The sequence below is a fragment of the Oreochromis niloticus genome, linkage group LG6, assembly GCF_001858045.2.
Source record: "Oreochromis niloticus isolate F11D_XX linkage group LG6, O_niloticus_UMD_NMBU, whole genome shotgun sequence".
Classification (NCBI taxonomy): Eukaryota; Metazoa; Chordata; class Actinopteri; order Cichliformes; family Cichlidae; genus Oreochromis; species Oreochromis niloticus.
Window position 1 is genome coordinate 7317626 of NC_031971.2, and position 71219 is coordinate 7388844.

At 38.5% G+C, this 71219-nt stretch overlaps 2 protein-coding genes across 4 annotated transcripts; one reads left to right on the forward strand and one right to left on the reverse strand.

Moving 5' to 3' along the window:
* The first annotated feature begins 591 nt into the window (after positions 1–591).
* On the forward strand, positions 592–16553 carry trmt1 (tRNA methyltransferase 1). Of its 3 annotated transcripts, XM_019360308.2 has the most exons (17): positions 592–786; positions 959–969; positions 1786–2151; positions 4931–5120; positions 6715–6902; positions 7131–7246; positions 7929–8041; positions 10100–10248; positions 10518–10601; positions 10899–10968; positions 12129–12263; positions 12444–12529; positions 13636–13744; positions 13933–14009; positions 14127–14246; positions 15368–15482; positions 16277–16553. In XM_019360308.2, the coding sequence occupies exons 3-17, from the start codon at positions 1799–1801 to the stop codon at positions 16349–16351; spliced, it is 1980 nt and encodes a 659-aa protein (XP_019215853.1). In that variant the 5' UTR covers positions 592–786; positions 959–969; positions 1786–1798; the 3' UTR covers positions 16352–16553. The 3 variants fall into 3 exon arrangements, with proteins under 3 accessions (XP_019215853.1, XP_005458745.1, XP_025763891.1); XM_005458688.4 differs by lacking the exon at positions 959–969; XM_025908106.1 differs by lacking the exon at positions 592–786 and having other exon boundaries at positions 793–969.
* Positions 16554–16928: 375 nt separating this feature from the next.
* Positions 16929–26926, reverse strand: man2b1 (mannosidase, alpha, class 2B, member 1). Its single transcript, XM_019360222.1, has 21 exons — positions 26842–26926; positions 26465–26658; positions 25893–26025; positions 25642–25787; positions 24891–25090; positions 24640–24760; positions 24082–24160; positions 23644–23753; positions 23423–23530; positions 21757–21873; positions 21369–21551; positions 21178–21275; positions 20966–21086; positions 20641–20759; positions 20087–20188; positions 19750–19837; positions 19562–19642; positions 19232–19456; positions 18460–18609; positions 18216–18318; positions 16929–17491 (listed from the first exon to the last, which is right to left on the reverse strand). The coding sequence occupies exons 1-21, from the start codon at positions 26924–26926 to the stop codon at positions 17388–17390; spliced, it is 2667 nt and encodes an 888-aa protein (XP_019215767.1). The 3' UTR covers positions 16929–17387.
* Between the last annotated feature and the right edge of the window lie 44293 nt (positions 26927–71219).

The window sequence follows — 71219 nt, forward strand, 5'->3', positions numbered from 1 at the left end:
AGCTTTCCAGCTTTGCTCTCTATAATAAAAATAAGACATGATTCATGTATGTATTTCCTATCAGGAAATACATACATGAATCACGCCTGACGCTGTCTCTCTCCTCACAGCACCCTGGGTGTGACAGCATTGTCATCTGCAAGAAAATGTCAAGAGCAGCACAAATGCAAGCTTTTAATTGTCTCATCATTTTCACGCAATAACGACCTACATTTCATTTACCGCTCCTGTACAACGCGTGCAGGCGCACGGCACTGACCCGAGCTGACCTTATTTTCTCTAAGGCAGTTTTTATCTCCTCACATCATAGGTCTGAGTTAATCCATAGGCTATGTTTAGCCTTTTCATCAGAATGCATCACTAACTTCGGGCACGGTGAGATTAAATTAGATTATTCATGAAAGCAGACTGATGTGTTTTCCAGTTTCCTCGCATGTTCACTGCGGGGGAAAGTAGGCCAGTTTGCGCAGCGGCAGAGCGATAGACCCTCTCTCATGTGTCCTCACGTTACACTGTTTCCCTGACATTACACGGCTGTAGGCGGTGGGGAGGGGAGGGGGCGGGGAGCAAGCCTTTTTAGCGCTCTCTTTTCTGCCCGCGCGGGCCTCCGTAGAGTCGCTCGCCTCAAACATGGCAGCTTCCATGTGTTAACGTGAGAGCGAGCCGCAAGCGGTGTGTAACAGAAAGTAAACAGCCAGCACAGGGGTGCCCATTGCTTTGGACACAAAAAAATAAAACTTCCGAGAAAACAGGAGAGCCAGTGTCCACGCAGAGGAGGTGACACGGGTAAAAGCGCTTAACCTTTGCTTATTTAACCTAGCTAGTGAACATGCTAATTAGTTTGCGGCGATAACGTATGCTGTATGCAGAAACGTTACCGTAGTAGCATCCGTTTCGGCTCCAGTTTAACGGAGCAGAGATTTACTCACTGTTATTCTATTGAACGACTAAACTCTAGGACCTACAAAGGTGAGTTTAAAGTACATTTTAGAGGATATTTCATATTAAAGTGGTGAAGGAGTCTTAATCCATCAGTGACTGGGCTAGCCTGTACTCGGCACTGCTGTGTAAGCCATTTAAAAAGTTAAAACTTCTCTGGGGACTCAAAGGGTACCATTGACATGTTGATGAGCATGATAAACCAGTTTGCAAAAATGCAGATGAATGTGTTCATTTACACTCCAGTGAAAGGAAAGGCTCAGGTATGTGGCTTTTTGTCACATCACAAATGAAATATGAGTTTCTAAGTTCGGTCAGAAAACCTATTTACCGTTTAAAGCTTTTCTAAGAAAACAAGGACAATTGCACCTCTCACTTTCATTTATTTTTATTAATCAAAAAAGTGATCAACACCTGCTCAGCTGCTCATTCAAAGAAATCAGCTAGAGATCATCTGGTTTATAACAGAGTTAATGTGCTAATGCTAATGTAGCTGATGACTTGGATATCCAATGTTATGACTAAGGAAAAACCAGCATCCAGAGTTTTGGCCACCAATGCTAGCAGAACACCCTTTAATTCTTCAAAAGCAGGAACTCCAGACGAGTCAAGCTCTACTGATGTGGTATTGTCATGGTTGTAGTGTGTGCTGTCACACACAATGACCCAAATTTTTTGAGATCTGATGACTGCCAAGGCTGTAGTGTACCATTAAGAATCACATGTAACGGCTCTTTATTGAAGATATGTGTGATTCAAGTCTGTATTGAGGAAACTGTGAGGTTCTTTTTTTCCCCCCAAGCCAATATACTACTTAAGACATTTTAAATGTGTGTTTAATTGCAGCCATTGTGGCTTTATGCTGGTGCGGACAGCCCGGCTGTTCCCCTTCATCATCTCCCATCACCTGCATCCCTCTCGCACACATTCAGCCGGACAGGCATTTCGGTGGAGTGCAGCTGCTGCTAGCAGGGGAGTGAGATTCATGGAAACTGAAGTTCCTGCATCTAACCCTCCAGCCGCATCTGCTGAATCTACAGCAGATGGCACGGGCCAGTCCGCCACTAGCTCTACAGGTGACCAGGAGAAGACGCCTTCTGTGGGACTGTTACCAGGAGAGACAGTGGTTAAAGAGGGAAAGGCAGCCATCTTATTCCCCAGTGCCAATGAGGTGTTTTATAACCCAGTGCAGGAGTTCAACAGAGATTTAACGTGAGTATGAACTTGGCCTTTATCGCCACTTGCAAAGTATCCACAACTGTCTCCATGTTAAATGTAAAACTGATTTCAGGTGGAACAGTAACAGTCAAAGTGTGATTTAGATAAAATAAGGTGTCTAAATCCAGGGTTTTCCAGGCTCATTGAGATGTGATATAAGCATGTTTTGACCATGTCATTGACACTTTATGAAACATAGCGTGTATATTAAAGAGAGACAAGACCCTACTTGTTGGGTCTATATGTCAGAGAGTTGGACAAGCTAAACTCTGTAGCTATGTAATTAAGACAGAATTTTGTAGCTGTGATTAAATCTAGAATGCAGCTCTGTACCTCCTCCTGTAACCTGTGCTGTAGCCTTAAGTATACCCACCTAACATTGACACTAAAATGACTCAGTGAACTGTGACATGTGTGTTTAGTAGGAATATGTGGTCTAAATACAGCGTTTTGTTTAGCACAAGGATATTACTTCTGTAAAACAAATTACAGCAGGTGGTAATTGTGTCGAGCATGCCCATTATACTACTAAAATAGCTTGTATTCTCCAAACATATTCACTGTGAACATATGCAGTTTCTTTATTTTCATGGCTTGGATGATCCATGCATTGACTCTGTCCTGAGGTCTCGCTTCTTCCTGTGTTTCTGTTATAGTAACTTGTGTTTAATTAATTATCCAGAGCAACACAGACACAAACCAGTATACAATCCCAAGTGCAAAAAGTTGGGACCCTGTGCGAAATGTAAATAAAAACATATTTTAGTGCATAAACAGAGACATTTTATTACATTATTTGCTCATTTTGAATTTTATGGCAATTGCACATCTTAAAAGTTGGGCTGTGGGCAATAAAAGGCTTGAAAAGTAAGTGATAACATAAAGAATCACTTGGAGGAACATTTTTCAACTAATTAGGTTATTTGGCAACAGGTCAGTAACATGATGGAGAATCAAAAGAGCACCTTAGAGAGGCAGAGTTTGTCAGAAGTAAAGTTGGCCAGAGGTTCACCAATCTGTGAAAATAATCAAAATAAAAAAAAATTCTGTAAAATTACAGAAATATCTGTGTGAAGGGACAAGGCCATAAATCATTACTGGATGCCCTCAGGCAGCACTGCATTAGAAACAGGCATGTTTCTTTTATGAAAACCACTGCGTGGGGTCAGGAACACTTCCAGCGGGCTATCTACTGGCGGTTAAATCATGGGATGAACATGCTCCAGAAACGCTGTTGTCTCAGGGCCAAAGCCTGTTTAAAATGGACTGAGCCAAAGTGGAAAACTGTTCAAAATGTGCAATTCTGTTTGGGAAAATGTGAACACTGCATCATTTAACATTGTAGTAGAAGAGTCCCGGTGCTGAAGTGGCCTGCCTCGGGGCAGGATTTCACTTTCATCAGATGGTGACATCCCAGTGGCTTAATCCATCCTTTATGTACAGTAACAATCTGTGCATTTCCTGTCATTTCATAAACACAAGTGTGTAAATTAATAGAAAAAGTCACAAAAACCCCTGAAATGCTGCTGACTTTCCCTGGTCAGGGAGAAGATTGTTAAAAATTGCTTCTACAATGGCCTCAAAAGTATTTGGAATGTTAAACAATCAACAAATTTCCTGAGCTTCGTTTATCTTTCATTTTTTATAGGATGAACTTTTAAAAACTTGCCATTTAAAAAAAAAGAAAAGAAAAGTGCCGTACCATAGGGCTGTGCGATATGACCAAAATCTCATATCCCGATATTAAGACATCTATCGTCGATATAACGATATAAATTACAAAAATGTAACATTTCCTGTAAATTCTGTGAATCTCGGGCATCTCGACTTGCGTGAAGTGTTTCCAGCTGGGCGTCGTGTACCTGGAGTCGAGTGTTTTAACTGATGCATGGAACTATACATTTTTAGACGTAAGTTGTGGCCGCCGTTTTCTTTGTGAGTATTTATTACACAGCGTGCTGCGGGGAAAAGCCTGTTCTAACGTTTGAGTCTAAGGTTTATTTTTTAGCACCTGACGGCTCTTTTTTGCTTCTCATCCGTTAATACTCTGCATCTTTCACGTGACTCGTTTTATTTTGAAAAGCCTCAACAGGATCTTGAGCTTTATTGTGAAAGGTTTATGTGGAAAATAAACAAGCGGACACGCCGTGGTTTTACCGTCGTTGTTGCTAACGAAAACGCATAAAAAACAAGCGCTTGTCCGTCCGTAGTGTGGTTATATTAAATATAAGAGAAAGAGAGAACTTTAAGAAATTAATATAGCCACAGTGACCATCAAAATGATGAAAAAATATTGCCGTAAACAGTTTATTTTGCGACACCACGAAACAAACGATAGCGTAAAATGAAACGATAGACGTTTTTCTATCGTCATCCGATATATATCGTTATATCGAACAGCCCTACCGTACCATATCGTACCATGCAAGGTAGTATTGAGAGACGAACACTTCAGAGTACAACTCGGGTCTGAAAACCTAAAACCTTCAGCAGGACACGGCTTCACATAGAAAACTCATCACTCTGTTGCAGTTTGACAACCTCGTTTGAGCATCTTTGGAAAGATTGATCCACAACAACAAGAAACTACAGGGCAGGATTTGTAATTTTTTTTGTAACTTTCTTATTAGTCATTCATCCGTGTGGACGTAGTCACAGGAGCTGTGTCTGAAGGAGAGAGAAGGTCCTGAGAGTTACTGCTCTGCCTGGAACCCGTTCTCATTTTTCTCTCACGTGTGCATTTAGAAGTAAACAATCCCTTTCTTCTTTCCAGATGTGCTGTGATCACAGAGTTTGCGAGAGAGTTGCTGGCTCAGCGAGGGGTGAAGGTGGTGGTGCCAGGCGAACAGGAGAGGGTGGTGGTCTCTCTGTCAGAGGAGACGAACGAGGCCGAGGCACAGGCGGAGGAGAAAAACGGATCAGAGGAGCCAGCTGTAAAGGCAGCTGTGGGGGAGAAATGTGAGGTATGTAAGTCTTCTTTTAGTGCGGTTGCACACCAACAGACTTTTATTGCTATGTATGAATACAAATGCAGAATTTTAATGGTACATGTATCCAGCTTCTAGTTTAGAAGATTTTGTTCATGCATATGATTTATTTCACCAGGTGGGCATAAATCCTACAGTTGAAGAAACTGATTTATTCACATGTGGAAGTTAAATAAATACCATCTGAAAACATTTGGCTCCAATAAAATGACCTGTTGACCCGTAACATCGCTCCTCACACAGGAAATGACATTAAATACTTCAGGATGATAACGAACATGAACAAGGCCGGGCAGAACAAGTGGTGTACTTGTATTTCTATGTGAATGGTTCTGTATCTAAAACCGTTATTACTGCCCAAAAGTACCTCCCATGCTAAAATGATATGCACTGGTTCCAGTGGAAAATCCTTCCATAAAGGCCAGTTTCACACTTTGGGGGCTACAAGTGGTCGAGAGGCAATTGGATCATTTTCAAGAAACTTCAAAACATGTCATGAAGTTGAAATAATCTCATTAGTGTCATTAGACTGAAGGTTTTTGTCTTTGTTTTCTTAATTAGAACATTTACTGGTGATCCCAGCTTTCCCTGAATACAGCTCTCACATTTTTTAATTAGTTTCGGTTTCACTTTGAGTTGATTAGTTCTCAATAAGGAAGGAAAAACCTGAGAGCAGCGACCAGCTTTAAAATGAAAATGTTTTTTTGAGGGAATATGTACACAAAGGTAACAACATTTTCACATTTTCTGTTTCAGCAGTTATGAATTGACCTGGGAAAATTGAAGAGTTGTTCCACATAAGTAAACATAAAATTCTCCTCAGCACTGTTTCTGTGTCTTCCAGTCAGTCTTTACATTCTTTTGCAGAGTCGATGATCAATCATGAGCTCAGTGAAGAATGTTGTTGTTAAAGAGTTGGATTCTTTTTTTATTGTTATTATCGAGTTATTGGAGACCAAAATGAAGCAAAATGAGAGTAAATGTAGTTGTAACTGTAAACTATATTGCTCTCTCGTGGGAAAACTTTCCTCAAGGTTTAGGAGTGTTTATGGGAATTTTTGAGCATTCTTGCAGAAGTGCATTTGTGAGGTGAGACGCAGATATTGGATGAGAAGCCCTGGCTAACAGTCTCCACTCTAATTCATCCCAAAGGTGTTCTGTCGAGTTGAGGTCAGGATTCTGTGAAGGCCAGTCAACTTATTCCACACCAAACTCGCTCATCCATATCTTTATTGACTTTGCTTTGTGCACTGATGTGCAGTCATGCTGGAACAGGAAGGGGCCATCCCCAAACTGTTCCCACAAATTTGCTTGTTTTTATACACCTGTGGCCATGGAAGTGATGGGAACACCTGAATTATATCAGAGACTACTACACCATATATTTGGAGGTTGTGGTGTATTTTCAAAAACGTAAAGCAACTCTTTGATTAAAGAGCTCGTAATTATTGGCCAGTGATGTGTAATTTTCGTGTTCAGGACTTGTTTCTGTTGCTGCCAAGAGGCCAAAAAGTGCGTGTGTGTTTCTTTGTGAAACATTAAGTGTGTTTCCCCAAACCTTTTGTGTCAGCATGGTCTGCGTGTCCTGGAGGGCCTAGCAGCATCTGGTTTGCGCTCGGTGCGTTTTGCTCTGGAAGTCCCAGGCCTGCAGAGCGTCACTGCCAACGACTTCTCTGCTAAGGCGGCGGCTCTGATCGCCAGGAATGCCCAGTACAACGGAGTGAGCCACCTGCTCCAGGCCAGCTGCAGAGATGCCAGGTATGACTAGTCAGCATGTTCTGCTGCTTTACTTCACACTTTTATCAGCTCCACTGTTCAGTACCATCTTCTTCTCCCCCATACTTTTCTTGTTTTCATTGTCCTTCATTCTTTACCTTTGACCTCTTGTTCACATTTGTCATGAAGATCTTTTTTTTTTTTTTTTGCTTTTATCCAAATTTACCATTTAAAATAAATAAAAGTTTCTCTCCCGGGTTTTAAACACAGCATGCTGATGTATGACATGCGAGGGAAGAAGGATCGCTATGACGTCATTGATCTGGATCCCTACGGTAGCCCGACCTCTTTCCTGGATGCTGCCGTGCAGGCTGTCAGTGAAGGAGGTGGGTAGTTCACTGTAGCAGCTCTTCTTCTAGCTTTCATGACTTTGACGGATGTTGAAAGTTTCAGATAACTGTAGTAACTTCAGGTATTTAACTAGTGCAGAGGCTGCTGACACATGCATGTATGCAGTCTTTCAAAAAGCCAACAGCATGGTGCGTGTGTGATAGACTAAATGTTAACTGGCTGAAAGTTTCAATTAAATTTGATTTCTATAGCACCAAATCACAACAACAGCCACCTCTAGGATCTTTATATTCCATAGTAAAGATCGTACATTAAGGAACTCGGTCAAGTGACGGCCTTTTAAGGGACGGCTTAATTACTGCCACCTTAATTGCCTGTGGTACGTAGCCCAATAACGGAGGTAGAAGCTGACGGCACACGGAGCTGTTTTCAACACTGTGTTTCATCTGAAGTGAATTCAGATTACTTCTCAAAATTCACCATAGAATCAGTTTGGCAGCTGATCAGAAGTGGGCGAGAGATTGTTAGTGAAATAATTCTTGTTTGGTTTGATCCTTTTTAAGTGTCAAAATCACCTTGCTTGTCACAAAGCAGATAGTGTGTGTGTGTGTGTGTGTGTGTGTGTCTTTTGTATACATGTATGATGTCTAATCTACATGGTTAAACTTTCAGTCTTTTAGATTTCTTGTCTTCTCCCCCCCCCCTTCTCTCTCTCAGGTCTTTTATGTATAACATGTACAGACATGGCAGTGATGGCAGGAAACAGTGGAGAGACTTGCTACAGCAAATACGGTTCAGTCTCCATCAAAGCCAAATATTGTCATGAAATGGTGAGGGCACAGAGTATACACACAAACACACACACACTCTCTCACACTCTGGCTCACTCTCAGAAATGTGAAAATGACACATGCAGTACATGTAGAGTCATGTTTGCATTAGTGTGTGTGAGCATGCAGAATGTATCTGAGTGAGACGGTGACGCTGTAAGGAATCGTACATTCAATTTAGCCAAGTGAGATTTTGTGACGTTAAAAACGTGTGATATTTTATTCTTGTTGCGATCTTCTGAGGTTATAATCCTTCAGTGTGTACACTTTGGGAAAAGAAATCGCAGAGCAATGATTGGCTACTTCTCCAGAAGTTCCTCTTCTTGTGGATCATCTCCAGCTCCTCCATTTTGGACTGCAGATAGTGACTCTACTCCCTGTTCAACCTGAAGGCATCAAGCCTGCACTTGCTTCAGGTACAGTATAAGTTGGACCTCTGGCTAGTAATGGATCACCAGGACAGCCGTCACCAGCTGCAGTCCAAGATGTTGGAGTCAGTTTCAGGATGAGAGACTCACGATTGACTTTTTTATTACATGTAATTAGAAAACTGCCTGAAAAGCCTTCAGTTGATCCAAAATGCTGCAGCGAGAGTACTGACAGGGACTAGAAAGAGAGAGCATATTTCTCCTATTTTGGCTTCCCTTCATTGGCTCCCTGTTGAATCCAGGGCATTAAAGATCTTTAATAATCATCCCCCATGTTATCTTAAAAACCTCAGAGTACTGCATCACCCCAGTAGATCACTTCACTCTCAGACTGCAGACTTACTTGTGGTTCCCCTTCCTGTTGAGATTTGGGAGACAAACACCCTCTACCTTTAAGATTAGGCTTAAAACTTTCCTTTTTGATAAGGGATAAAGTTAGGGTTGGGTCAGGTGACCCTGAATCCTCCCTTAGATATGCTGCAATAGGGCTTGGCTGCTCGGGGCTTCCCCTGATCCACTGGGTGTTTCTTCTAAAGTCATTATGTGTTTAATTATTAGTTATTATTAATCTTTGGATCACGTTCACACTATGCCTTCGTCTCGTCTCTTCCCCTCATCCCAACGGGTCACAGGAGATGGCTGCGCCTCCCTGAGCCTGGTTCTGCTGGAGGTTTCTTCCTGTTAAAAGGGAGTTTTTCTTTCCTACGATCACTAAGTGCTTTGTTGTTTCGTCAGATTTTTGAGTTTTCTCTGTATTATTGTAGGGTCTTTACCTTTATAATATAAGGAGACTGTTGTTGTGATTTGGCACTATATAAATAAAAATGAATTGGATTGAAATTAAATATTAGTAAAATAACAAAAAATATATGCAGAAAATTCAGAAAAAAGTAAAAGACACATAAAATATCTCTATATACCACACAATTTTACATGTTTGAAAAGCAGAAGGATAAATTTTACATTTATTTGATGAGTGAAAGTCACGAGAACTGCCATGACTGTTACCTGCCTGTAGGGAAACATGAGACAGGAAGACCTGTAGGTGGCTTTTTGAGATTTTAAAATAAGGGTGAAGGGCTTATCGAGTCATCTAAGTCAAACATGCAGCTGTCTCAGTGGGATCCAGATGAATAACAATAAATTACACGGTATACTTGGGCAGCCATCCAAAGAGGCGTCGTGTAGGCAACGCCGTTCGTGTTGAATATTTTCTTTGGCAGAAATACAAGAAAAGAGCAACTGGTGAATGTGTTTGCACCACAGCCAGAACATGTCATGTTCTCATAAAGGTCTTTTCTTCTTTTTCCCACCTTCTCATGTGCTATCATGATCTGATTTCATGCTGCATATAGCACAAGTAGTTTTCCACACAGAAGTAGAATTCACACCTTTTCTATCTGCGAGTGGCAGTAATGGAATATAAATGCACAGATCATTAAAAAAACCTCATAAATTCTATTTGATATGATGAAAAAGAACCCCTCTGCAGCCGAATAAAACTTCTTATCCAACATATTAATTTATAATTTCCTCACATCCCTGTAAACAGATCCGAGATGTTTTCCAGATTTTCACAGCAAGAGAAAAAAGTGCTGAATACGTGCCTCTCTCCATCTTTGAACTCTAGGCTCTGCGAGTCATCCTGCACAGTTTGGACCAGAGGGCGGGAGTGTACCAGCGATACATCCAGCCCCTGCTGTCCGTCAGCGTCGACTTTTACATTCGGGTCTTCGTCCGCGTCTTCACAGGACAGGCTACAGTCAAAAACTCAGCCAGGTGCTCGCTCACACACATGCACGCACTGTCTGCTAACAAAGGCTGATCTATACTGTGTGATGAAAGATGAATGATCCTGAAACTGGGTCACTGCAGCAACAAATGCACAAAGTAACAGCAGTAGGGGGATTTGTGAGAATAAAAGTAAAGTGCTAATAGAATAATAGAAATCTGGGTACGTGACACTAAAAGATGATATTATGACTGATGTGCTCAGTATTGAAACACAAAATGACACTGCAGTTGAGTCCTGTCTCTCTTTGTTGCAGTAAGCAGGCGCTGGTGTACAACTGTGTCGGCTGTGGGGCTTTCCACTTGCAGAGAATGGGCAGGAGAACAAGCAACGGAAAACAGTGAGACACTAAACACTCTGCTGCTGCTTCTAATGAGGTTCTGTGTGTGATGGTTCAGTCGAGGTGTGCTCATCAGCAAACTGGCGGCCTGAAATAAAGTCCTCAGTCCTGGTGTTTCTGGAAAATTCTTAAAGGTTGAGTTAAAACAAGTAGAAACCTACATCTTAAGCAAGGAGCCGTGGATGGATGCTTGGCTAAATGCTTTACTATTAAACGTGAGGTTTGCTGTTCAGAGAACCCCTCTGTGTTACTTGATGATCACTGCGTGCGGTAAAGTCGATGTCTGTTTGATTTCAGCATGAAGTATTCTGCTGCCACTGGGCCACCGGTTGGACCAGAGTGTGAGCACTGCGGACAGAGACATCAGGTGATGCACAAACACATCGCGTCAGTGTGCTAGTATTCGCTCTGGGTTACAGTTCTTCTTTTGGTGGTTATGGCTTCTAGGATTTGCAGAAATGTCCCCCTTCTCAAGCATATGATCACTGATACATTCACAGTACTTGGCTGGTCCTCCTCCTTACCACATATTACTGTATGGAGGCGATCAGCTTGTGGCCCTGCTGAGGTGTTACTGAAGCCCAGGTTGCTTTGACAGCTGCCTTCAGCTTGTTGGGTGGATCTTCCTCTTGAAAATACTCCACAGATTCTGTGTGGGGTTTACGCTAATCGAGCACAGTAATAGCATGGTTGGCAAACCATTTGGTACTAGTTTTGGCACTGTGGGGAGGTGCTAAGTGCTGCTGGGAAGTGAAATGAGCATTTCTATAAAATGTGTTAGTCATTTATGACTGCTCTGTCCTCTCACCTGGGTTTCCACGTGACAGGTCCCAGAACAGAGCGGTCACATAAAGTGGCCACATAAATGACTGCAGATGGAACAAAACAGTCTGACTGTAGAGGTTCTGACTGAAATGTGGTTATATTGTATTTGGGAACAAATGTAAAGGTAGCTGACTTTTTTTTCTCCCATTAAAGTTTTGTTAAAATGACTTTAAAGTCAAGGGTGCAGCGGCCCACTTAAAACCAGAAAATCCCACGGGGCCCACCCAAGCTTCAGTCTTCACTCTAATCAAAATACAAGAGAGAATGATGGATTCATTGAAATTTTCATTCAAGAAACATAAAAATCTCTGGCTGTTGGATATAAACTGCTAATGCTACCCAGTCACATGCACCGTGTTAAAGCAACACACCTGCCAAACTGGTCATCAACTTCAATATACTCCAGTTTAGGTTGGAGTAAAGAGTAATATCACAAACTAACCACCTGCTGTTACCAGCTTTAATTCAGTTTTTATTGAAATAAATAAATTAATATAAATGTGTATCTTCACATAGATGTGAGTAGTTTCAAGCTGACTACCTGCAGTACCTCTGCGACTCACCAGGGTTCCCCAGCACACACTTTGGGAATCACGGACTTAAATGGTTTAAATGTCCATAAACTGGCCTGCTTGTTTCTGGTTGTTACTGTGTGTGCATGCATAAAACTCCAATTGAAGCCCGTACCTGTCCTCTTTGCAGCTGGGTGGTCCGATCTGGGCAGAGTCCATCCACGACCTGGAGTTCGTCCAGAAGGTTTTGTCTGCCGTGTCAGGGAACCCTTCCAGGTTTGGGACATCTAAACGTATCGAGGGCGTGCTGAGCATGGTGACGGAGGTACTCATTCCCCTTCTTATATATGGTCTCACTGCTGGAACAGGTGCTATTTAATGGGATTGTCCCGTGGGTGTGGTTGGTCGGCTTTTTGTTGTGTGAGATACAGACTGTGATCACGTTTCAGTCGTAGTTTCCTGTCAGACTAAAGCTTCATTGCCTGTGACGTGCTCTGTGTTTCAGGAGCTGGAGGATGTGCCGCTTTATTACACTGTGGACAATCTGAGCAGCACAATACACTGCAATACTCCACCCCTGCTCCAGTTTAGGTACACACACACACACACACTCACACACTCTCACACACACACACACACACACACTTTTTGCATCAACTGATGGTTTGTATGCATTTCCTAAAGACTTACAACTCATGCTTTCTTAACTACAAAATTAGTTGTAGGTTGTAAGCTGCGACCACACAGGAAGTGATTCACTCGATGCATGTCACTTTGAAGCAGTTGGCAGCGGTTATTTCGCCCGCAGTCATTTTTGATCGTGGAGTGTTGTTCGCACGCTCTCTGATTGCCGCTTCGCTTCGCTTGTTGATACAGCTTTACTGTGAAAGAGCTCTCTGCAAATGTGTAATTGTGTAACTACACAGAGACACTGTTAGACACTACTGTCTTAAAAAAAAGGTTTTATTTTATCAGACAATTGTCAGTGACAGCAAAATTTATTCTTCAGAAAGACGTCACACACCCAGAAAGGTTACAAAGCACTTTGTAACACACACACACACACACACACACTCACACACTCACACTCTTTGCAGATAGAAAGAAGGAAGTAAGCAGTAACTTGAAAAAGCATCTCTGACCACACGACATATCAAACATTGATATCGAAATCTCTGACACACAGCTTTGACTGAGACATGCCACCTGCTGTTGCAATCTTTTGTTTGCAAGGGTGAGCCAATCAGAAGAAACAATCCTGAAAGGGGAGGGGGGTGAAGGCAAGGGAGCTGAAATGGCTTCTTTCAGACAGACGATGAACTTGGGTGCTGCACCAAAGCCCTGGATCAAATTAATTAGAATATTTTAATTATTTTAAACTGTCAATCATACAAAGCTCCAGTATAATCCTTAAAAAAATATGGAGTTGGAAATGAGCATAGCTGCCCCCCCTTTTTAAAGCTCTCCTCATCCATTTATATCTAACACTGAGTCTGTTGCATTTACTACCTTGTTGTTTAGGTTATTCTCGTGTATGTGTGGATGTCCAGATTTGTTTGTTTTCAGTGATTCCAGGAGGAAAAAAATATCTTACCCGTGGCTTTCAGTTTGTCTGTCTGTAGGGAAAACCTTCCTCCTCTCACATTTGTCACAAGCTGAATCATCAGAGCATCCTTCCTCTCTCTCACTCTTTTCAGGTCTGCTCTCCTCCATGCTGGTCACAGGGTCTCCCTCTCTCACGCCTGTAAAAACGCTATCAAAACAGACGCTCCTCCTGCAGCCATCTGGGACATCATGCGATGCTGGGTAAACTTTACAGGAGAAGAAGAAAAGCTATTTTTAGTAATCCCGAACACAGCCACACGCTGTTGTTGCTTAAACATTTCCATGTCCTCCTGGAAATGTCGACATTAAATAAAAAGTGAACATGCTTATTCAGAATCGTGTAACACATCTTTTAAAGTCACACGTGCATGTTTGATGATCTGCTGCAGGAGAAAATCAACCCTGTGAAGAGGGAGAAATTATCTCCGACCAGCCCCGCATTCAAGATCCTCTCCACTGAGCCCAGGTGAGGCCACTTTGAGCCATCATGAAACAGGAGCACATTTACCGCTTTAAAAGATTCCACTGTCTCTGAAAAATGCACAGCCTAACCTGCAGATCTATAATATTTGTGTGTTTGTAGCTTTGAGGCCTGTTTTACTGTAAGGGAGGACGCCAACCCTCAGTCCCGTAAGCGGCACCTGACCCGGTTCCAGGAGAATCCTCAGGCCTTCTGGGGACCCAAAGCTCGCGCCAAAGCTGGGTAACAAGTGTTTGTTTGTTTTTTTTCTTGTTTTTTGTTTTTTAATAGTCCAGAGGTCACAAGTGTCACATGCTGATGTGTCCAAAGCAAATAAAATGTGTGTCAGTTGAATCAAGAAGTACGGTGGCCTTGAGTGGTCAAACGCACTGCAACTTAAGAAAAAACTGCAAAGACGCACAAAACACAACAGAAATACGAGGGCAATCCCAAAAGTAAGGTCTCCAAAGCAGCGGTGACGTAGAGAAACTGTACGTACGGCTGTTCGCCACACTGTTGTGATCGGTGCTTCTTCCACTCCCAAACAAGCATGCGCAGCTTCGCTGGGATGCTCAATCTTGGCTTGGCAGCCCTGTGAAAATGGAGCTCTTGTTGAACGCTACCGCCAAGTGTGCGCAGTGCACAACTGTGTTTTGGGACTGAAAGGGGGTATTGTTGGTTGACTTTCTGCCACAATAAATGCTGACAGGCACTGTGAAACATTAAAAAAAACTCAGAAGGGCAATTCAGAACCAGAGAAGAGGAATGTTGACCAAGGGCGTAAGCATTCTCCACGACTACGCGCGTCCGCACATCGCTCGTCAAACTGTCACTCCTGCAAAACTTTGGTTGAAACTTTATCTCCCACCCACCCTACAGTCCGGACTTGGCCCAGTGACTACCACCTGTTCCTAAAGTTGAAAGAATATTTGTCCGGAAGGTGATTCTGTGGTGCAGCGAGCGGGTACGACATGTGCATTGTAAAACTGCCACAGCGTCTACAAAAATGCAGCGACTGAAATGGTGATTATGTAGAAAAATAAATAATTCTTCAACCTTTAAAATGATGTAAATATTATTGAAAATAAACGATTGTTTGTATTTCTAAAATGATAGGAGACCTTACTTTTGAGATTGCCCTCATAGGAACCCAAAAAATTAAATACCCTGAATTAGTTTTATTAGTTACTTAAAATAGTCCTGATTTTCTCTTTGGAGAAAAAAAAGCTATGTTCATGTTCTCCCAGTGTGCTTTGTTTCTTGCACATGTTGCTCCTTCTATCATCTCCACTCGTTTATTTATTTTTTATTCACTTTTCTCTTGTTTCCCATTAATCTTTCTCCCCATTTGTTCTCTCCTTCAGTGGTGGAATCTCTGCTGACCTGCAAGACAAGAGGAAAAAGTTCCAGAACAAGAGAAAGAACCAGATCACCGACTCTTCTCAGCTCAAGACCTTCCCCTGCAAGAAGTTCAAACAGGTCAGATTTACTAAACACAACTTAAATACACACATTTTTTTAACATTAAAAACTCTTAAATGGCGCTTTTACCTGCATCCCACTAAACTGAAGGTGAAGCTGGTGAAGCTGGTGAACATAGCATAACATTTTGGTAATGAGTTGTTGGAGACCAAAATGATGCTGTTCTTCTGGCTGCTGGACATTTAAAGCTAAGAGGCCATCTGTGCAAAAGGCTGCCCACCCCTCATACGGGGGTTTTCTCTGTATTGCTGTAGGATCTTTACCTTGCCATATAAAGCGTCATGAGGTAACTGTTGTTTAAAAGAAAAAAAACATAAATAAATTCTTTTCTCACAAACTAGGAGTACGTGAAAAGGGTTTTTGCTTGTTTAACATTTAGAATTATGTTTGTGCACGGCACAGTAAAATGAGAGGAAGAGCAGAAAGCATTGTTACTGTTGCAGCAGCTGACGGAGTCGCTGCAGGTGAGGATCGCTTCAGCACGTCGGGTTCTTTATCATACTGTTGGCACACACAAGTCCTTCTGAATTAAAGGCAGGCAATTACCTAAATACTAATTAGTCCCGTAAAGTCTCGATGTCCTGGGCGGAAAATGAAACGGCAGACTCATGCTGACGAATTAGTCTTCTCCATAGGTTGCTTTGGCAGGTCGCCACACACTGCTGGTTTCCTGCCAGAGAAGCTGCGCGCTGCCTCGGCAGCCACAGCCAAAACATACCGCTGGCTGTTCAGACGTTACTACATCACAATCCAACAGCTTTCATGAGTATTTCTTTATTTTTGTCTTTCAGGGAACATGTACACACGGAGACGAGTGCTGCTACTCCCATGACTTGGAGCAGACAAATGAACAGAAAATAGAGTGATGATTCTATATTTTTCCTTTATTTTAAAATCCTCTTATTTGTGGAATTTGAATGGATGTTTGAATGTTGCACAGCAGACTGTTTTGGGTTTTAAAAACGTTACTGTACATAACATTTCCATGATTTAGTTTTACGCCAGAGGGTTTCTTCTTTTTGACTGTCGGCCTGTGTTCACACCAATAAAGTCATTGCTGTGAGACTTCGTTTTTGATATTCATAAATAACATCAGGTGGACAATTATAATCTGACACAGCTTTGTCACTCAAAAGGTCAAATCATTATGAAAAGCAACTCTTTGTATATTTTCCTTTACGTTTCCACAACATAAAACATTTGCTTGTATAGCGTCTCAGCAGCCATTTAGCTTCTCACACTAAAAGGGGGGGGGGCTTCACATCGCTGCATGGTTGAAGACACGCTGGAGACAGCAGGCACAGATGACTGTCACTGAAAAAGGTCTGCAGCAGCAGCAGCGGATCCCACACAACATCTGTTCTGATGTCAGATTATCAGAAGGTAAATGCTGCTTCACTGATTATACAATAGATTTGTGGCACAAACACGAGGGCAGCACAGTAAGGATAATTGATTTTTATTATCAGCTGCTTCTTGATAAGTAGAAAAATCAAAGTATATATAACACGGCAGAAATGCAAAGATTACACTTTATTGCACATATCACTTTGTGGGAGACGATATTCTGTTACTGCAACAGCACGTACTTTAAAAAAAGAAAACCCACAAATGTAAATGTTCTGAAAAATGTTAAAAGGCAGCTTTTAACAAATTCTGTGTTACGACAATCTTATTCAGATATTCTGTGTCAAAGTCTGAAGGCATCTTGAAATGACTTTTGCACAGGTCAGTCCGGGCTACAGCTGTGATCCGATTTAAAGTCATAGGCAGCGTGAATACAACTTCTCATTCATCCTTTTTTCCCCTAAAAATCCTCACTTTATTAAATCAGCAACGTAAACAAGTCACAGGAATGTCAATATACAATAATTCATCCTATAAAATCTTGTGTGTGATTGGCTATCTAAGGTTGACTTTGAGAAGGAACGTTCGGATCTCCATTGGTCTTAAGGTCACCTCCCACGTGGAGGGGTCCTCAAATGTCTTCAGCAGGGGCTTTTCTCCTGAAAAACAGGCACATTATGTGAGCACAACTACGAACGACAAAGTGTTTTTGGTTTGTTAATCTTTAAACACACCAGCAGTGACACGGGTCAGTGATCAGCAACCAAGTCTCCTCACAAAGGAACAAAATAACATGTTGAGCTCCAGAAACACCTTGTAGTATACATTACATTATGAAGCATATCAATTTATTTATGACTCTTTATGGCTCCCTGCTGGCTTAATTAGCACCTGCAGGGAAACTGTTAAGTCGATGACTACAATCAGAGATTTAAAAGGCGTCAGCAGATTTCTATCAGCCCAGCGCTCCTTCAGTGCATGGCAGGAAGCCGGTGCTGGTCACCTGCCAGATGTTGAAAAATCCAGATGTTGCCAGTCTTTATATTACTACACCAATATCTTGACAAATGTTCTGATATAAATAATGTTCTGAAATTATGACAACAGTAAACAAAGGCCAAAATCTGCAAATATCAGGGAATCCCCACTACGAATGGAAGTGCGATTGAAGAGCAGTGTACTATAAAGCCAGAATAATGGATTACTGAGTTACGTTGAGTGCAGTATATGTTTGTAAATAAGTTTCATATTGATAATAAAACCACTGACTGTAGCACAGACTGTGCACTTCATTTTCACTGGATTATAAAAGTATTCAGTTGGTGATGCAGAAAATGTGTAAATTTTTTATACTTTAACTGACACAACACTGGTGTCCTGTACCTTTCTCAGGAGTCCAGTCAAAACGTTTCATCTCATCTTTCCACTGATTGGCCGACAGGTTCAACTCAGCCACACCCAGAACCTCCAGAGTTGAAAACAGCTTCTGCACAGACAGGAAAGACGATGGGAATAGTTACAGCAAAATGACATTCCACTGCATTGCAAACAAAAAACGACTGCATGACAGATGATCGTATGGTCACTTTGACTGTAACAAGGTTTGAAGTGTTTCTGAATGTCTGACCTGCAGGTTGACTGTGACTGGCTGAGAGCTCACTTTGCTCTCTGAGCTCTGGTACTGATGCTCCAATCTCAGCAGCACCGAGTCTTCATCCCACTGACTGAGTGTCAGCAGGTGGACAGCAGGGGGCAGTGCAGCCAGAAGCCCTGAGAACTAAAAGACAAAGACCACTCACTCACAGAAACCATGCCTTTTTAAAAAAAAATTAGATTATTTAGTGTATTCTAACCACATTTTCTATAGAATTACTACATAAATTTGATATGAATTTTGACTAATTACTGGCTATGAAAACATGTCAGCAGCAGTTGGCGCTAAAGGCAACACAGCTTAGCTCAGTTCCCCTGAGAACGAGTGAAACCATGTCTAAAAAATGCAAATATGTACACAGCAGGACAGAAATGGGTTATAACCAGCAGCAGAGACAGTTGGAGACAATGACTCAAAACAAGCAGCAGACTCTCACAGGAACTGCCTGCAGTTTATACAGTGCAGGTCACAGCACTGTACAAAGCTTTTCTTAAGCTTACACACAGGAGTTTAAGGTGTTTGAACAGGAACCTGCAAGATGGAGGCCAGCTGGTTCTCACACTGCTAACATTTCAAACACCAATCACATCACCGTGAATTTTGTGACCCGATTAGTGAAGTGTGTTAATAACATGTCTTTAAAATACATGCAGTATTTGTACAAGTACTGTACAAATGTGCATGTGATTAGGTGAATGAGTAGAAAGGCACTATACAAGTACCAGTCCATTTACCATTTACATACCTCCAGCTGAGTGTTTGGCTTTAGATCTCCATCAGTAAATGTAAGCAGCGGCTGCAACACCATCCCCTCTGCGAGGGGGCGGTGCGTGTCGGCAGCAGTCTGCGGGGGATCGAGGGTGAGCAGGAGGCGGCCGCGGACCACCAGCCCGTCTGGGAAGATGCCAGAGATCTCGTTGAGAGGTTCACCAACACCACGGAAATCATCGTGGAGCAGCCGGCGGTGGAGCTGAGGGTGAGGAGGTTGGATAAAGAGACTTTAATAAGAACTCCTTGTGTGTGCTTAGATGGGGTCAACATGCTAATGGTGATGGGCTACGACTTTATGCCTCACCATGATCTCCAGAGAACCATTCTGGATGCTGCCTCCACCCTGAGAACGATCCGTTACCACAGTGAGTTGGTCCACATCATCCTGAAGACACACAAGTGAAAGGAAAACATCACTTGTGATAATCCATAAAACTAGTCAATGCTTTCTGTTGCTTGTCTCTCTAAATGGAAGCTAACAAACACACATACCTTGATATAAGCGCGAGAGTTGATTGGGTAATAGTTTCCAGCAATGGGTTCTGACTGTTTCAGGTTCCAGGTGGGCCGGAAGTCTTTCCTGTTTGGGGGATTGGGGATGGGACACACACACACACACACACACACGCACACACGCACACACGCACACACGCACGCAGCTAAGTGTACAGAATTGGATTCTTTTAATGTAAAACTATCACATAACTATACAGCTGTCTTACTTTGTATATAATCTGTAAAATACTATCCAAAACAACTGCAACAACTTTAAAAGGTTAAAATGCATTTTCAATCATTAAAAAAAAAAAAAAAAAAAGGAAACTCTTACTTCCTCTGCAGAACTTCTCGGCCGTTGGAATCAGTGTAGAAATATTCGGCGGTTTTGATACTGGTGTCCAGACGAGTGATCACCTCCTTCCCCACGCTGTCACTAAAGGGTCAAGACAGTGAGTGTGACATGGGTTAAAGGTGGGTGGTGTGGGGAGCATTTTGGCTAAGATTCCTCGCTTTCCCTTGAATTTATTTCTCTCGCTCATGAATAAATAAATAAATGGCTAAAATAGACCTGAAATTATGAGCTAAAGCTATTCCCCAGTGGTGGAATCTTATGGTCTAAAATTCCCTCTTTCCATGTATTTATAATCTGACATGGGGAAAAAGATAACTGTAATCTACACCAATCACTTGCTATGATATGAGGAAATATTTAGAAGCGTAAATCTCTGCCACAATATTGCCCCAAATGAGGTTTTTCTCCCCACGAAGAACAGTTGACATTAAGCACTGAGCTTTCAGAAAGGTTGAAAAGAACAGAAATTTCACCAACCACTTATCTCTAAAAACATCTCCATTACATATGTAGTGTGCAGGTGTTAAACTCACTCTATCGGCACAGGTCCCACAGTCCACTCGAGCTCCAGAGCTCTGCTGTCAGCATAGAGACGAACCACCTGAGACACCCAGGGAGCAAACCACTGCCTCACCTCCTGCACCACTGACGTCTGAGGATGAGAGCATTGCAGTACAAGATTAGAGGCTACATATATTAGCCTCTAAACAGGGAGGTAAAACATGTTGGCATGTTAATTCTGACACCCACACATATAAAATGACAGCAGCCTATAATTTAGAAGTAAACTGAATAACAGTGTAAAAACAAAACTTTGCTATGAGGAATCTGCGTCTGGATACGAGCAAAGATCTCTACCTTGATGATCTCTGTCTTGGCTGTCTGGCTGATGATGACAGGTGTGGAAGAGTTGGGTCTGAAGATGTAGGCTCCGGAAGGCTGCCTGCTCGCTACGTTGTTACCGTCACTGGCGTTGTACCTGGGACGTTTTAACAACACATCCTTTGGAAGCTCAACTTCAAAAAAGCGTGTTCACTTTGTGGAATTCAGTTTTTTTTAGAAACACTAACCAGTAGAAATTCTGTGTCAGTTTGATGCTCTGTTTGGTCTCCAGATTGTTGAGGCTGCTTATCAGGCCTGTCTCATGGTCAAAGGTCACTTGTAAGAACTAGAGTGCATGAAAACAAACAAAAACAGTTCCTTTTTCAGAAGATTTTGTTTATTTATTTGAATATTTTGGACTTAAATGCTGTGTTAGGACCTTATTCTGGATCACTGTGGGTGCACGCTGCTGTGCAGGTGCGGGTGGAGGTCCGTCCTGGATCAGGGCCACCGTGTACGTGGTGTAGCCCAGAGGAGGAGCCTGAACCTGGAAGACCAGCTCATTGACTGCAAAGCCTCGTTGTCTCCTAACTTCGTGAGTGGCCTGTGACACGTGAACCACCTTCAACGCAAACACATTATCGAGTGTTATCTTTGCTCATATTGAACATGTTGTTGAATGATACAAAAAAACCCCACAGTGCTGTGAAAACGTATCGCACCCTTCATTCTCTGAGATGAGATCCGTCTATATCTTGTGTCACTGTCTGACAGCTGCACAGCTTGTTTTGGATCATCTCATACTTGCTGCTGGCACACATACTGACCTGGCAGTCCACCGCTTTGCCACTAGCATCTGACACGCTGTACGCTGTTCCATTGACCGGCAGCCTGACGGGCCAAGTGACAGGCCGAGCGAGAGGGTTGTACACATTGACTGAGAACTGAGTGAGACAAAAAAAAAAGCGAAAGAAAGGCAGCGTGAGCATTCAGTCTGATCTGTAATTACACAGAATGTATTTCCAATAACTGTAGATGTAACCCAGGTTTTTCAGGCTGTACACCTCAAATACACTGTTTGTTCTGAGGATATATGAGTGTTCAGCAGTGCATTTAAGATGACATATTATGTTTTTTTATTATGTTACTAGTGGATGGTTATTTAACATGGTTAAACATGGTTTAAATGACAGGGTCAGTGCATGTACAAGTAATCCTTATGAGCCAAAAGCTTCAGATTTTAAATGCTCACTCTCAGACAGGATATTGACTCGGGCACACAGCTGTGACTCTACCCACTTGCTGTTCAAACATCTTGATGCATGTATTACTAGACTGTGAGATTTCCACCAGTAAAGGAGGACATTTAAAGTTGATGTGTACTATAAACAAATGCTCACGGGTCTGTATTTAAGGTTTGACTCTCATGATCCACTGGAGCACAATCTGGGTGTCATCTGGACGCTACAACAGACACAGCGGCCAGGGAAGCAGAAGAACATCACATCAAGAAGGCCCTGAGTAAATGTGGTTATCCCAGCTGGACTTTTGTCAAAGCTGGGAAGGCACCAGTCGATCCAGGAGGGAAGGAAAACTGCTGCCTAAGCGAAAACCTGTAGTGATCCCTTATGTGTCAGGAGTATCAGAACAGCTGAGACGCATTTTTTCTAAACACCGGGTCTCTGTGGCTTTTAAACCCCAAAACACACTGCGCAAAAATTGGTCCACCCCAAGGATCGGGTCCCCTGACACAAACAGAGTAACATAGTGTACGCTGTTAAGTGTCAGGAGGATTGCCAGGATTTATACATGGGGGAAACCAAACAACCTCTGGCAGAGCAGATGGCACAACACAGAAGAGCTACCTCGTCAGGCCAGGACTCCACAGCGTATTTACACCGACAGGCCAGTGGACACTCTTTCAATGATGAGGATGTACACATCCTGAACAGGGAGGAATGCTGGTTTGAGCAAGCAGGCCAGGAGGGGACCTAAGGGAACATCTTTCACCATCTTACAATGCTCTGATTGCAGCCATTCCCCAACTCTCTGTGAATGGTACTCATGGCCATTGATCAATATCAGAGACCGTTGATCAGTGGTTGTTGATCAATGGTCAAGACACTTTGCATAGTAATGATCAAGAAACTGACTTCACAGCCCATTGTTCTGTTTATAAGGTTGGAGAAACCTGCAGTCAGCTGAGACTGAGGAAGTCACTTGGATGAGTGACGAAACGTTTTTCCCTCTAAAAACGTCACATCCAGATGAACAGAATCAACCTTTTGGGATTGCTGTTCAAACCTTTTATCAGTGGCTGGTAATCACACAGATGACTTATATAGGACTCTAAATAGGGCTGCACCAATGCAAAGATGACGAAGGATTTCACTGTAAATCATGCAAATCTACTTTAGTCAATTCCAAAAATAAAGATCAGTTGGAAATGAGTAAAGCGGGTCCCCTTCAAAGTCTATTTTCTGTGTTTTTTACCTTCTTGCTGGATTCAGTGAGATGACAAACACTGACGTTGAGGTTATCACAGTAGATTCGCTCAGCAGACAAGCCGCTGAGAGCAGCCAGACTGTTACTGACTAAAACCTGAAAGAGAGACGACAGTTAGACAAAAAACCTGTGCAAGAAAGTTTGGACTGAAGAACGCTTTCTGGTAAAGACAAATTTAGCACATGTAACTTCTGTAAAGCCTGCAGTACCTGACAGTGTTGCCAGCCGTTAGCAAGCTTCCTGGCGTAGTCATTTGCTACGTGTTGCTTCTCTGTGCCCGACACAGCGTCATGGTGCTGAGCCACAGCCATGGCTTTCTCTACCAATGAAAGCAGCCATCACTCAGTCTCTTGTCTGACATCCAATTGGTTTTAGCAACACAAATACAACTTTTAAAATGGTATCCATCCATATTCTTAACCGGTTATCCTCTTCACAGTTGTGGGGAGCCTAGAGCCCATCCCAGCTCTCCTACATCCTGGACAAGTCACTAGTCCATCACAGGAGTAGCACATGAAGACAGCCAACCATTTATGGTCACGCTATTACCAGTTAACCTGATATTCAAGTCTGTAAACCAGAGTACCTAGAGTGTGCCTGTGCAGAACCCACTAAGAAGACACAAAAAAGATTCAATCAAATCTTACTCATCGTCTGGCTGTCACCTTCCCCAAAGGGTCCTTTCCTGGAAGTTAGACCACCAAGTACCTCCAGCTGGTTACAAGTCTATTATGAGAAAAAATGTAAACACGATTTAAAAAGTCACGCAGGTATAAATTTTCCACAATTAGACCCATATTTCCACATCTCAAGGTAGTTCTATAGACGCAGGATACCAGTGATAGCTTTATTAAGTGCCAGCTAACACTGTGTTTCATGCTATATATTAGCATTTATTTGCTCACAGTTCATATTAAGAGTCAGATAAACTTTGTTTTCACAGAACAAAATCTAAAGCTTGTTAGTGTAATGTGACAATGTTATACTTATCTAGCATATATCATGCTAACATTCTAAAAGTTTGGATGTTAGCATGCTAACTACCATCTATGCTAAAAGACTACAATTACATTTTTCTGAAAGCTCTAATGTAGTGGGACAGGACTTAAAGTTACACAGGGTAATTAGAGAACTGCAGAAGTTTGAATGTTGTGATGTTGTCAACATAAAGTGTAATGCCGAGCACACAGTAAACCACAGAGTACCTGCAGGTTGCTGTTACTGATCCTCTCATATCGCTTCAGCGCTGGTCTGCTGGTAAAGTAGCCAGTCCAGAAATCATGAGCGTCGTCTGCATAGGGGAAGAAATCATCTGTCTTCAAAGGCCTGGATAGAAAACCAATGGATGTAGCTGACATCAAAATGCACAAGACAACACTTTTTACAATAGAGTGTAACACCAACAGTGTTGCTAGAACAAGAAAACATTATCCTGCCCCTTTAAAGTTCACCGTACCAGGTGAGGTTTGCTCGGTGCAGCTCCTGCAGGTAACAGGACGGTGTAGAGTAGAGCACGTTGACTTTGCTGCCATTTGCCTGCTGCGCATTTACATAGTGGATCAGCTTGTCCAGGTTCTTGTACCACAGGTTGGCATTCTCATACTGAAAGTCTGAGCCCATGGTCATGATGATGTGGTTGGTCTTATAGACCGTAGACTAAAAAAGGAAGAGGAAATGATGCTTAACAGATTTAACTAAACAAAACGGAAGAAAAGAAAAGAGAAGAGAAGAGTGAAATTAAACAATTCACACATCTCTTCAATCACACACACCTCACACTATTTAAAGCACATTTATATGATGGCTAAAGTGGTGAATGTGGATTATTAAAGGAGGACATTGCATACACGATCTGTAGATGGCTTTATTATTGTAATTGTGACAGGTTCATAAAACAAAACCAGACAAGATGAGAAAAAACATTTATGGGGATCTGCATGAAGATATGCTGACATTACTTGAAACAAGAGGTTCCTACTGGAATCTTTCATGTCACATTAGCTAGTCACAGTTGTATATAGGCTGGGATAAAAAGCACAGCATCACTTCTACTTCCTCATTTTCTAAATCAGAAAACGTTGTTTGTTTTCTTTTGATTTAACGCATGCATTTTTTTTTTCATAGTGTTAGTTAAACATGCAGTTTTAGGAACACCTCGTTACTGACAAATCAGTGTCTGTGTGCGCCAGTGTGGAGTTGTGGCCAACCTGACTGTTGGCGATGACGAGGAACCGTCCCACCACATCATCGACATTATAGTCTTCAAGATCAGGATCGTCTCTGATAGGTGGGTCACTGCAGAGCTGGTCCCAGCAGAAGCCCTCAGGAGGGTTGTAGCCATTAGGAAGGATCCCTGTTGGTTAATGCGGGCAAACATTTAAAAAATAATGTAACACAGTCCTGTTGCTGAGTCCAGAAGTCATTCACATAAAGGTGTGAAGAAAGAAACTTTGTATACCAGTAAAGAGGTCAGCCATTGGAGGAGTAAGACTGTCGGAGGCTCTCCACAGAAGCTCCTGCTCCTTATCCCTCATCCTGCGAGCCCGGTCTTGATAGTCTAGACGACCAAAGAAGAAGCCATCGAATCCCATCTGAAGCAAAATACAGACAGGTAATGGTTAAAGGAAAGTCAAATGGAAAGCCAGTGAACTAAATTGTGCCTGCTTCATGTAATAATGCAGCATTCTGGAAATAAGCCTATTTGATTCATTGGAGAGCAGCAAATCTGATAATGAAGATACAGCCAAAGAGTGGAAATGAGAAAATGGGGAGTCTTTCTCGACATGAGCACTACCATCTAACTCTAATTAGCCTCAACTCTCTTCTTTAACTGATAAATTCTCCCATTTTAAGTCTCACTAGAAATCAGGCCTTCCATAAGGGGACCAATTATGCTCATCCTTCTATTCTGCCCTATACTGCTGATATTAAACATGGCCAAAGTTTGAAAGTGTGACAGTGAATGAGCTGAGCAATTCTGAAATGTGACTTGTACAAAACTCGAAGAATAAACATAAAGAGCTATGCTACCTGTGCAAACATGGAGGCGTGTTCCCGGGCGTGGCCAAAGGGGTCGATGTGCCAGGCGACGCGGGGACGGCCACAGGCTCCAAAGGTCTCGTTAAGGAACCTCAGGCCAATGGTCATCTGGTCAATGACGGCGCTGTAGTGGGTGGCAGCCTCGTCGCTCATACACCAACCACCATTCACAAACTCCAGACGGCCTGCGGGAGGAGCAGGTTTTGGTAAGGATGCACTGAAACACTTAACACAGCTGTATCAGTGAAGGTGAGTATGGTGAGTATTTTCCCACTCTCTCACCTCCTCCTCTTCTGATGAAGCTCAGGACACTGATACCCAGCGTATCAGTGAAGGTGAGTATGGTGAGTATTTTCCCACTCTCTCACCTCCTCCTCTTCTGATGAAGCTCAGGACACTGATACCCAGCGTATCAGTGAAGGTGAGTATGGTGAGTTTTTCCCACTCTCTCATCTGCTTCTCAGATGCTTCCTCAGTGCTGAGTATCCTTCCTCACCTCTCTCTCATCTGCTTCCTCAGATGCTTCCTGCTGCTGCTCCTTCCTCACCTGCTCTCTCATCTGCTTCCTCAGATGCTTCCTCTGCTGCTTTCTTTCCTCATCTGCTTCCTCTGCTGCTTCTTCCTCTGCTGCTTCTCCTCAGCTTCTCTCCTCATCTGCTTCCTCTCAGATGCTCCCTCTGCTGCTCCTTCCTCAGCAAGAGAAGCAGAGAAGACATCTACACGAAGAGGTAAGTGCAAAGAGGTGCAAGGTAAGTGACCAGTTTGATGCCCCTTCAACATCCTCAGGTAGTTTGCAGTAAGACGTTTCTGGGAGAGGCCTTTTGAGCTTTGGCTTGATGACAGTGACTCTGATTAGTTTATGTTAGAACATGTTTTTAACTTTGTAACTCTTGTATTATTGTATTGTATTGTTTTTTTTTGTTGATATGGACATTAATATTAATATTACATTGTGACTGAAAGGTAGGTTTTAGTTGTTATTACTTCCATTTTCTTAATATCACAGGTAACTTTTTAAATGAATAATATATGTTTTTCCCAAGCCCAATTCACCATGCAGGACAAAGGTAGTCTGTACTTAATGTCAACAACAAATAAGTAGAAAAGGTTTAAAAATGATGCAGTGAACTGACTGTAGTCTCTTGTTTACACTTTTTCTCTCCAGAATTCAGCACTTCAGACATTCAACGTCCAAGATGGAGCTAACACCCACCCAGAAGACAGCCTTACCCCGACCAACCGATGAGAAGGATGGATGACCAAGTGAAAAACTGGAGAGTGGTGCTGTGTTCCAACTATGTAAGTTATCACCTCACATTGACAACAAACTGTCTTGAAGACTAAACTCTTCCAATAGTTGGTATAAATCATCGTCCTATGTCAGCAGCACTGTAGGTTTAGCTTTATTTATATTTTTCATGTGTATACGTTGGGTTAAATTGCTTTTTAACAACATACTGTGAAAATGCTGTTTTGTGTTAAAATGACACCTTTCTTGTGTTATTGCTTTGCAGGGAAGCTGAGCGTGGACAGAGCTGCACAGAGGACCAAGGATCCACTCTCAGCACTTCATACCTGATTGGCCACAGCACCACCCCTCCTCACCTGGGTGAGGAGGGCCCTGACCCACCTCCACAGAGGGAGTTGTGAACATGCACTTCTGTGTCGGTGGTTTAGGAGCCTCCTCACACACACGGATGAAGACTGTCACTGGAAGATGTCTCCATTGCATCAGCAGGACGTAACCATTGTAAAATATTGCAGTTTGTGATGTTTTATACATGTTTTTTATTGCTTCATTTCAAACTAGGAGATATAAAATAAACCAATTTTCATAATATTTTCTGTGTATTTAGTTGTTTTCTTAATGTTATTTGGAACATCATTGCAACCTGTCAGCTTTTTATTGAGGATTTAGAAAGTTGCCGGTGGCCCGAGTGTGTACAGTGGGGTGTTGTTTTTGTCACATGGTGAAAGTGACCTGATGGGGAGCAAAAAGAACAACTGAACAATTTGGGATTCACAGACTTTGGTAATCGTTAAAAAAAAAATGAAGAAAATTTGTTCTGTGTGAAAAAAGCTCAAGTATAAACCATCCTGACACACTGACACAATGATCTGCTATCTATTAGCAGGACAGTGTTTTCATGAGCCTGGGTGAAGCTAATTTGCATGAGTTTAACCTCCTGGTCAAAAACTTGCATGACTCTGTTAGCGTTGTAACTTTCTCCTGTTTATTTATTAATTTGCTAATTGTAGTAGATTAATACGTTCACCAACTGATTCTTACTCGGCCTGAATGTTTGAATGTTTGCAGTTTCAGGTCCTACTGATCAGTTTTAAGTACTGTAGAAAGTGAGCAGCAATTTAATCAAGTCCTGGGATGAAATGGGACAAAAGGGTAATGTGACAGCCACATTAGTTCCTTCCCTCGTTTAACAAAGTGTAAGCAGACTGCTTTAACCTGCAATTTACTGCATGTTATTAGGCTGCATGGTACAACCACAGTCTGCTAACCACCCGTGGTGATCGAAGGTTTTGAGGTCTTGCTCGAGCTACTGATGAAGCTTTATCAGTGCTTGTTAAGTTTCCTACCATACTTTAAGTTACAGTGTGAGGGGCATTGATGAACATAAATTAGATTTAACTGGATTATGTGTTTAGGTCAAGAGACACAGACCTTCATCTTTAAGAGGCTCTTCTTAAATGTCTAATCACGATGTTTGTGTTTGTCTGCAGCATCACTGCAGCAAAGAGGGTATAACACAAGGACACAGTCATGTGGTATTCTGTCCTGCTATTGTGAATAAAATACTGAAAAAACATCTACACACTAAATACAGTCACTGGCCACTTCATTAGTTACCCTGCCAGTACTGTTTCACCTTCAGATCTGCCTTATTCTTTGTGGCACAGATTCAACAAAGACCTGGAAACATTCCTCACAGATTTAGTTTCATATTGACATGATAGCATCACACAGTTGCTTCACGTTTGTCGGCTGTGCATCCATGTTGCAAATCTCCTGATCCACCAATGCCAAAGATAATCTGCTGGATTGACATCCGTTATATGAGTATACTGTGGTCATAAAACGATGGACATGGGTCATGGGTCTTTGAAATCATCAACCCACCATGCCTCAATCAGAGGCTATAAGGGCTGCTCTTTGTACAATGGCAACTGCTCTTAAGGCTCAGGAGGAGCAAATTAGGCAAAAAGGAAATCGAATCAAATTGCTGCTCAACTGCAAAGTGGCTGTGCTCAAGTACAAGGTTTATGTACAGGTTTATGAGTCATTCATCATGAAATGCAAAATCCTAGCTTCATACCACTGAATTGTTCCACAAGCTCAAGGCAACAGTTTGATTCTCACCTATAAGAGGAAACACGCTGCGTTCCAGTGGACACATCCCAAAGAAATTGGCTTAACACTAGAATTACTGAGCCTTTTTCCCTGGTGCAAGTCCTACTACTAGATTTACTACCTGCGCAAATTGCATAAATTCCCGCCGACCTTAACACCTCTTGGCACCCGCTGAGATTTTCACAGTCTTCAGCTCCATTGTTCTCCTGCTTTGTTGTGCAAACACACCCTCCCCCAACCCCTAACCATGAGAGATTCAGGTCTTCCTCCCTGCAAGGCTACTTTCCTTCCTTACCTGCAGTGTACTATACACCATGGTAGTTCTATGTGCAATATTTCTCATATGCATATAGTTCTTGTCAATCTTGTCACTACATTGGATGCCTGCCATAAACATATATACACAGAGTTGTACATATATTTATATATTTATGTAGTAAACCTTATATAATAAGCATAAAGTCTAGTTATACACACAGACACATCTATATCACACACATATATAATATATATATATATATATTAATATATATATATATATATATATATATATACATATATTATATATATATAGTGTGCGATTGTGGCTCAAGAGTTGGGAGTTTGCCTTGTAATCGGAAGGTTGCCGGGCCGAGCCCCGGCTTGGACAGTCTCGGTCGTTGTGTCCTTGGGCAAGACACTTCACCTGTTGCCTACTGGTGGTGGTCAGAGGGCCCGGTGGCGCCAGTGTCCGGCAGCCTCGCCTCTGTCAGTGCGCCCCAGGGTGGCTGTGGCTACAATGTAGCTGCCATCACCAGTGTGTGAATGTGTGCGTGAATGGGTGGATGACTGGATATGTAAAGCGCTTTGGGGTCCTTAGGGACTAGTAAAGCGCTATATAAATACAGGCCATTACCATTTACCATTTATGTGTATATATATATATATATATATATATATACACACTATCTATACACAGATAGATAGATAGATAGATAGATAGATAGATAGATAGATAGATAGATAGATAGATAGATAGATAGATGTGTGTATACATACACCAATATTTTTGAATACTCGTGTCCATAAATATGTTTCCAGATTGTTTGTATAGTGCACTTTCTATACCGTGCTCTGTCCACTTTTTTGGAATGACAATGCAGATTTCCACTTGTGGGACAAATAAATGCAGATTTGGTGTGTGTGTGTGTGTGTATGTGTTTGTGCAACATTCGCATTTGTTTACTCAGATTCAAGGCAGGCCAAACCTCTGTGTTACAACCTAAATACAAAAGACACACATTCACAATACATGGATACACAAGTCTGTTTTATTTCAGTGTTTCAAACTTTACAGCGTTTGCAGACCCAGTGTCCATCATCCCTGCATTTGGCACAGGTGAATTTCTGACATGTTGCACAGGTAAACCTGCTGCGATTCCTGTTGCAGCTCTCTTGCACCTGGCACTGCGTTGTCAGCCTCTGTGCTAATATTTCCTTGTGCTGCATGAATCGGCAACAAAGTTGCTGAGCTAAAAGATGTCTTGATGTCTGTTTATTGCAAATATCTTTGACTTGTTTTTTTTTTAATCTTGTAATGTTTAAATGTGCATTTATGTCCTGTAGTGCTGGTAAGCAACTTTGTTGCTCTGATGTCTGTTTATTGCAAATATATTTGACTTGTTTTTATATCTTGTAATGTTTAAATGTGCATTTATGTCCTGTAGTGCTGGTAAGCAACTTTGTTGTTCTGATGTCTGTTTATTGCAAATATCTTTGACTCGTTTTTATATCTTGTAATGTTTAAATGTGCATTTCTGTCCTGTAATGCTGGTAAGCAACTTTGTTGCTTTGAGGTCTGTTTATTGCAAATATCTTTGACTTGTTTTTATATCCTGTAATGTTTAAATGTGCATTTCTGTCCTGTAGTGCTGGTAAGTAACTCTGTTGCTTTCAGGTCTGTTTATTGCAAATATATTTGACTTGTTTTTATATCCTGTAATGTTTAAATGTGCATTTCTGTCCTGTAATGCTGGTAAGCATCTTTGTTGCTCTGATGTCTGTTTATTGTAAAAATCTGTGACTTGTTTTTATATCTTGTACTGTTTAAATGTGCATTTCTGTCCTGTAGTGCTGGTAAGTCACTTTGTTGCTCTGATGTCTGTTTATTGCAAATATCTTTGACTTGTTTTTTTATCTTGTAATGTTTAAATGCCAGTCTTGGCAGCCGGGGATCAGTCCGCCAGGGCCTCCGCTCCTGGCCGCCGCCCAGCACACAATGCACCCGACCCCTATGGCGCCTCCTGCGGGTGGTGGGCCTGCGGGAGGATGGGCCCATGTCTCCTCTTCGGGCTGTGCCCGGCCGGGCCCATGGACTAAGGCCCGGCCACCAGACGCTCGCCCTCGGGCACCCTCCCCGGGCCTGGCTCCAGGGCGGGGCCCGGTAACCCTATCCCGGGCAGGGTAAACTGTTCCCTCGATATTCTCTTCATAAGGGTCTTCTGAATCGCTCTTTGTCTGGTCCCTCACCCAAGACCAATTTGCCATGGGAGACCCTACCAGGGGGCAAAAGCCCCCAGACAACATAGCCCCTGGGATCCCTGGGACACACAAACCCCTCCACCACGATAAGGTAGCGATTGACGGAATAGTATCTCGGGGTCTTGTTCGCGAGTGATGGGAGAAGGGAGCCGGAGATCGACAGACGGATTGGTGCTGCGGCTGCAGTGATGCGGACGCTGCACCGGTCCGTCGTGGTGAAGAGGGAGCTGAGTGTAAAAGCGAAGCTCTCAATTTACCGGTCGATCTACGTCCCTACCCTCACTTATGGCCACGAGCTGTGGGTAGTGACCGAAAGAACGAGATCGCGGATACAAGCGGCAGAAATGAGCTTCCTCCGAAGGGTGGCTGGCCTCTCCCTTAGAGATAGGATGAGAAGTTCGGCCATCCGGGAGGGGCTCAGAGTAGAGCCGCTGCTCCTCCACATCGAAAGGAGCCAGTTGAGGTGGTTCGGGCATCTGACAAGGATGCCTCCTGGGCGCCTCCTGGGTGAGGTGTTCCGGGCATGTCCCACCGGGAGGAGGCCCGGGGCAGACCCAGGACACGCTGGAGAGATTACATCTCTTGGCTGGCCTGGGAACGCCTTGGTGTTCCCCGGATAAGCTGGAGGAGGTGGCTGGGGAGAGGGAGGTCTGGGCTTCTCTGCTTAGGCTGCTGCCCCCGCGACCCGGCCTCGGATAAAGCGGATGAAGATGGATGGATGGATGGATGTTTAAATGTGCATTTCTGTCCTGTAGTGCTGGTAAGTCACTTTGTTGCTCTTGATGTCTGTTTATTGCAAATGTGATTGACTTGTTTTTAGACCTTGTAGTGTTTAAATATTTATTTCTGTCCTGTAGTGCTGGTAAGCAACTTTGTTGCTTTGAGGTCTGTTTATTGCAAAATCTTTGACTTTTTTTTATATCTTGTAATGTACAAATGTCCATTTCTGTCCTGTAGTGCTGGTAAGCAACTTTGTTGCTCTTGATGTCTGTTTATTGCAAATGTGTTTGACTTGTTTTTAGACCTTGTAGTGTTTAAATATTTATTTCTGTCCTGTAGTGCTGGTAAGCAACTTTGTTGCTCTGAGGTCTGTTTATTGCAAATATCTTTGACTTGTTTTTATATCTTGTAATGTTTAAATGTTCATTTCTGTCCTGTAGTGCTGGTAAGTAACTTTGTTGCTCTTGATGTCTGTTTATTGCAAATTTCTTTGACTTGTTTTTATATCTTGTAATGTTTAAATGTTCATTTCTGTCCTGTAGTGCTGGTAAGTCACTTTGTTGCTCTTGATGTCTGTTTATTGCAAATTTCTTTGACTTGTTTTTATATCTTGTAATGTTTAAATGTTCATTTCTGTCCTGAAGTGCTGGTAAGCAACTTTGTTGCTCTTGATGTCTGTTTATTGCAAATATATTTGACTTGTTTTTATATCCTGTAATGTTTAAATGTGCATTTCTGTCCTGTAGTGCTGGTAAGCAACTTTGTTGCTCTTGATGTCTGTTTATTGCAAATATATTTGACTTGTTTTTATATCTTGTAATGTTTAAATGTTCATTTCTGTCCTGTAGTGCTGGTAAGTCACTTTGTTGCTCTGTTGTCTGTTTATTGCAAAAATCTTTGACTTGTTTTTATATCTTGTAATGTTTAAATGTGCATTTCTGTCCTGTAGTGCTGGTAAGCAACTTTGTTGCTTCCAGTCTGTTTATTGCAAATATCTTTGACTCGTTTTTATATCTTGTAACGTTTACATGTGCATTTCTGTCCTGTAGTGCTGGTAAGCAACTTTGTTGCTTCCAGGTCTGTTTATTGCAAATATCATTGACTTGTTTTTATATCTTGTACTGTTTAAATGTGCATTTCTGTCCTGTAGTGCTGGTAAGCAACTTTGTTGTTTTGAGGTCTGTTTATTGCAAATATCTTGGACTTGTTTTTATATCTTGTAATGTTTAAATGTTCATTTCTGTCCTGTAGTGCTGGTAAGTCAATTTGTTGCTCTGTTGTCTGTTTATTGCAAAAATCTTTGACTTGTTTTTATATCTTGTAATGTTTAAATGTTCATTTCTGTCCTGTAGTGCTGGTAAGTAACTTTGTTGCTCTGATGTCTGTTTATTGCAAATATCTTGGACTTGTTTTTATATCTTGTAATGTTTAAATGTTCATTTCTGTCCTGTAGTGCTGGTAAGTAACTTTGTTGCTCTTTTGTCTGTTTATTGCAAATATCTTTGACTTGTTTTTATACCTTGTAGTGTTTAAATGTGCATTTCTGTCCTGTAGTGCTGGTAAGTAACTTTGTTTCTTTGAGGTCTGGTTATTTCAAATATCTTTGATTTGTTTTTATATCTTGTAATTTTTAAATGTGCATTTCTGTTCTGTAGTGCTGGTAAGCAACTTTGTTGTTTTGAGGTCTGGTTATTTCAAATATCTTTGACTTGTTTTTATATCTTGTAATGTTTAAATGTGCATTTCTGACCTGTATTGCTGGTAAGTAACTTTGTTGCTCCTGATGTCTGTTTATTGCAAATATCTCTGATTTGGTTTTAGACCCTGTAATGTTAATCTCTGTTTTTAAGGGAGAAGAGAGAGCCCCACATGATGACTCGATGCCAGTAACAGACCTTTACAGAAGTCTGCAGGCAGCCCACCCTGTGCAGGAGCCAGCTGACCAGCAGCAGCACTAATCTCCTCCAAAGAAAAGTTAGCATCCAGGACAGCTCTGTCCTCAGAGCTCAGCTGAGGAAGCCCCTGCAGCAGCTTCTCCACGCAAGCTTTATTACTTTACTCCATCCCTAACATGGTGGTGTAAAAGTCCACGGCATACTGACCTGCTCTGCATCCAGGAAAAACCACTAACACCACATAAACTACACTAACAACACCATACACAATTACACTAAATCATCAGCCTCACAACACACCACACATAAAAAAAACACAACTTTCAGCCAGACAAACCACACAGTCCACCAAACCTCCATCATTCACCAGAGAGAGGGAGAGAGATAAAAAGAGAGAGTTTAGTGGATGTGTGTTTGTGTGTGTGATACACACAATTTATGAATGCATTCTCTAATAAAGGTTATGTAGTTGATGCAAAGTGGGTTAGATTAAATGTCTACATTTCTTGTGCATGAAGTAAACTATAATATTTATATGTAAAATTCCACACCTACACCTGTGCGCCCTCACACTGCAGCACATTTTACTCCCCGGTTGCAGAAACCGTTCTATATTTTGTCACAGCTGCAAAAGAAGCTCCACTCAAAGAAACTCAAAGATGATGGAGAGGAAGAGATTTCAGAACATGAGGCCTTTTGCCAGACAGCAGACAGGAAGGTGGGGAGAGAGTGAGGCGGTATGGCACACAGGAAATGGTCGAGGCCAGACTCAAACCCAAGCTCCTGCAGTGGGAACTCTGTGTCCCCACTCAGCCAGGTGAGATACAGCAGAACCATCAATTCAGAGTCTGACAGTAAGGGTGAAGACGAGCCTGACTGTTGGTCTGCTCCAAAACAAGCCCATAAGCAAGCTTTGAAATATTATGTTACAAAATTGTGAAACTGGGACATGAAATTTGATTTGAAAATGAAATTCATCCTGATCAGGAGCTGTTATGATCTAAATGGTGTTCTAGATCCAGTAAGCAAAAAGGAAGAGCTGCAATATGTGTGCTTTTTCATTAGTGAATAAATAATAAAAAGCTATAGTGCAGACTACAGCGCCATCCAGTTGGTGTTCGCTCTCTCTGCGGTAGAGTATCACTTCCTGTTCCAACACATAGTGGTGTTTTTGTGTAGCTTATCTGCGTAGCAGTTTAACTAAAAACGTAGAGATAACTTCTTATTTCATAGTGTAATCTTCCTACTAGAACAACACATGGCCAAAGGGAACTGACTATTTTGCAATGGACGCTTTGTGTTTACATCTTTTTGTAGAATCTGTTTACACATTCAAAATAAAGAGAGAGAACTTTGTTTGTTTGTTTTTTGTTTCTTTTAACTTTCTTCGTAGTCTGAGTATACGTAAACTTGGGCCACATGCTTCAGGTGTCCTTCCACAAGCTTTCTGCAATAGTTTGCTGGAATCTCGGCCCACTCCTCTTGACAGAACTGGTGTAACTGCCTCAGGTTTGTAGGTCTTCTTGCTCACACTTGCTTTTTCCGTCCCACCCACAATTTTTCTACAGGACTGAGATCAGGACTTTGTGATTGCCACTCCAAAACTTTGATTTATTATCCTTAAGCCACTTTGTAACTAATTTGGAGGTATGCTTGGGGTCATTGTCCATTTGGAAGACCCATTTGCGCCCAAGCTTCAGCTTCCTGATTGATGTCTTCAGATACTCCACATAAATTTCTTTTCTCATGATGCCATCTATTCTGTGAGGTGCACCAGTCCCTTCTGCAACAGAACGGCCCCACAACATGAAGCTGCCAACCCCATACTTCACAGTTGGGATGGTGTTCTGAGGCTTCAAAGCGTCCTCCTTTTTCCTCCAAATATATTGTTTATCATTATAGCCGAACATTTTTGTTTCATCAGACCACAGGACATGTCTCCAGAGATTAAGAGGAACCTTTTAGCTCATGATAGTACAGGACTCATTTTACAGTGGATAGTGACACTGTGTTACCAGTTTCAGCCAGCATCTTTACAAGGTCTCCTCCCTGAGCGGTATGATGGTTGTACATTCCCATACTTTTTATACTTCCCACATAGCAGACAGACCTGGCCTGGATCTGGTGTCAAGCTGGCACTGCTGGCTGACTTCTGGCATGGTAAATGACATGTAATCCAGATGTGGGCCAGGCCTGGTGTAGATGGCACTGTCTATGTGATGGCATGCCACATCTGGCCCGATTGTGGTTTGGTTTATGTGGCCCAGGCTCAAAGAAAACAGGTCTGGCCCGGATCCGGCATCAAGCTGGCACTTCTGACTGACTGGTGTCGTGGCAGGTTGTATATCAACCAGATGTGGGCCAGGTCTGGCAATGATGGCACTATTTGTGTTCCTATTTTCTTATTTCAGTTAGAAAACTCAAATGCTATGTTGCAATACTATACTGCTATGGTAGCCAACTTTTCAAATGCAGGTTTGACAAGTTTGAGAGTGTGCACTTTATCCAAAACCTAGTGAGAGTTTACTCATGTTTACCACCGGGTGGCTGTAGCTCAGGAGCTAGAGCAGCTCACCGGTTGATCGAAAGGTTAGTGGTTTGATCCCTGGCTCCTCCAGTCTGCATGAGAGAGGTCAAGGTGTATGAATGTAGTTAGGATGCACTCAGTTAGGTAAAAGTGTGTGAATGTGGCATGTATAATGCACTTTGGCTAATCGGGACAGTAGAAAAACGCTGTATAAGATTTAGTCTGTTTTGTCATGTTACTTCTGCAATATTATGTTCCGCCACATGTTGTTATTACATGGCTCGATTAAGGTACACATTAGGCTGACATCTGAGGCCAGAGCTGAAACTGTTCTGGGCCAGCACAGGGCCAGCAGTGTGTCTGCAACTGGCCCACGGCTGCACACAATGTGCTTATACATCACCCACATACCGCAAAGAATGACGGCCCTTTGGTGACCCAGAGGTAATCCACACATAGGCCAGCACAGGACCACCAGTAAGTCTGCAACTGGCCTTGTGCTGGCTATGAGAAGCTTAAACTTAGTTTCAGAATAATTAAATCTGAAATTTGTTTTATTGTAAGGTTATTAAAGTTTCAAATTGTGTGACAAATAAATATAAACTTTAATTCTGAAAATATTTAAATATTATCAAATAACACCAGCTACAATATTGGATAATGTGTGTTTGTTCAGCAGAACAGTGTCCAGTATGTTGGCTGATATACTTTATTTACATGATATACTTTGTTTATATCCAACTCATGTCAGCTGTGGTTTGTGAGCCAAGATGGCGCCGGTGTGCATGGCTCACCGTCCACGGCTGTCAGATCCACTTTATCTCTTTTTTTTACTGGAAAGCACTTTCGTCAACCATGTTGCTTTTAAAGTGCTCTGTAAATAAAGTTGGATTGGATTTTAAGATAAAGGTTGAGCTGATTGTAACGTATTACAAGGAGTGTTTTTAGTTATTATTTTTTAAATAAACATACAGTGTTTATATTACATGCTGTACTAGAAATAAGCTCAAGGACGATAAAAGGTCATGTGATTTAGTTACATTCAACTTGTATGCAGTAAAATTAAAAATAAGTTACCACAAGTTGTTTTTTAATTTGGTAAATACTTGATAAAATGTTAAAAGTACTGGTTGTGTTTGACCTCATCACCAGGATGAGTTGGAAATACTTCAGTTTCCCTCAGGTGGCCTTTTGCTGGTTGGATTGCCACTACAGTCTGTAAACTGTAGAGGTAATGTTGTGAGCTCATTGGATGAACAGTTTCTGAAATACTCAGACCCATCTGGCACCAACAACCACGCGTTCTCTTTCCCCCATTCTGATACTTGGTTTGACCTTCAGCAGGTCATCATGAACATGTCTGTATGCTTAAATACTTTAATTTGCTGACGTCTGATTGGTTCACTAGATATTTGTGTTTAACGAGCAGGTGAACAGGTGTACCTGGCAAAGTGTGTGTAACCCTCAGTGTTACTGACATGTTCCACACTGACACACAAAAATACTCTGTGCCCCACACTGTTTTTATTAAGCATGTCTAATCACTGTAGACATTACATGTACCTTCTTGAAGGAGAGGTCAAAGGTCAGTTACCTTTATAGGTTCCTCCTATATGTTAAGACATATACACAGCACAGTTGTAGGAATCACAGTTTGTAGGTTCTAAGACTTTTTGTCAATTTTCCACCCATAAATCATAAAGTTGACCTTGAAGACCACAAGTTTTAATGGATTGTTAACATGACCCCACTCTACAGCCCTACAACATTTTAACAGGAGTTATTTAAGACTTTCAAACTATCCTGTTGACAGAAAAAGATTAACGAGCGCCAAAAAAAAGAAACAAAGTTGAATTATTTCTGATTAGAAGCTGTACAGTCCGGACTGACTTTAACAAATGTGCTATAGGCTCACCTGGAAAATAGTGAGCTTTACAAGACTGATTTTGTTCCAAAGGCTTGCACAGACCTCAACCAATCCTAAGGCTAATTAGCACGGCTAGAATTTTAAAAACATTTGTTAAATGTTGTCATTGCTAACATATACCTGTTTTAGAGCATGGTGAGTAGCGAGAATGCAAAGTTATTGCTACCTGTAAAAAGAAAAATGTGAAGATGTGATATTAGCATGAGCTATATACTATCTCCAAAAGTTAATTCTGTTCATCTGGACTTAACGTTTTGTGGGAAAAACGTTTCGTCACTCATCCAATTGACTTCTTCAGTCTCAGCTGACTGCAGGTTTACAACTGTGACTGCAGGTTTACAACTGTGCCTCCAGCAAACATCAGCTGATACTAGAAAGTAAATAAATTCTAACAACAGCTGATCAAGCTTTAACGTGCTGCTGTTGTTTAGCGCGACATCCGCTGGTTTCTGGCTCAAAATGATCGATAAACAAACAAGAGCGAAAAGCCGATCAGCTGATCATTGATCAGTTTCATCATTTAAGTAGCAACAGGAGAGAGAGGGAGAGAGAATAGGAGACGAAGAGGCAGCTGACAGCATAAAGACACAGAATAACTCCAGCTTCGTGTCTTTTTTTTCATTCAAGCTGAAGTCCGGGACAAATCGCGTTCCTTTTCAGCCCAATACAAAACGCGGCTGGCCCGGTGTCCACCACGGGTCTCTCCTCCGCCTTCCTTTTCCCTCATCCACCTGCTGGCCTCTGTGGACGCTCCGCCATAGCCACCACCAAACATCAGTTATTTTTACACATCTGCCAGCATCTCGCCAATCCACCACCTTTCATTTTTTTATACCGTTACAAAAACAACAACAAAACAAAAAACCCCATCGGCCCATAAAAACGAAAAATCACCATCGGCCCACGGTATCCCTGATGGCCAGTCCAGCTATGACTGTAAATGACCATAAATTAACTGTACATTACATTGCGGTGAGCTCCATTCATATAGTTCTATCACGTGCACGTGTATACGCACGTTGACAACCGTAACCATAGCGTGCCGAGGGTATATAAACACTGCACAAGGTTCCAATCGTCCCTTTACACTTGCTCGTGGACTTGTTTCGACCTGCTCCAACCTCAGCCTGTGGAAAGCTAAGTTTTGCAAAACATTTTACTGAAAGCGGACTTTACTTGAAAGCGACAACAAGTACTTCATCTGTGGATCGTTTGTACTTGTTTTTGTTTTTCAAGTTTGAAGATGGCTCGCCGTGGACCCCGACTCATCGACAGCCACCTGGACTTCGCTGCAGGTACGTTTGAAAATTTCTTTAAATTTAAATGACTGTAATAATTTAACAAGTTCCAGTGTGAATATCAAGTTTTAACGTGATCAAATATGTGTATTCCAAGATTTTTGCCGGTAAATTGTTTGTATGCTTTAAATTTTCCGGGAGAGGTGTAGAAATTATTAACGGCTGGTGTATGAATTATCAAAAAAAAGGTGTTACTTTGATTTGAAGGCTTAAAATGTGACACTTTTCTTTAAAATGAAATGGTTAAAAATAGCTTAATGGACTAAAATGTGTAAAATGCCTGTGGTAACGGCATCTTCAGGGTGTCATGGCGTCAGAACGCGCAGGTGTAAACACACAGATCCCGGTGACCGGTCCCCTCCTAACATCCTTTTCTTCTCCGGATCAAAGGCTTTATTGACATAAACTATAATTTTTTTCTCTGCTGCAAAACACAAAGATAAAAAAAAAAAATCCAAATAAAACAATATCAAAAGAATATGAAAACAGTAGTAATAATGGTATCTTATGTTACGGTAATGCTTTTAATCGTATTAGATAGCAGAGAGATATATTGTACACAGGGATATTTACACAGGGATAGCATGTTTACCACAGATTAGATGCATCTGTCCTTATGGCAGATACAGTCCTTGTGCACATTTCTAAAAATGTGGATTCTGAGTTAAGAGTTTCTGTTTGTTTGTTTATTTTTCACTTGACCAGCATTTTCAGACATACCTGCAGAGCTTTGTGTGTGTGCAATTTTTACTCTTGCCAAGGAGGTTGTGTTTTTATTAAAAAAATAATATTTTTTTTTACATTTAGGACATGAGATTGGTACATGTGGTCTAAATGTTACATTATGGTTTGCAAACACATATTTAACCTCTGAGCTTTTTTCAAAATGTGTGACATTGTGAATTGTAAATAAAACAGGAGAATGAGCTGCATGGTTAGTTATAAATTTACTGTAGTATATTTATATAATAAGTTACTCATGTCCGGCTATTTACAAATCAATACCTATTATCCATTACCTATTCCAACATAGTGTTTGCATAAAGGCTTACAAAGAACAAATAAAACAAATTGAATGTACACAAAATACAATAGTGTCACCTTAAAAGTACACAGAGTGAGCTGACTTGGTGGTCTTCTATTAAAAATCTTCACTTAAAGATTTGAACTTAGTTAACTTAGTTGTTTTTTTCTTGCATGAAGTGTCATTCAGTCTGACATAAATGTAGCCTAAAATGCTTTTCTCTCATCCTCTGCTCAAACTAACAGATGTAGGTCTGTTGCTTTAACACTGAGTGTTTATTTCATTCCTAATGTTATTTTAAAAATTGTTTCCTCACATGGCGTCTTGACTATGTGGTTGAACGCCCTGCAGAAGAAGGCCTTCCCGAAGTCATCAGGATCCTGGATGACAGTCTCCAGAGCCCCACCTCTTCTGGTGAAGCTCAGGACACTGATACCCAGCGTATCAGTGAAGGTGAGTATGGTGAGTATTTTCCCACTCTCTCACCCTCCTCCTCTTCTGATGAAGCTCAGGACACTGATACCCAGCGTATCAGTGAAGGTGAGTATGGTGAGTATTTTCCCACTCTCTCACCCTCCTCCTCTTCTGATGAAGCTCAGGACACTGATACCCAGCGTATCAGTGAAGGTGAGTATGCTCCTTCCTCACCTCTCTCATCTGCTTCCTCAGATGCTTCCTCTGCTGCTCCTTCCTCACCTGCTCTCTCATCTGCTTCCTCAGATGCTTCCTCTGCTGCTCCTTCCTCACCTGCTCTCTCATCTGCTTCCTCAGATGCTTCCTCTGCTGCTTCTTCCTCATCTGCTTCCTCTGCTGCTTCTTCCTCTGCTGCTTCTTCCTCAGCTTCTCTCTCACCTGCTTCCTCAGATGCTCCCTCTGCTGCTCCTTCCTCAGCAAAGAGAAGCAGAGAAGACATCTACACCGAAGAGGTAAGTGCAAAGAGGTGCAAGGTAAGTGACCAGTTTGATGCCCCTTCAACATCCTCAGGTAGTTTTGCAGTAAGACGTTTCTGGGAGAGGCCTTTTGAGCTTTGGCTTGATGACAGTGACTCTGATTAGTTTATGTTAGAACATGTTTTTAAACTTTGTAACTCTTGTATTATTGTATTGTATTGTTTTTTTTGTTGATATGGGACATTAATATTAATATTACATTGTGACTGAAAGGTAGGTTTTAGTTGTTATTACTTCCATTTTTCTTAATATCACAGGTAACTTTTTAAATGAATAATATATGTTTTTCCCAAGCCCCAATTCACCATGCAGGACAAAGGTAAGTCTGTACTTAATGTCAACACAAATAAGTAGAAAAGGTTTAAAAATGATGCAGTGAACTGACTGTAGTCTCTTGTTTACACTTTTTCTCTCCCAGAATTCAGCACTTCAGACATTCAACGTCCAAGATGGAGCTAACACCCCACCCAGAAGACAGCCTTACCCCGACCAACCCGATGAGAAGGATGGATGACCAAGTGAAAAACTGGAGAGTGGTGCTGTGTTCCAACTATGTAAGTTATCACCTCACATTGACAACAAACTGTCTTGAAGACTAAATTCTTCCAATAGTTGGTATAAATCATCGTCCTATGTCAGCAGCACTGTAGGTTTAGCTTTATTTATATTTTTCATGTGTATACGTTGGGTTTAAAATTGCTTTTTAACAATATACTGTGAAAATGCTGTTTTGTGTTAAAATGACACCTTTCTTGTGTTATTGCTTTGCAGGGAAGCTGAGCGTGGACAGAGCTGCACAGAGGACCAAGGATCCACTCTCAGCACTTCATACCTGATTGGCCACAGCACCACCCCTCCTCACCTGGGTGAGGAGGGCCCTGACCCCACCTCCACAGAGGGAGTTGTGAACATGCACTTCTGTGTCGGTGGGTTTAGGAGCCTCCTCACACACACACGGATGAAGACTGTCACTGGAAGATGTCTCCATTGCATCAGCAGGACGTAACCATTTGTAAAATATTGCAGTTTGTGATGTTTTATACATGTTTTTATTGCTTCATTTCAAACTAGGAGATATAAAATAAACCAATTTTCATAATATTTTCTGTGTATTTAGTTGTTTTCTTAATGTTATTTGGAACATCATTGCAACCTGTCAGCTTTTTATTGAGGATTTAGAAAGTTGCCGGTGGCCCGAGTGTGTACAGTGGGGTGTTGTTTTTGTCACATGGTGAAAGTGACCTGATGGGGAGCAAAAAGAACAACTGAACAATTTGGGGATTCACAGACTTTGGTAATCGTTAAAAAAAAAATGAAGAAAATTTGTTCTGTGTGAACTAAAAGCTCAAGTATAAACCATCCTGACACACTGACACAAATGATCTGCTATCTATTAGCAGGACAGTGTTTTCATGAGCCTGGGTGAAGCTAATTTGCATGAGTTTAACCTCCTGGTCAAAAACTTGCATGACTCTGTTAGCGTTGTAACTTTCTCCTGTTTATTTATTAATTTGCTAATTGTAGTAGATTAATACGTTCACCAACTGATTCTTACTCGGCCTGAATGTTTGAATGTTTGCAGTTTCAGGTCCTACTGATCAGTTTTAAGTACTGTAGAAAGTGAGCAGCAATTTAATCAAGTCCTGGGATGAAATGGGACAAAAGGGTAATGTGACAGCCACATTAGTTCCCTTCCCTCGTTTAACAAAGTGTAAGCAGACTGCTTTAACCTGCAATTTACTGCATGTTATTAGGCTGCATGGTACAACCACAGTCTGCTAACCACCCGTGGTGATCGAAGGTTTTGAGGTCTTGCTCGAGCTACTGATGAAGCTTTATCAGTGCTTGTTAAGTTTCCTAACCACATACTTTAAGTTACAGTGTGAGGGGCATTGATGAACATAAATTAGATTTAACTGGATTATGTGTTTAGGTCAAGAGACACAGACCTTCATCTTTAAGAGGCTCTTCTTAAATGTCTAATCACGATGTTTGTGTTTGTCTGCAGCATCACTGCAGCAAAGAGGGTATAACACAAGGACACAGTCATGTGGTATTCTGTCCTGCTATTAAGTGAATAAAATACTGAAAAAAACATCTACACACTAAATACAGTCACTGGCCACTTCATTAGTTACACCTGCCAGTACTGTTTCACCTTCAGATCTGCCTTAATTCTTTGTGGCACAGATTCAACAAAGACCTGGAAACATTCCTCACAGATTTAGTTTCATATTGACATGATAGCATCACACAGTTGCTTCAGATTTGTCGGCTGTGCATCCATGTTGCAAATCTCCTGATCCACCACATGCCAAAGATAATCTGCTGGCTTGACATCCGTTATATGAGTATACTGTGGTCATAAAACGATGGACATGGGTCATGGGTCTTTGAAATCATCAACCTCATCAACATGCCTCAAATCAGAGGCTATAAGGGCTGCTCTTTGTACAATGGCAACTGCTCTTAAGGCTCAGGAGGAGCAAATTAGGCAAAAAAGGAAATCGAATCAAATTGCTGCTCAAACTGCAAAAGTGGCTGTGCTCAAGTACAAAGGTTTATGTACAGAGTTTATGAGTTCATTCATCATGAAATGCAAAATCCTAGCTTCAATACCACTGAATTTGTTCCACAAAGCTCAAGGCAACAGTTTGATTCTCAACCTATAAGAGGAAACAACGCTGCTGTTCCAGTGGAAACACATCCCAAAGAAATTGGCTTAACACTAGAATTACTGAGCCTTTTTTCCCTGGTGCAAGTCCCTACTACTAGATTTACTAGCCTGCGCAAATTTGCATAAATTCCCGCCGACCTTAACACCTCTTGGCACCCTGCTGAGATTTTCACAGGTCTTCAGCTCCATTGTTCTCCTGCTTTTGTTGTGCAAACACACCCTCCCCCAACCCCTAACCATGAGAGATTCAGGTCTTTCCTTCCCTGCAAGGCTACTTTCCTTCCTTACCTGCAGTGTACTATACACCATGGTAGTTTCTATGTGCAATATTTCTCATATGCAATATTAGTTCTTGTCAATCCTTGTCACTACATTGGATGCCTGGCCATAAACATATATACACAGAGTTGTACATATATTTATATATTTATGTAGTAAAACCTTATATAATAAGCATAAAGTCTAGTTATACACACAGACACATCTATATCACATATATATATATATATATATATATATATGTATATATATATATATATATATATATAGTGTGCGATTGTGGCTCAAGAGTTGGGAGTTTGCCTTGTAATCGGAAGGTTGCCGGGCCGAGCCCCGGCTTGGACAGTCTCGGTCGTTGTGTCCTTGGGCAAGACACTTCACCTGTTGCCTACTGGTGGTGGTCAGAGGGCCCGGTGGCGCCAGTGTCCGGCAGCCTCGCCTCTGTCAGTGCGCCCCAGGGTGGCTGTGGCTACAATGTAGCTTGCCATCACCAGTGTGTGAATGTGTGCGTGAATGGGTGGATGACTGGATATGTAAAGCGCTTTGGGGTCCTTAGGGACTAGTAAAGCACTATATAAATACAGGCCATTTACCATTTACCATTTATGTGTATATATATATATACACTATCTATACACAGATAGATAGATAGATAGATAGATAGATAGATAGATAGATAGATAGATAGATAGATAGATGTGTGTATACATACACCAATATTTTTGAATACTCGTGTCCATAAATATGTTTCCAGATTGTTTGTATAGTGCACTTTCTATACCGTGCTCTGTCCACTTTTTTGGAATGACAATGCAGATTTTCCACTTGTGGGACAAATAAATGCAGATTTGGTGTGTGTGTGTGTGTGTATGTGTTTGTGCAACATTCGCATTTGTTTACTCAGATCCAAGGCAGGCCAAACCTCTGTGTTACAACCTAAATACAAAAGACACACATTCACAATACATGGATACACAAGTCTGTTTTATTTCAGTGTTTCAAACTTTACAGCGTTTGCAGACCCAGTGTCCATCATCCCTGCATTTGGCACAGGTGAATTTCTGACATGTTGCACAGGTAAACCTGCTGCGATTCCTGTTGCAGCTCTCTTGCACCTGGCACTGCGTAGTCAGCCTCTGTGCTAATATTTCCTTGTGCTGCATGAATCGGCAACAAAGTTGCTGAGATAAAAGATGTCTTGATGTCTGTTTATTGCAAATATCTTTGACTTGTTTTTTTTTTAATCTTGTAATGTTTAAATTTGCATTTATGTCCTGTAGTGCTGGTAAGCAACTTTGTTGCTCTGATGTCTGTTTATTGCAAATATCTTTGACTCGTTTTTATATCTTGTAATGTTTAAATGTGCATTTCTGTCCTGTAGTGCTGGTAAGTAACTTTGTTGCTTCGAGGTCTGTTTATTGCAAATATCTTTGACTTGTTTTTATATCTTGTAATGTACAAATGTGCATTTCTGTCCTGTAGTGCTGGTAAGTAACTTTGTTGCTTCGAGGTCTGTTTATTGCAAATATCTTTGACTTGTTTTTATATCTTGTAATGTACAAATGTGCATTTCTGTCCTGTAGTGCTGGTAAGCAACTTTGTTGTTTTGATGTCTGTTTATTGCAAATATCTTTGACTTGTTTTTTTATCTTGTACTGTTTAAATGTGCATTTCTGTCCTGTAGTGCTGGTAAGCAACTTTGTTGTTTTGAAGTCTGTTTATTGCAAAAATCTTTGACTTGTTTTTATATCTTGTACTGTTTAAATGTGCATTTCTGTCCTGTAGTGCTGGTAAGTAACTTTGTTGCTCTTGATGTCTGTTTATTCCAAATGTGTTTGACTTGTTTTTAGACCTTGTAGTGTTTAAATATTTATTTCTGTCCTGTAGTGCTGGTAAGGAACTTTGTTGCTTTCAGGTCTGTTTATTGCAAATATCTTTGACTTGTTTTTATATCTTGTAATGTTTAAATGTGCATTTCTGTCCTGTAGTGCTGGTAAGTCACTTTGTTGCTCTGATGTCTGTTTATTGCAAATATCTTTGACTTGTTTTTATATCTTGTACTGTTTAAATGTGCATTTATGTCCTGTAGTGCTGGTAAGCAACTTTGTTGTTTTGAAGTCTGTTTATTGCAAATATCTTTGACTTGTTTTTTTATCTTGTACTGTTTAAATGTGCATTTCTGTCCTGTAGTGCTGGTAAGCAACTTTGTTGTTTTGAAGTCTGTTTATTGCAAAAATCTTTGACTTGTTTTTATATCTTGTACTGTTTAAATGTGCATTTCTGTCCTGTAGTGCTGGTAAGTAACTTTGTTGCTCTTGATGTCTGTTTATTCCAAATGTGTTTGACTTGTTTTTAGACCTTGTAGTGTTTAAATATTTATTTCTGTCCTGTAGTGCTGGTAAGGAACTTTGTTGCTTTCAGGTCTGTTTATTGCAAATATCTTTGACTTGTTTTTATATCTTGTAATGTTTAAATGTGCATTTCTGTCCTGTAGTGCTGGTAAGCAACTTTGTTGCTCTTGATGTCTGTTTATTCCAAATGTGTTTGACTTGTTTTTATATCTTGTACTGTTTAAATGTGCATTTCTGTCCTGTAGTGCTGGTAAGTAACTTTGTTGCTCTTGATGTCTGTTTATTCAAATGTTTTGACTTGTTTTTAGACTTGTAGTGTTTAAATATTTATTTCTGTCCTGTAGTGCTGGTAAGGAACTTTGTTGCTTTCAGATCTGTTTATTGCAAATATCTTTGACTCGTTTTTATATCTTGTAATGTTTAAATGTGCATTTCTGTCCTGTAGTGCTGGTAAGTAACTTTGTTGCTCTTGATGTCTGTTTATTCCAAATGTTTTGACTTGTTTTTAACTTGTATGTTTAAATTTATTTCTGTCCTGTAGTGCTGGTAAGAACTTTGTTGCTTTCAGGTCTGTTTATTGCAAATATCTTTGACTTGTTTTTATATCTTGTAATGTTTAAATGTGCATTTCTGTCCTGTAGTGCTGGTAAGTCACTTTGTTGCTCTGATGTCTGTTTATTGCAAAAATCTTTGACTTGTTTTTATATCTTGTAATGTTCAAATGTGCATTTCTGTCCTGTAGTGCTGGTAAGCAACTTTGTTGCTCTTGATGTCTGTTTATTCCAAATGTGTTTGACTTGTTTTTATATCTTGTACTGTTTAAATGTGCATTTCTGTCCTGTAGTGCTGGTAAGTAACTTTGTTGCTCTTGATGTCTGTTTATTCCAAATGTGTTTGACTTGTTTTTAGACCTTGTAGTGTTTAAATATTTATTTCTGTCCTGTAGTGCTGGTAAGGAACTTTGTTGCTTTCAGGTCTGTTTATTGCAAATATCTTTGACTTGTTTTTATATCTTGTAATGTTTAAATGTGCATTTCTGTCCTGTAGTGCTGGTAAGTCACTTTGTTGCTCTGATGTCTGTTTATTGCAAATATCTTTGACTTGTTTTTATATCTTGTAATGTTTAAATGTGCATTTCTGTCCTGTAGTGCTGGTAAGCAACTTTGTTGCTCTTGATGTCTGTTTATTGCAAATATCTTTGACTTGTTTTTATATCTTGTAATGTTTAAATGTTCATTTCTGTCCTGTAGTGCTGGTAAGTCACTTTGTTGCTCTGATGTCTGTTTATTGCAAATTTCTTTGACTCGTTTTTATATCTTGTAATGTTTAAATGTTCATTTCTGTCCTGTAGTGCTGGTAAGTAACTTTGTTCTTTCAGGTCTGTTTATTGCAAATATTTTGACTTGTTTTATATCTTGTAATGTTTAAATGTTCATTTCTGTCCTGTAGTGCTGGTAAGTAACTTTGTTTCTTTCAGGTCTGTTTATTGCAAATATCTTTGACTTGTTTTTATATCTTGTAATGTTTAAATGTTCATTTCTGTCCTGTAGTGCTGGTAAGTAACTTTGTTTTTTCAGGTCTGTTTATTGCAAATATTTTGACTTGTTTTTATATCTTGTAATGTTTAAATGTTCATTTCTGTCCTGTAGTGCTGGTAAGTAACTTTGTTGCTTTCAGGTCTGTTTATTGCAAATATCTTTGACTTGTTTTTATATCTTGTAATGTTTAAATGTTCATTTCTGTCCTGTAGTGCTGGTAAGTAACTTTGTTGCTTTCAGGTCTGTTTATTGCAAATATTTTGACTTGTTTTTATATCTTGTAATGTTTAAATGTTCATTTCTGTCCTGTAGTGCTGGTAAGTAACTTTGTTGCTTTCAGGTCTGTTTATTGCAAATATCTTTGACTTGTTTTTATATCTTGTAATGTTTAAATGTTCATTTCTGTCCTGTAGTGCTGGTAAGTAACTTTGTTTCTTTCAGGTCTGTTTATTGCAAATATCTTTGACTTGTTTTTATATCTTGTAATGTTTAAATGTGCATTTCTGTCCTGTAGTGCTGGTAAGCAACTTTGTTGCTCTTGATGTCTGTTTATTGCAAATTTCTTTGACTTGTTTTTATATCTTGTACTGTTTAAATGTGCATTTCTGTCCTGTAGTGCTGGTAAGCAACTTTGTTGCTCTTGATGTCTGTTTATTGCAAATGTCTTTGACTTGTTTTTAGACCTTGTAATGTTTAAATGTTCATTTCTGTCCTGTAGTGCTGGTAAGCAACTTTGTTGCTTTCAGGTCTGTTTATTGCAAATATCTTTGACTTGTTTTTATATCTTGTAATGTTTAAATGTGCATTTCTGTCCTGTAGTGCTGGTAAGCAACTTTGTTGCTCTTGATGTCTGTTTATTGCAAATTTCTTTGACTTGTTTTTATATCTTGTAATGTTTAAATGTGCATTTCTGTCCTGTAGTGCTGGTAAGCAACTTTGTTGCTCTTGATGTCTGTTTATTGCAAATTTCTTTGACTTGTTTTTATATCTTGTAATGTTTAAATGTGCATTTCTGTCCTGTAGTGCTGGTAAGTAACTTTGTTGCTTTCAGGTCTGTTTATTGCAAATATCTTTGACTTGTTTTTATATCTTGTAATGTTTAAATGTTCATTTCTGTCCTGTAGTGCTGGTAAGCAACTTTGTTGCTCTTGATGTCTGTTTATTGCAAATTCTTTGACTTGTTTTTATATCTTGTAATGTTTAAATGTGCATTTCTGTCCTGTAGTGCTGGTAAGCAACTTTGTTGCTCTTGATGTCTGTTTATTGCAAATTCTTTGACTTGTTTTTATATCTTGTAATGTTTAAATGTGCATTTCTGTCCTGTAGTGCTGGTAAGTAACTTTGTTGCTTTCAGGTCTGTTTATTGCAAATATCTTTGACTTGTTTTTATATCTTGTAATGTTTAAATGTGCATTTCTGTCCTGTAGTGCTGGTAAGTAACTTTGTTGCTTTCAGGTCTGTTTATTGCAAATATCTTTGACTTGTTTTTATATCTTGTAATGTTTAAATGTTCATTTCTGTCCTGTAGTGCTGGTAAGTCACTTTGTTGCTCTGATGTCTGTTTATTGCAAATATCTTTGACTTGTTTTTATATCTTGTAATGTTTAAATGTGCATTTCTGTCCTGTAGTGCTGGTAAGCAACTTTGTTGCTTTCAGGTCTGTTTATTGCAAATATCTTTGACTTGTTTTTATATCTTGTAATGTTTAAATGTGCATTTCTGTCCTGTAGTGCTGGTAAGCAACTTTGTTGCTCTTGATGTCTGTTTATTGCAAATATCTTTGACTTGTTTTTATATCTTGTAATGTTTAAATGTGCATTTCTGTCCTGTAGTGCTGGTAAGTAACTTTGTTGCTCTGATGTCTGTTTATTGCAAATTCTTTGACTTGTTTTTATATCTTGTAATGTTTAAATGTGCATTTCTGTCCTGTAGTGCTGGTAAGCAACTTTGTTGCTTTCAGGTCTGTTTATTGCAAATATCTTTGACTTGTTTTTTATCTTGTAATGTTTAAATGTGCATTTCTGTCCTGTAGTGCTGGTAAGCAACTTTGTTGCTTCAGGTCTGTTTATTGCAAATTCTTTGACTTGTTTTTATATCTTGTATGTTTAAATGTGCATTTCTGTCCTGTAGTGCTGGTAAGTCAACTTTGTTGCTCTTGATGTCTGTTTATTGCAAATATCTTTGACTTGTTTTTATATCTTGTATGTTTAAATGTGCATTTCTGTCCTGTAGTGCTGGTAAGTAACTTTGTTTCTTTCAGGTCTGTTTATTGCAAATATCTTTGACTTGTTTTTATATCTTGTAATGTTTAAATGTTCATTTCTGTCCTGTAGTGCTGGTAAGTCACTTTGTTGCTCTTGATGTCTGTTTATTGCAAATATCTTTGACTTGTTTTTATCTTGTATGTTTAATGTCATTTCTGTCTGTAGTGCTGGTAAGTCACTTTGTTGCTTGATGTCTGTTTATTGCAAATTCTTTGACTTGTTTTTATATCTTGTAATGTTTAAATGTGCATTTCTGTCCTGTAGTGCTGGTAAGTAACTTTGTTGCTTTAGGTCTGTTTATTGCAAATATCTTGACTTGTTTTTATATCTTGTAATGTTTAAATGTTCATTTCTGTCCTGTAGTGCTGGTAAGCAACTTTGTTGCTTTGATGTCTGTTTATTGCAAATATCTTTGACTTGTTTTTATATCTTGTAATGTTTAAATGTGCATTTCTGTCCTGTAGTGCTGGTAAGTAACTTTGTTGCTTTGAGTCTGTTTATTGCAAATATCTTTGACTTGTTTTTATATCTTGTATGTTTAAATGTGCATTTCTGTCCTGTAGTGCTGGTAAGTAACTTTGTTGCTCTTCAGGTCTGTTTATTGCAAATATCTTTGACTTGTTTTTATATCTTGTAATGTTTAAATGTGCATTTCTGTCCTGTAGTGCTGGTAAGTAACTTTGTTGCTTTCATGTCTGTTTATTGCAAATATCTTTGACTTGTTTTTATATCTTGTAATGTTTAAATGTGCATTTCTGTCCTGTAGTGCTGGTAAGCAACTTTGTTGCTCTTGATGTCTGTTTATTGCAAATATCTTTGACTTGTTTTTATATCTTGTAATGTTTAAATGTTCATTTCTGTCCTGTAGTGCTGGTAAGTAACTTTGTTGCTCTTAGGTCTGTTTATTGCAAATATCTTTGACTTGTTTTTATATCTTGTAATGTTTAAATGTGCATTTCTGTCCTGTAGTGCTGGTAAGCAACTTTGTTGCTTTCAGGTCTGTTTATTGCAAATATCTTTGACTTGTTTTTATATCTTGTAATGTTTAAATGTGCATTTCTGTCCTGTAGTGCTGGTAAGCAACTTTGTTGCTCTTGATGTCTGTTTATTGCAAATTCTTTGACTTGTTTTTATATCTTGTAATGTTTAAATGTTCATTTCTGTCCTGTAGTGCTGGTAAGTCACTTTGTTGCTCTGATGTCTGTTTATTGCAAATATCTTTGACTTGTTTTTATATCTTGTAATGTTTAAATGTGCATTTCTGTCCTGTAGTGCTGGTAAGTAACTTTGTTGCTCTGGTCTGTTTATTGCAAATATCTTTGACTTGTTTTTATATCTTGTAATGTTTAAATGTTCATTTCTGTCCTGTAGTGCTGGTAAGTCAACTTTGTTGCTCTTGAGGTCTGTTTATTGCAAATATCTTTGACTTGTTTTTATACTTGTATGTTTAAATGTGCATTTCTGTCCTGTAGTGCTGGTAAGCAACTTTGTTGCTTTCAGGTCTGTTTATTGCAAATATCTTTGACTTGTTTTTAGACCTTGTAGTGTTTAAATGTGCATTTCTGTCCTGTAGTGCTGGTAAGAACTTTGTTGCTTTAGGTCTGTTTATTGCAAATATCTTTGACTTGTTTTTAACCTGTAATGTTTAAATGTGCATTTCTGTCCTGTAGTGCTGGTAAGCAACTTTGTTGCTTTGGTCTGTTTATTGCAAATTCTTTGACTTGTTTTTATATCTTGTAATGTTTAAATGTGCATTTCTGTCCTGTAGTGCTGGTAAGTCACTTTGTTGCTCTGATGTCTGTTTATTGCAAATATCTTTGACTTGTTTTTATATCTTGTAATGTTTAAATGTGCATTTCTGTCCTGTAGTGCTGGTAAGTCACTTTGTTGCTCTGAGGTCTGTTTATTGCAAATATCTTTGACTTGTTTTTATATCATGTAATGTTTAAATGTTCATTTCTGTCCTGTAGTGCTGGTAAGTCACTTTGTTGCTTTCAGTCTGTTTATTGCAAATATCTTTGACTTGTTTTTATATCTTGTAATGTTTAAATGTTCATTTCTGTCCTGTAGTGCTGGTAAGTCACTTTGTTGCTCTTGATGTCTGTTTATTGCAAATATCTTTGACTTGTTTTTATATCTTGTAATGTTTAAATGTGCATTTCTGTCCTGTAGTGCTGGTAAGTAACTTTGTTGCTCTGATGTCTGTTTATTGCAAATATCTTTGACTTGTTTTTATATCTTGTAATGTTTAAATGTGCATTTCTGTCCTGTAGTGCTGGTAAGTAACTTTGTTGCTCTGATGTCTGTTTATTGCAAATATCTTTGACTTGTTTTATATTGTAATGTTTAAATGTCATTTCTGTCCTGTAGTGCTGGTAAGTACTTGTTGCTCTGATGTCTGTTTATTGCAAATATCTTTGACTTGTTTTTATATCTTGTAATGTTTAAATGTTCATTTCTGTCCTGTAGTGCTGGTAAGTCACTTTGCTGCTTTCAGGTCTGTTTATTGCAAATATCTTTGACTTGTTTTTAGACCTTGTAGTGTTTAAATGTGCATTTCTGTCCTGTAGTGCTGGTAAGTCACTTTGTTGCTCTTGATGTCTGTTTATTGCAAATATCTTTGACTTGTTTTTATATCTTGTAATGTTTAAATGTTCATTTCTGTCCTGTAGTGCTGGTAAGTCACTTTGCTGCTTTCAGGTCTGTTTATTGCAAATATCTTTGACTTGTTTTTAGACCTTGTAGTGTTTAAATGTGCATTTCTGTCCTGTAGTGCTGGTAAGTCACTTTGTTGCTCTGATGTCTGTTTATTGCAAATATCTTTGACTTGTTTTTAGACCTTGTAGTGTTTAAATGTGCATTTCTGTCCTGTAGTGCTGGTAAGTAACTTTGTTGCTCTTGATGTCTGTTTATTGCAAATATCTTTGACTTGTTTTTATATCTTGTAATGTTTAAATGTGCATTTCTGTCCTGTAGTGCTGGTAAGTAACTTTGTTGCTCTGAGGTCTGTTTATTGCAAATATCTTTGACTTGTTTTTATATCTTGTAATGTTTAAATGTTCATTTCTGTCTGTAGTGCTGGTAAGTCACTTTGTTGCTCTTGATGTCTGTTTATTGCAAATATCTTTGACTTGTTTTTATATTGTATGTTTAAATGTGCATTTCTGTCCTGTAGTGCTGGTAAGTCACTTTGTTGCTCTTGATGTCTGTTTATTGCAAATATCTTTGACTTGTTTTTATATCTTGTAATGTTTAAATGTGCATTTCTGTCCTGTAGTGCTGGTAAGTAACTTTGTTGCTCTTGATGTCTGTTTATTGCAAATATCTTTGACTTGTTTTTATATCTTGTAATGTTTAAATGTTCATTTCTGTCCTGTAGTGCTGGTAAGTCACTTTGTTGCTCTTGATGTCTGTTTATTGCAAATATCTTTGACTTGTTTTTATATTGTATGTTTAAATGTTCATTTCTGTCCTGTAGTGCTGGTAAGTCACTTTGTTGCTTTGGTCTGTTTATTGCAAATATCTTTGACTTGTTTTTATATCTTGTAATGTTTAAATGTTCATTTCTGTCCTGTAGTGCTGGTAAGTCACTTTGCTGCTTTCAGTCTGTTTATTGCAAATATCTTTGACTTGTTTTTAACTTGTATGTTTAAATGTCATTTCTGTCTGTAGTGCTGGTAAGTCACTTTGTTGCTCTTGATGTCTGTTTATTGCAAATATCTTTGACTTGTTTTTATATCTTGTAATGTTTAAATGTGCATTTCTGTCCTGTAGTGCTGGTAAGTAAGTTTGTTGCTCTGATGTCTGTTTATTGCAAATATCTTTGACTTGTTTTTATATCTTGTAATGTTTAAATGTGCATTTCTGTCCTGTAGTGCTGGTAAGTCACTTTGTTGCTCTGATGTCTGTTTATTGCAAATATCTTTGACTTGTTTTTATATATTGTAATGTTTAAATGTTCATTTCTGTCCTGTAGTGCTGGTAAGTAACTTTGTTGCTCTTGATATCTGTTTATTGCAAATGTCTTTGACTTGTTTTTATATCTTGTAATGTTTAAATGTTCATTTCTGTCCTGTAGTGCTGGTAAGTAACTTTGTTGCTCTGATGTCTGTTTATTGCAAATATCTTTGACTTGTTTTTAGACCTTGTAGTGTTTAAATGTGCATTTCTGTCCTGTAGTGCTGGTAAGCAACTTTGTTGCTTTCAGGTCTGTTTATTGCAAATATCTTTGACCTGTTTTTAGACCTTGTAGTGTTTAAATGTGCATTTCTGTCCTATAGTGCTGGTAAGCATCTTTGTTGCTTTCAGGTCTGTTTATTGCAAATATCTTTGACCTGTTTTTAGACCTTGTAGTGTTTAAATGTGCATTTCTGTCCTATAGTGCTGGTAAGCAACTTTGTTGCTTTCAGGTCTGTTTATTGCAAATATCTGTGACTTGTTTTTAGACCCTGTAATGTTTAAATGTGCATTTCTGTCCTGTAGTGCTGGTAAGCAACTTTGTTGCTTTCAGGTCTGTTTATTGCAAATTTCTTTGACTTGTTTTTATATCATGTAATGTTTAAATGTGCATTTCTGTCCTGTAGTGCTGGTAAGTCACTTTGTTGCTCTGAGGTCTGTTTATTGCAAATATCTTTGACTTGTTTTTATATCTTGTAGTGTTTAAATGTTCATTTCTGTCCTGTAGTGCTGGTAAGTCACTTTGTTGCTCTGATGTCTGTTTATTGCAAATATCTTTGACTTGTTTTTATATCTTGTAGTGTTTAAATGTTCATTTCTGTCCTGTATTGCTGGTAAGTCACTTTGCTGCTTTCAGGTCTGTTTATTGCAAATATCTTTGACTTGTTTTTATATCTTGTAATGTTTAAATGTTCATTTCTGTCCTGTATTGCTGGTAAGTCACTTTGCTGCTTTCAGGTCTGTTTATTGCAAATATCTTTGACTTGTTTTTAGACCTTGTAGTGTTTAAATGTTCATTTCTGTCTTGTAGTGCTGGTAAGTCACTTTGTTGCTCTTGATGTCTGTTTATTGCAAATATCTTTGACTTTTTTTTATATATTGTAATGTTTAAATGTTCATTTCTGTCCTGTAGTGCTGGTAAGTCACTTTGCTGCTTTCAGGTCTGTTTATTGCAAATATCTTTGACTTGTTTTTTCATATATTGTAATGTTTAAATGTTCATTTCTGTCCTGTAGTGCTGGTAAGTCACTTTGCTGCTTTCAGGTCTGTTTATTGCAAATATCTTTGACTTGTTTTTAGACCTTGTAATGTTTAAATGTTCATTTCTGTCTTGTAGTGCTGGTAAGTCACTTTGTTGCTCTTGATGTCTGTTTATTGCAAATATCTTTGACTTGTTTTTATATCTTGTAATGTTTAAATGTTCATTTCTGTCTTGTAGTGCTGGTAAGTCACTTTGTTGCTCTTGATGTCTGTTTATTGCAAATATCTTTGACTTGTTTTATATCTTGTAATGTTTAAATGTGCATTTCTGTCCTGTAGTGCTGGTAAGTCACTTTGTTGCTTTGATGTCTGTTTATTGCAAATATCTTTGACTTGTTTTTATATATTGTAATGTTTAAATGTTCATTTCTGTCCTGTAGTGCTGGTAAGTAACTTTGTTGCTCTTGATATCTGTTTATTGCAAATGTCTTTGACTTGTTTTTATATCTTGTAATGTTTAAATGTTCATTTCTGTCCTGTAGTGCTGGTAAGTCACTTTGCTGCTTTCAGGTCTGTTTATTGCAAATATCTTTGACTTGTTTTTATCTCTTGTAATGTTTAAATGTTCATTTCTGTCCTGTAGTGCTGGTAAGTAACTTTGTTGCTCTGATGTCTGTTTATTGTAAATATCTTTGACTTGTTTTTAGACCTTGTAGTGTTTAAATGTGCATTTCTGTCTTGTAGTGTTGGTAAGTCACTTTGTTGCTCTGATGTCTGTTTATTGCAAATATCTGTTACTTGTTTTTAGACCTTGTAGTGTTTAAATGTGCATTTCTGTCCTATAGTGCTGGTAAGTAACTTTGTTGCTTTCAGGTCTCTTTATTGCAAATATCTGTGACTTGTTTTTAGACCCTGTAATGTTTAAATGTGCATTTCTGTCCTGTAGTGCTGGTAAGTAACTTTGTTGCTCTGAGGTCTGTTTATTGCAAATATCTTTGACTTGTTTTTATATCTTGTAGTGTTTAAATGTTCATTTCTGTCCTGTAGTGCTGGTAAGTCACTTTGTTGCTCTGAGGTCTGTTTATTGCAAATTTCTTTGACTTGTTTTTATATCTTGTACTGTTTAAATGTGCATTTCTGTCCTGTAGTGCTGGTAAGCAACTTTGTTGCTTTCAGGTCTGTTTATTGCAAATATCTTTGACTTGTTTTTATATCTTGTAGTGTTTAAATGTGCATTTCTGTCCTGTAGTGCTGGTAAGTAAGTTTGTTGCTTTCAGGTCTGTTTATTGCAAATATCTTTGACTTGTTTTTAGACCTTGTAGTCCTTAAATGTGCATTTCTGTCTTGTAGTGCTGGTAAGTCACTTTGTTGCTCTTGATGTCTGTTTATTGCAAATATCTTTGACTTGTTTTTATACATTGTAATGTTTAAATGTTCATTTCTGTCCTGTAGTGCTGGTAAGTAACTTTGTTGCTCTTGATGTCTGTTTATTGCAAATATATTTGACTTGTTTTTATCTCTTGTAATGTTTAAATGTGCATTTCTGTCCTGTAGTGCTGGTAACTCACTTTGCTGCTTTCAGGTCTGTTTATTGCAAATATCTTTGACTTGTTTTTATATCTTGTAATGTTTAAATGTTCATTTCTGTCTTGTAGTGCTGGTAAGTCACTTTGTTGCTCTTGATGTCTGTTTATTGCAAATATCTTTGACTTGTTTTTATATATTGTAATGTTTAAATGTGCATTTCTGTCCTATAGTGCTGGTAAGTAAGTTTGTTGCTCTGATGTCTGTTTATTGCAAATATCTTTGACTTGTTTTTATATCTTGTAATGTTTAAATGTGCATTTCTGTCCTGTAGTGCTGGTAACTCACTTTGTTGCTCTGATGTCTGTTTATTGCAAATATCTTTGACTTGTTTTTATATATTGTAATGTTTAAATGTTCATTTCTGTCCTGTAGTGCTGGTAAGTAACTTTGTTGCTCCTGATATCTGTTTATTGCAAATGTCTTTGACTTGTTTTTATATCTTGTAATGTTTAAATGTTCATTTCTGTCCTGTAGTGCTGGTAAGTCACTTTGCTGCTTTCAGGTCTGTTTATTGCAAATATCTTTGACTTGTTTTTAGACCTTGTAGTGTTTAAATGTTCATTTCTGTCTTGTAGTGCTGGTAAGTCACTTTGTTGCTCTTGATGTCTGTTTATTGCAAATATCTTTGACTTGTTTTTATATATTGTAATGTTTAAATGTGCATTTCTGTCCTGTAGTGCTGGTAAGTAAGTTTGTTGCTCTGATGTCTGTTTATTGCAAATATCTTTGACTTGTTTTTATATCTTGTAATGTTTAAATGTGCATTTCTGTCCTGTAGTGCTGGTAAGTCACTTTGTTGCTCTGATGTCTGTTTATTGCAAATATCTTTGACTTGTTTTTATATATTGTAATGTTTAAATGTTCATTTCTGTCCTGTAGTGCTGGTAAGTCACTTTGCTGCTTTCAGGTCTGTTTATTGCAAATATCTTTGACTTGTTTTTATATCTTGTAATGTTTAAATGTTTATTTCTGTCCTGTAGTGCTGGTAAGTCACTTTGCTGCTTTCAGGTCTGTTTATTGCAAATATCTTTGACTTGTTTTTATATCTTGTAATGTTTAAATGTGCATTTCTGTCCTGTAGTGCTGGTAAGTAAGTTTGTTGCTCTGATGTCTGTTTATTGCAAATATCTTTGACTTGTTTTTATATCTTGTCATGTTTAAATGTACATTTCTGTCCTGTAGTGCTGGTAAGTAACTTTGTTGATTTCAGGTCTGTTTATTGCAAATATCTTTGACTTGTTTTTAGACCTTGTAGTGTTTAAATGTGCATTTATGCCCTGTAGTGCTGGTAAGTCACTTTGTTGCTCTGATGTCTGTTTATTGTAAATTTCTTTGACTTGTTTTTATCTCTTGTAATGTTTAAATGTGCATTTCTGTCCTGTAGTGCTGGTAAGTCAGTTTGTATCTCTGATGTCTGTTTATTGCAAAAATCTTTCACTTGTTTTTATATCTTGTAATGTTTAAATGTTCATTTCTGTCCTTCAGTGCTGGTAAGTAACTTTGTTGCTTTCAGGTCTGTTTATTGCAAATATCTTTGACTTGTTTTTAGACCTTGTAGTGTTTAAATGTGCATTTCTGTCCTGCAGTGCTGGTAAGTAACTTTGTTGCTTTCAGGTCTGTTTATTGCAAATATCTTTGACTCGTTTTTAGACCTTGTAGTGTTTAAATGTGCATTTCTGTCTTGTAGTGTTGGTAAGTCACTTTGTTGCTCTGATGTCTGTTTATTGCAAATATCTTTGACTTGTTTTTAGACCTTGTAGTGTTTAAATGTGCATTTCTGTCCTGCAGTGCTGGTAAGTAACTTTGTTGCTCTTTCAGTCTGTTTATTGCAAATTCTTTGACTTGTTTTAGACTTGTAGTGTTTAAATGTGCATTTCTGTCCTGTAGTGCTGGTAAGTAACTTTGTTGCTTTCAGGTCTGTTTATTGCAAATATCTTTGACTTGTTTTTAGACCTTGTAGTGTTTAAATGTGCATTTCTGTCCTGTAGTGCTGGTAAGTAACTTTGTTGCTTTCAGGTCTGTTTATTGCAAATATCTTTGACTTGTTTTTATATCTTGTAGTGTTTAAATGTGCATTTCTGTCCTGTAGTGCTGGTAAGTAACTTTGTTGCTCTGATGTCTGTTTATTGCAAATATCTTTGACTTGTTTTTATACTTGTAGTTTAAATGTGCATTTCTGTCTTGTAGTGCTGGTAAGTCACTTTGTTGCTCTGATGTCTGTTTTTGCAAATATCTTTGACTTGTTTTTAGACTTGTAATGTTTAAATGTGCATTTCTGTCCTGTAGTGCTGGTAAGTAACTTTGTTGCTTTCAGGTCTGTTTATTGGAAATATCTGTGACTTGTTTTTAGACCTTGTAGTGTTTAAATGTGCATTTCTGTCCTGTAGTGCTGGTAAGTAAGTTTGTTGCTTTCAGGTCTGTTTATTGCAAATATCTTTGACTTGTTTTTAGACCTTGTAGTCTTTAAATGTGCATTTCTGTCTTGTATGCTGGTAAGTCACTTTGTTGCTCTTGATGTCTCTTTATTGCAAATATCTTTGACTTGTTTTTATCTCTTGTAATGTTAAATGTGCATTTCTGTCCTGTAGTGCTGGTAAGTCACTTTGTTGCTCTGATGTCTGTTTATTGCAAATATCTTGGACTTGTTTTTATCTCTTGTAATGTTTAAATGTGCATTTCTGTCCTGTAGTGCTGGTAAGTCACTTTGCTGCTTTCAGGTCTGTTTATTGCAAATATCTTTGACTTGTTTTTATATCTTGTAATGTTTAAATGTTCATTTCTGTCCTGTAGTGCTGGTAAGTCACTTTGCTGCTTTCAGGTCTGTTTATTGCAAATATCTTTGACTTGTTTTTAGACTTGTAGTGTTTAAATGTGCATTTCTGTCTTGTAGTGTTGGTAAGTCACTTTGTTGCTCTGATGTCTGTTTATTGCAAATATCTTTGACTTGTTTTTAGACCTTGTAGTGTTTAAATGTGCATTTCTGTCCTGTAGTGCTGGTAAGCAACTTTGTTGCTTTCAGGTCTGTTTATTGCAAATATCTGTGACTTGTTTTTATATCTTGTAATGTTTAAATGTTCATTTCTGTCCTGTAGTGCTGGTAAGTCACTTTGCTGCTTTCAGGTCTGTTTATTGCAAATATCTTTGACTTGTTTTTATATCTTGTAATGTTTAAATGTTCATTTCTGTCCTGTAGTGCTGGTAAGTCACTTTGCTGCTTTCAGGTCTGTTTATTGCAAATATCTTTGACTTGTTTTTAGACCTTGTAGTGTTTAAATGTGCATTTCTGTCCTGTAGTGCTGGTAAGTCACTTTGTTGCTCTGAGGTCTGTTTATTGCAAATATCTTTGACTTGTTTTTATATCTTGTAGTGTTTAAATGTTCATTTCTGTCCTGTAGTGCTGGTAAGTCACTTTGTTGCTCTGATGTCTGTTTATTGCAAATATCTTTGACTTGTTTTTAGACCTTGTAGTGTTTAAATGTGCATTTCTGTCTTGTAGTGTTGGTAAGTAACTTTGTTGCTTTCAGGTCTGTTTATTGCAAATATCTTTGACTTGTTTTTATATCTTGCAATGTTTAAATGTGCATTTCTGTCCTGTAGTGCTGGTAAGTAAGTTTGTTGCTTTCAGGTCTGTTTATTGCAAATATCTTTGACTTGTTTTTAGACCTTGTAGTCTTTAAATGTGCATTTCTGTCTTGTAGTGCTGGTAAGTCACTTTGTTGCTCTTGATGTCTCTTTATTGCAAATATCTTTGACTTGTTTTTATCTCTTGTAATGTTAAATGTGCATTTCTGTCCTGTAGTGCTGGTAAGTCACTTTGTTGCTCTGATGTCTGTTTATTGCAAATATCTTGGACTTGTTTTTATCTCTTGTAATGTTTAAATGTGCATTTCTGTCCTGTAGTGCTGGTAAGTCATTTTGTTGCTCTGTTGTCTGTTTATTGGAAATATATTTGACCTGTTTTTTTTTATCTTGTAATGTTTAAATGTGCATTTCTGTCCTGTAGTGCTGGTAAGTCACTTTGCTGCTTTCAGGTCTGTTTATTGCAAATATCTTTGACTTGTTTTTATATCTTGTAATGTTTAAATGTTCATTTCTGTCCTGTAGTGCTGGTAAGTCACTTTGCTGCTTTCAGGTCTGTTTATTGCAAATATCTTTGACTTGTTTTTGTATCTTGTAATGTTTAAATGTTCATTTCTGTCTTGTAGTGCTGGTAAGTCACTTTGTTGCTCTTGATGTCTGTTTATTGCAAATATCTTTGACTTGTTTTTATATCTTGTAATGTTTAAATGTTCATTTCTGTCCTGTAGTGCTGGTAAGTAACTTTGTTGCTCCTGATATCTGTTTATTGCAAACATCTTGGACTTGTTTTTATCTCTTGTAATGTTTAAATGTGCATTTCTGTCCTGTAGTGCTGGTAAGTCACTTTGCTGCTTTCAGGTCTGTTTATTGCAAATACCTTTGACTTGTTTTTATATCTTGTAATGTTTAAATGTTCATTTCTGTCCTGTAGTGCTGGTAAGTCACTTTGTTGCTCTGATGTCTGTTTATTGCAAATATCTTTGACTTGTTTTTATATATTGTAATGTTTAAATGTTCATTTCTGTCCTGTAGTGTTGGTAAGTAACTTTGTTGCTCTTGATATCTGTTTATTGCAAATGTCTTTGACTTGTTTTTATATCTTGTAATGTTTAAATGTTCATTTCTGTCCTGTAGTGCTGGTAAGTCACTTTGCTGCTTTCAGGTCTGTTTATTGCAAATATCTTTGACTTGTTTTTAGACATTGTAGTGTTTAAATGTTCATTTCTGTCTTGTAGTGCTGGTAAGTCACTTTGTTGCTCTGATGTCTGTTTATTGCAAATATCTTTGACTTGTTTTTATATATTGTCATGTTTAAATGTGCATTTCTGTCCTGTAGTGCTGGTAAGTCATTTTGTTGCTCTGTTGTCTGTTTATTGCAAATATCTTTGACTTGTTTTTAGACCTTGTAGTGTTTAAATGTGCATTTCTGTCCTGCAGTGCTGGTAAGTAACTTTGTTGATTTCAGGTCTGTTTATTGCAAATATCTTTGACTTGTTTTTAGACCTTGTAATGTTTAAATGTGCATTTATGTCCTGTAGTGCTGGTAAGTCACTTTGTTGCTCTGATGTCTGTTTATTGCAAATTTCTTTGACTTGTTTTTATCTCTTGTAATGTTTAAATGTGCATTTCTGTCCTGTAGTGCTGGTAAGTCATTTTGTTGCTCTGTTGTCTGTTTATTGCAAATATCTTTGACTTGTTTTTAGACCTTGTAGTGTTTAAATGTGCATTTCTGTCTTGTAGTGTTGGTAAGTCACTTTGTTGCTCTGATGTCTGTTTATTGCAAATATCTTTGACTTGTTTTTAGACCTTGTAGTGTTTAAATGTGCATTTCTGTCCTGCAGTGCTTGTAAGTAACTTTGTTGCTTTCAGGTCTGTTTATTGCAAATATCTTTGACTTGTTTTTAGACCTTGTAGTGTTTAAATGTGCATTTCTGTCCTGCAGTGCTGGTAAGTAACTTTGTTGCTTTCAGGTCTGTTTATTGCAAATATCTTTGACTTGTTTTTAGACCTTGTAGTGTTTAAATGTGCATTTCTGTCTTGTAGTGTTGGTAAGTAACTTTGTTGCTTTCAGGTCTGTTTATTGCAAATATCTTTGACTTGTTTTTATATCTTGTAGTGTTTAAATGTGCATTTCTGTCCTGTAGTGCTGGTAAGTAACTTTGTTGCTCTGATGTCTGTTTATTGCAAATATCTTTGACTTGTTTTTAGACCTTGTAGTGTTTAAATGTGCATTTCTGTCTTGTAGTGTTGGTAAGTCACTTTGTTGCTCTGATGTCTGTTTATTGCAAATATCTTTGACTTGTTTTTAGACCTTGTAGTGTTTAAATGTGCATTTCTGTCCTGTAGTGCTGGTAAGCAACTTTGTTGCTTTCAGGTCTGTTTATTGGAAATATCTGTGACTTGTTTTTAGACCCTGTAATGTTTAAATGTGCATTTCTGTCCTGTAGTGCTGGTAAGTAACTTTGTTGCTCTTGATGTCTCTTTATTGCAAATATCTTTGACTTGTTTTTATATCTTGTAGTGTTTAAATGTGCATTTCTGTCTTGTAGTGTTGGTAAGTAACTTTGTTGCTTTCAGGTCTGTTTATTGCAAATATCTTTGACTTGTTTTTATATCTTGCAATGTTTAAATGTGCATTTCTGTCCTGTAGTGCTGGTAAGTAAGTTTGTTGCTTTCAGGTCTGTTTATTGCAAATATCTTTGACTTGTTTTTAGACCTTGTAGTCTTTAAATGTGCATTTCTGTCTTGTAGTGCTGGTAAGTCACTTTGTTGCTCTTGATGTCTGTTTATTGCAAATATCTTTGACTTGTTTTTATACATTGTAATGTTTAAATGTTCATTTCTGTCCTGTAGTGCTGGTAAGTAACTTTGTTGCTCTTGATGTCTCTTTATTGCAAATATCTTTGACTTGTTTTTATCTCTTGTAATGTTTAAATGTGCATTTCTGTCCTGTAGTGCTGGTAAGTCACTTTGTTGCTCTGATGTCTGTTTATTGCAAATATCTTGGACTTGTTTTTATCTCTTGTAATGTTTAAATGTGCATTTCTGTCCTGTAGTGCTGGTAAGTCATTTTGTTGCTCTGTTGTCTGTTTATTGGAAATATATTTGACCTGTTTTTTTTTATCTTGTAATGTTTAAATGTGCATTTCTGTCCTGTAGTGCTGGTAAGTCACTTTGTTGCTCTTGATGTCTGTTTATTGCAAATATCTTTGACTTGTTTTTATCTCTTGTAATGTTTAAATGTGCATTTCTGTCCTGTAGTGCTGGTAAGTCACTTTGTTGCTCTGATGTCTGTTTATTGCAAATATCTTTGACTTGTTTTTATCTCTTGTAATGTTTAAATGTGCATTTCTGTCCTGTAGTGCTGGTAAGTCATTTTGTTGCTCTGTTGTCTGTTTATTGGAAATATATTTGACCTGTTTTTTTTTATCTTGTAATGTTTAAATGTGCATTTCTGTCCTGTAGTGCTGGTAAGAAAGTTTGTTGCTTTCAGGTCTGTTTATTGCAAATATCTTTGACTTGTTTTTAGACCTTGTAGTGTTTAAATGTGCATTTCTGTCCTGTAGTGCTGGTAAGTAACTTTGTTGCTTTCAGGTCTGTTTATTGCAAATTTCTTTGACTTGTTTTTATATCATGTAATGTTTAAATGTGCATTTCTGTCTTGTAGTGCTGGTAAGTCACTTTGTTGCTCTTGATGTCTGTTTATTGCAAATTTCTTTGACTTGTTTTTATCTCTTGTAATGTTTAAATGTGCATTTCTGTCCTGTAGTGCTGGTAAGTAAATTTGTTGCTTTCAGGTCTGTTTATTGCAAATATCTTTGACTTGTTTTTATATCTTGTAGTGTTTAAATGTGCATTTCTGTCCTGTAGTGCTGGGAAGTAAATTTGTTGCTTTCAGGTCTGTTTATTGCAAATATCTTTGACTTGTTTTTATATCTTGTAGTGTTTAAATGTGCATTTCTGTCCTGTAGTGCTGGTAAGTAACTTTGTTGCTCTTGATGTCTGTTTATTGCAAATATCTTTGACTTGTTTTTATATATTGTAATGTTTAAATGTTCATTTCTGTCCTGTAGTGCTGGTAAGTAACTTTGTTGCTCTTGATGTCTGTTTATTGCAAATATCTTTGACTTGTTTTATATATTGTAATGTTTAAATGTTCATTTCTGTCCTGTAGTGCTGGTAAGTAACTTTGTTGCTCTTGATGTCTGTTTATTGCAAATATCTTTGACTTGTTTTTAGACCTTGTAGTGTTTAAATGTGCATTTCTGTCTTGTAGTGCTGGTAAGTCACTTTGTTGCTCTTGATGTCTGTTTATTGCAAATATCTTTGACTTGTTTTTATATTGTAATGTTTAAATGTTCATTTCTGTCCTGTAGTGTTGGTAAGTCACTTTGTTGCTCTTGATGTCTGTTTATTGCAAATATCTTTGACTTGTTTTTATATCTTGTAGTGTTTAAATGTGCATTTCTGTCCTGTAGTGCTGGTAAGTAATTTTGTTGCTCTGATGTCTGTTTATTGCAAATATCTTTGACTTGTTTTTATATATTGTAATGTTTAAATGTTCATTTCTGTCCTGTAGTGCTGGTAAGTAACTTTGTTGCTCTTGATGTCTGTTTATTGCAAATATCTTTGACTTGTTTTTATATATTGTAATGTTTAAATGTTCATTTCTGTCCTGTAGTGCTGGTAAGTAACTTTGTTGCTCTTGATGTCTGTTTATTGCAAATATCTTTGACTTGTTTTTATATATTGTAATGTTTAAATGTTCATTTCTGTCCTGTAGTGCTGGTAAGTAACTTTGTTGCTCTTGATGTCTGTTTATTGCAAATATCTTTGACTTGTTTTTATATATTGTAATGTTTAAATGTTCATTTCTGTCCTGTAGTGCTGGTAAGTAACTTTGTTGCTCTTGATGTCTGTTTATTGCAAATATCTTTGACTTGTTTTTATATATTGTAATGTTTAAATGTTCATTTCTGTCCTGTAGTGCTGGTAAGTAACTTTGTTGCTCTTGATGTCTGTTTATTGCAAATATCTTTGACTTGTTTTTAGACCTTGTAGTGTTTAAATGTGCATTTCTGTCTTGTAGTGCTGGTAAGTCACTTTGTTGCTCTTGATGTCTGTTTATTGCAAATTTCTTTGACTTGTTTTTATCTCTTGTAATGTTTAAATGTGCATTTCTGTCCTGTAGTGCTGGTAAGTAAATTTGTTGCTTTCAGGTCTGTTTATTGCAAATATCTTTGACTTGTTTTTATATCTTGTAGTGTTTAAATGTGCATTTCTGTCCTGTAGTGCTGGTAAGTAATTTTGTTGCTCTGATGTCTGTTTATTGCAAATATCTTTGACTTGTTTTATATATTGTAATGTTTAAATGTTCATTTCTGTCCTGTAGTGCTGGTAAGTAACTTTGTTGCTCTTGATGTCTGTTTATTGCAAATATCTTTGACTTGTTTTTATATATTGTAATGTTTAAATGTTCATTTCTGTCCTGTAGTGCTGGTAAGTAACTTTGTTGCTCTTGATGTCTGTTTATTACAAATATCTTTGACTTGTTTTTATATATTGTAATGTTTAAATGTTCATTTCTGTCCTGTAGTGCTGGTAAGTAACTTTGTTGCTCTTGATGTCTGTTTATTGCAAATATCTTTGACTTGTTTTTAGACCTTGTAGTGTTTAAATGTGCATTTCTGTCTTGTAGTGCTGGTAAGTCACTTTGTTGCTCTTGATGTCTGTTTATTGCAAATATCTTTGACTTGTTTTTATATATTGTAATGTTTAAATGTTCATTTCTGTCCTGTAGTGTTGGTAAGTCACTTTGTTGCTCTTGATGTCTGTTTATTGCAAATATCTTTGACTTGTTTTTATATCTTGTAGTGTTTAAATGTGCATTTCTGTCCTGTAGTGCTGGTAAGTAATTTTGTTGCTCTGATGTCTGTTTATTGCAAATATCTTTGACTTGTTTTTATATATTGTAATGTTTAAATGTTCATTTCTGTCCTGTAGTGCTGGTAAGTAACTTTGTTGCTCTTGATGTCTGTTTATTGCAAATATCTTTGACTTGTTTTTATATATTGTAATGTTTAAATGTTCATTTCTGTCCTGTAGTGCTGGTAAGTAACTTTGTTGCTCTTGATGTCTGTTTATTGCAAATATCTTTGACTTGTTTTTATATATTGTAATGTTTAAATGTTCATTTCTGTCCTGTAGTGCTGGTAAGTAACTTTGTTGCTCTTGATGTCTGTTTATTGCAAATATCTTTGACTTGTTTTCATATATTGTAATGTTTAAATGTTCATTTCTGTCCTGTAGTGCTGGTAAGTAACTTTGTTGCTCTTGATGTCTGTTTATTGCAAATATCTTTGACTTGTTTTTATATATTGTAATGTTTAAATGTTCATTTCTGTCCTGTAGTGCTGGTAAGTAACTTTGTTGCTCTTGATGTCTGTTTATTGCAAATATCTTTGACTTGTTTTTATATATTGTAATGTTTAAATGTTCATTTCTGTCCTGTAGTGCTGTTAAGTAACTTTGTTGCTCTTGATGTCTGTTTATTGCAAATATCTTTGACTTGTTTTTATATATTGTAATGTTTAAATGTTCATTTCTGTCCTCTAGTGCTGGTAAGTAACTTTGTTGCTCTTGATGTCTGTTTATTGCAAATATCTTTGACTTGTTTTTATATATTGTAATGTTTAAATGTTCATTTCTGTCCTGTAGTGTTGGTAAGTCACTTTGTTGCTCTTGATGTCTGTTTATTGCAAATATCTTTGACTTGTTTTTATATATTGTAATGTTTAAATGTGCATTTCTGTCCTGTAGTGCTGGTAAGTAACTTTGTTGCTCTGTTGTCTGTTTATTGCAAATATATTTGACTTGTTTTTAGACCTTGTAGTGTTTAAATGTGCATTTCTGTCTTGTAGTGTTGGTAAGCAACTTTGTTGCTTTCAGGTCTGTTTATTGCAATTATCTTTGACTTGTTTTTAGACCTTGTAGTGTTTAAATGTGCATTTCTGTCTTGTAGTGTTGGTAAGTAACTTTGTTGCTTTCAGGTCTGTTTATTGCAAATATCTTTGACTTGTTTTTATGTATTGTAATGTTTAAATGTTCATTTCTGTCCTGTAGTGCTGGTAAGTCACTTTGTTGCTCTGTTGTCTGTGTATTGCAAATATATTTGACTTGTTTTTAGACCTTGTAGTGTTTAAATGTGCATTTCTGTCCTGTAGTGCTGGTAAGTCACTTTGTTGCTCTTGATGTCTGTTTATTGCAAATATCTTTGACTTGTTTTTAGACCTTGTAGTGTTTAAATGTGCATTTCTGTTTTGTAGTGCTGGTAAGTAACTTTGTTGCTCTGTTGTCTGTTTATTGCAAATATATTTGACTTGTTTTTAGACCTTGTAGTGTTTAAATGTGCATTTCTGTCTTGTAGTGCTGGTAAGTCACTTTGTTGCTCTGTTGTCTGTTTATTGCAAATATATTTGACTTGTTTTTAGACCTTGTAGTGTTTAAATGTGCATTTCTGTCTTGTAGTGCTGGTAAGTAACTTTGTTGCTCTGTTGTCTGTTTATTGCAAATATATTTGACTTGTTTTTAGACCTTGTAGTGTTTAAATGTGCATTTCTGTCTTGTAGTGTTGGTAAGTCACTTTGTTGCTCTGATGTCTGTTTATTGCAAATATCTTTGACTTGTTTTTAGACCTTCTAGTGTTTAAATGTGCATTTCTGTCTTGTAGTGCTGGTAAGTAACTTTGTTGCTCTGTTGTCTGTTTATTGCAAATATCTTTGACTTGTTTTTAGACCTTGTAGTGTTTAAATGTGCATTTCTGTCCTATAGTGCTGGTAAGTAATTTTGTTGCTCTGTTGTCTGTTTATTGGAAATATATTTGACCTGTTTTTTTTTATCTTGTAATGTTTAAATGTGCATTTCTGTCCTGTAGTGCTGGTAAGTCACTTTGTTGCTCCTGATGTCTGTTTATTGCAAATTTCTTTGACTTGTTTTTATCTCTTGTAATGTTTAAATGTGCATTTCTGTCCTGTAGTGCTGGTAAGTAACTTTGTTGCTCTGTTGTCTGTTTATTGCAAATATATTTGACTTGTTTTTAGACCTTGTAGTGTTTAAATGTGCATTTCTGTCCTATAGTGCTGGTAAGTAACTTTGTTGCTCTGTTGTCTGTTTATTGCAAATATATTTGACTTGTTTTTAGACCTTGTAGTGTTTAAATGTGCATTTCTGTCCTATAGTGCTGGTAAGTAACTTTGTTGCTCTTGATGTCTGTTTATTGCAAATTTCTTTGACTTGTTTTTATATCTTGTAGTGTTTAAATGTGCATTTCTGTCCTGTAGTGCTGGTAAGTAACTTTGTTGCTCTTGATGTCTGTTTATTGCAAATATCTTTGACTTGTTTTTATATCTTGTAGTGTTTAAATGTGCATTTCTGTCCTGTAGTGCTGGTAAGTAACTTTGTTGCTCTTGATGTCTGTTTATTGCAAATATCTTTGACTTGTTTTTATATCTTGTAGTGTTTAAATGTGCATTTCTGTCCTGTAGTGCTGGTAAGTAATTTTGTTGCTCTGTTGTCTGTTTATTGCAAATATATTTGACCTGTTTTTAGACCTTGTAGTGTTTAAATGTGCATTTCTGTCCTATAGTGCTGGTAAGTAACTTTGTTGCTCTGTTGTCTGTTTATTGCAAATATCTTTGACTTGTTTTTAGACCTTGTAGTGTTTAAATGTGCATTTCTGTCTTGTAGTGCTGGTAAGCAACTTTGTTGCTCTGATGTCTGTTTATTGCAAATATCTTTGACTTGTTTTTAGACCTTGTAGTGTTTAAATGTGCATTTCTGTCCTATAGTGCTGGTAAGTAATTTTGTTGCTCTGTTGTCTGTTTATTGCAAATATATTTGACCTGTTTTTAGACCTTGTAGTGTTTAAATGTGCATTTCTGTCCTGTAGTGCTGGTAAGTAAATTTGTTGCTTTCAGGTCTGTTTATTGCAAATATATTTGACCTGTTTTTAGACCTTGTAGTGTTTAAATGTGCATTTCTGTCCTGTAGTGCTGGTAAGTCACTTTGTTGCTCTGATGTCTGTTTAT

Excerpts from the sequence above, each read along its gene's own strand:
- trmt1 (XM_019360308.2), top strand. The coding sequence starts at position 1,799 with ATGCTGGTGCGGACAGCCCGGCTGTTCCCCTTCATCATCTCCCATCAC. Across the intron at positions 5,121-6,714 it reads CTGTGGGGGAGAAATGTGAG|CATGGTCTGCGTGTCCTGGA; the intron begins GTATGTAAGTCT and ends CTTTTGTGTCAG. Across the intron at positions 10,602-10,898 it reads AGAACAAGCAACGGAAAACA|CATGAAGTATTCTGCTGCCA; the intron begins GTGAGACACTAA and ends GTTTGATTTCAG.
- man2b1 (XM_019360222.1), bottom strand. The coding sequence starts at position 26,926 with ATGAGAGAGTGGGAAAAACTCACCATACTCACCTTCACTGATACGCTG. Across the intron at positions 26,659-26,841 it reads CTTCATCAGAAGAGGAGGAG|GCCGTCTGGAGTTTGTGAAT; the intron begins GTGAGAGAGTGG and ends CTCCTCCCGCAG. Across the intron at positions 23,531-23,643 it reads ACGGCTGGCAACACTGTCAG|GTTTTAGTCAGTAACAGTCT; the intron begins GTACTGCAGGCT and ends TCTCTCTTTCAG.